Source organism: Gigantopelta aegis, chromosome 6 (genome assembly GCF_016097555.1).
Source record: "Gigantopelta aegis isolate Gae_Host chromosome 6, Gae_host_genome, whole genome shotgun sequence".
Lineage (NCBI taxonomy): Eukaryota > Metazoa > Mollusca > Gastropoda > Neomphalida > Peltospiridae > Gigantopelta > Gigantopelta aegis.
This window is the reverse complement of record NC_054704.1, coordinates 32,933,674-33,005,762: the sequence shown is the minus strand read 5'-3', so window position 1 is coordinate 33,005,762 and position 72,089 is coordinate 32,933,674. Positions and strand designations below refer to the sequence as shown.

Here is a 72,089-nt window from a genome sequence, read left to right as displayed (position 1 = left end):
TTACAAAGTTAGCTGGCTGTCATCTGTGATGCATGAAGGGTGTGATAATAACACATGTACAAAGTAATATAATCGAAAATGTAGCTTAAATGAATGTACAAATGACATTTTTGGAGAATACACTTTCAACTAAATAGAAACCAGCTCTGGCAGCTAAAACGAGCAAAACCCAACTAAAACTTAAATTAAAATAAATTAATTATATAAAACAAAATATATTTAATTATATGTACCATACTTATTTTAGTACATAGTAGTAGTAGTAGTAATGGTAGTAGTGTTGTTGTTGTTGGTAGTAGTAGTACAGGGATGTAAGAGCTACGCGGGAACGCGTAAATGCGCTTTTCCCTTTTGTTTTTATAAAATCCAACAAAAACATGATGTTCATTACCGTTGACCACACAGGTCCTTAACCATATGTCTGACGCCATATAAGCGTAAATAAAATGTGTTGAGTGCGTGTTAAATAAAACATTTCTTTCTTTCTGTTAACCACACAAGGTTCATTTGCATGTTTTCACGGTTTCAGATTTATGATGTGTGCCTTATATTATAAGTTATAACCAGTTTAGATTTGTTATCGTTGAATGCAATTTTTGGCAGTTCCAGTGGTTGCAAACAACAGTTTTCCGGCCGCAGTAAGCTTTTTTGTTCCAGCCTCTATCACATCCAAGTAGTAGTAGTAGTAGTAGTAGTAGTAGTAGTAGTAGTAGTAGTAGTAGTAATAGCGTAGTAGTAGTAGTAGTAGTAGTAGTTGCGTAGTAGTAGTAGTAGCGTAATAGTAGTAGTAGTAGTAGCGTAGTTGTAGTAGTAGTAGTAGCGTAGTAGTAGTAGTAGTAGTAGTAGCGTAGTAGTAGTAGTAGTAGTAGCGTAGTAGTAGTAGTAGTAGTAGCGTAGTAGTAGTAGTAGTAGTAGTAGTAGCGTAGTAGTAGTAGCGTAGTAGTAGTAGTAGTAGTAGTAGTAGTAGTAGTAGTAGTAGTAGTAAAGTTGTAGTAGTAGTAGTAGTGGTAGTAGTAGTAGTAGCGTAGTAATAGTAACGTAGTAGTAGTAGTAGCGTAGTAGTGGTAGTAGTAGTAGTAGTAGTAGTAGTAGTAGCGTAGTAGTGGTAGTAGTAGTAGTAGTAGCGTTTTAGTGGAGGTAGTAGTAACAGTAATAAAAATGGATAATATATTATAAGTTATAACCAGTTTAGATTTGTTATCGTTGAATGCAATTTTTGGCAGTTCCAGTGGTTGCAAACAACAGTTTTCCGGCCGCAGTAAGCTTTTTTGTTCCAGCCTCTATCACATCCAAGTAGTAGTAGTAGTAGTAGTAGTAGTAGTAGTAGTAGTAATAGCGTAGTAGTAGTAGTAGTAGTAGTAGTTGCGTAGTAGTAGTAGTAGCGTAATAGTAGTAGTAGTAGTAGCGTAGTTGTAGTAGTAGTAGTAGCGTAGTAGTAGTAGTAGTAGTAGTAGTAGCGTAGTAGTAGTAGTAGTAGTAGCGTAGTAGTAGTAGTAGTAGTAGCGTAGTAGTAGTAGTAGTAGTAGTAGTAGCGTAGTAGTAGTAGCGTAGTAGTAGTAGTAGTAGTAGTAGTAGTAGTAGTAGTAGTAGTAGTAGTAGTAAAGTTGTAGTAGTAGTAGTAGTGGTAGTAGTAGTAGTAGCGTAGTAATAGTAACGTAGTAGTAGTAGTAGCGTAGTAGTGGTAGTAGTAGTAGTAGTAGTAGTAGTAGTAGCGTAGTAGTGGTAGTAGTAGTAGTAGTAGCGTTTTAGTGGAGGTAGTAGTAACAGTAATAAAAATGGATAATAGTAGTGACATCGTGAAAATTCTATAGTTATACTCTAGTTACAGTAGTAGCTGTGTTTAAGTCAGTGATTATACTTTTGATAATAGTAGCAGCAGCAACAGATGTAGTTAAAGTAGTAGTAGTCGTCGTGCTAGTAGTAGTAGTAGTCATAGTAGTAGGAGTATGAGTGATAGTCGTCATCGTAGTAGTAGTCGTCGTAGCAGTAGTAGTCGTAGCAGTAGTAGTTGTAGTTGTAATGGCAGGAGTAGTGGCGGTGGTGGTGAGACCTGTGCTAGCTGCTGTAGTAGTAATAGCAGTAGAAGCAGCGGGTTTCTTCTCCAACAGTCTAGACCAGGTGTCACAGTTACTATATATTTGACAACTAACAGCCGCCGGTTAAACAATGTAGTAAGTAAACAACATTCTTTTCTTTGAATATCGCATGTGCAACTGCTAATGTGGAATGCTCAACCTGCGGAAACAGCCATTTGCACCCATTGACCTCGTCACAAGGTCACAGCAGCTTGTCATGACATTTTTTTGATGGAACGACGCCGGAATATAACTGTCTTAGCAGATACCATATTACCGACACTGGAGCCAAATATAGCCGAGTATATAAAGAACAAGAGCCGGCGATAAATGCTCATTTCACGGCCCCTCAACCAGAGAGCTCGCGTCTGCAAGATTCGTACGAATCCACGAAATGTGTGGGAACCGTATTTATCTTAAAATATGAATGCATACATTTTAAAAGGCAAAGATAATTATATTAATATGAGTTATGGTTGCAAGTGAATATAGAATAACACTGAAGTAAGAAATACACGAAAATAAAGAATGAACCAGTACAGGGAATTAATATTAATTTTGCATTTTATGAGAAATATCAATAAAATAGGAAATGCATGAAGATAATGAATAAATGACGGAATGATTATTCATACATATTAGACAACAACAACAACAACAACAACAAAAAACAAAAAAAACAAAAAAAGAAGAAAGAAAAAAGAAAGAAAGAATGTAAGGTTTAGTTACAGTTTAGACAAATGCATATAGCCGGGCCAGACAAAGCGGGGAGGACACTGCCAGTGCGATGGTCTGTGAAGGGTGAAAGTACATGCATTTGGGGGCCAGAACTTGTTAAGGAGGTAGGTGGGATTTATCTCAGTTGGTTGAGTGCTCGCTTGAGGTGCTTGCGTCGCAAGATCGAACCACCTCGGTGGATCCGTTCAACTGATTGTTTTTTTCTCGTTCCAACCAGTGTACCACAACTTGTCAAAGGCCGTGGTATGTGATTCCCTGTTTATGGGGAAATGCATATAAAAGATACCTTGTTGCATTTGGATAAATATAGCGGGTTTCCTCTGTTGACTACATGTCAGAATTACCAAATGTTTAACATCCAATAGCCGATAGTTAATTAATCAATGTGCTCTAGTTGTGTCGTTAAAAAAAGAAAACCCAACAAAAAACGTTGTTATGGAGGTTCTGCGGCATGTATCCCCCCTCCCGCCCCCGACACACGCACACTGCAGATATCGTTCCAACGTAGTCCTGAGTTGAGAAAGAATGTTATTCATACATTTTTGGACAAAGTTATGTAGAATAACATAAAATACAAAATGCTTGAAAATAAAGAGTGATCACAATTTGCACAAATACATATAGAAAAAGAATAAAGTAAGCAATGCATGGAAATAAATAATGAATCTGGAATTATTTTTTTTAACGACAACGCACCACAGACACATGCTTTCCCACACACGCACGCACACACACACACACACACACACACATGCCCCCCCCCCCCCACACACACACACAGACGAGCGCGCAGACACATACTCACATATACACAAGAAAAAAGGAACTAAAACTAAATAAAACAGTCAGTGATATGTAGGATGAATGTAGAAGAAGACAAAAAGTTAAAAAGAAAGTCGTCCTATCCTACCTATTTTTTTCTCGGCATGTTGCCTAAAACATACAATTATTTTATGCTAAAATGAGTAAAAATCGCTCCATTGTACGTTATGTAATTATTGACAACCTCCTAAAACACCATACTAAGTAATGCATTGAAGATATCAACTAAAAATTAAGATTTAGTTGCTCATATACATGTAGGTTGAAAAAAATTATGCAATTTCAAATAAACAATATTATTACATTATTAACGATATAATTTACCCCCCCCCCCCCCCCCAATAATATAGATTCGAGAAAAATAACCCGCGGCAATCAAAACATTTTAAAAATGCAATAAACATGTCAACATGTTATTAAAATGTCAAACACTTAATTTGAGCTCTTCCAAAACCTTCAGACAGAACCTCCAAGCCAAATAACTAAAAACATCGCTTTTAGCAAAAAATACCCTACAATGTTGAGGTGAACCTCTAAAGTTAACATGACCTCCCGCTCTGCAATACAACAGAACAGTACAACCGTCTGTCCGTCAGTCCGTTTGTCCATATCTTCTTTATATATATATATATATATATATATATATATATATATATATATATATATATATATATATATATATATATATATATATATATATAAACCGATAGCTTAAAACAGTATTCACACATTATTTTACTTATCTTGCAATCAATATAAAACGAAAAAGTAATGAAATAAACCGTTTTATTTCATAACTTTACCATTTTCCAGAGATGAATGCCTTGTCGCCTATAATATCAATACACCAAAACAAAATAGTTCTTAAATAAAAACAATTTTGTTCTTATTTTTAATTTGAAAAGAATAAGTGACTTTGAACAATATAACATTATTTTGCTGATCATCGCTAAAAGTTATATATAGTTGGTTATTGCAGGATACATATACAGTAACTACAAATAAATGAAAGTAACGATGTTTACAACCTGCTTTAAACTCGGAATTTGTCACTATAATTGTTGCGGTCATTTTTCCGATGTAATTTTGTGGCCGCGTCAGGAGGTTCATTTTTACCTTTTGGTTCAAAAATTGTGGACGCGTTGACTGGTGATTGACATACAGAATTAATACCTATAGTAAAATGCGTTTGGGGGACCTCAAAGTTGCCAACAGAGACAGGTAGCCGCGATAAACAGGTGGTCGCGCATGTAGGTAGATATAGAAAATAAACTCATGGAATGGAACATTAAAAAATACATATGTAATAAAATGGATTGGGGGACCTCAAAGAAGCCGTTATGTATGTGTATATCAAAGATCCCGTTCCTGCTAATGTCTCCATATATATATATAAATTTAAGGGTCAAAAATTTATAACCAAATAAGTTTCAGAGTGTATTAGATTGATGATGTAAACTACACCAAAACTTTTATTTATTGTTCCATATTTACCAAAAACACAAATAAACGTCACTGTATACAAGAAAGTCACATGACATGCTGTCAAAGTTGAAGGTTGTCAAACATGGATTTTACACATTAGAACATTCGTTTAATAGTGTGTGAATCCACCCCTGGCGCGAATACACTCGACACATCGTTGCCTCATGCTGTTGATCAGACGTCTGAAGAACTCTTGGGGAATGGCCTGCCACTCTGCCATAAGAAGTTGACCCAGATCATGAAGGTTGGCCGGAGGGGCATGGTTATCCCGAACTCTCCTGCCTAATTCGTCCTAGGCGTTCTCTATTGGGGCCAAGTCAGGCGAATATGCTGGCCAATCCATCATGTTGTCTGAGAAAGTCCGTTACCACCCTGGCGCGGTGGGGTCTGGTATTGTCATCCTGCAGAACTGCCCCGCCGCCAATCTGCTGAAGGCCTGGGAGAACCAACGGCCGGATAATCTCATTCAGATAGCGGATTCCATTCAGATTGCCATCCACCACATAGAGGGGGGTCCTGTGGTGGATAGAGATGCCGCCCCACACCATGACGCTGCCACCACCGAACCGGTGACGTTGTCTAACGTTAACGTCAGCGAAGCGCTCCCCAGGACGTCTGTAGACACGAACCCGACCGTCGTTGAACTGGAGACTAAACCTGGACTCATCAATGAACATCACTCGACCCCACTGAACACGTTGCCACCACAGATGAAGCGTGCACCAGTGACGTCTGGCCGTTCTGTGACGTGGTAGGAGTGGTGGTCGAACAGCCTGGCGACGGCAGCGTAGATTATTGGCTCTCAGACGATTGCGTATGGTTTGATCAGACACTCGGAGTTCCAGTCGCAGTCCGCAGATTGTCACGTAATCGGCGTGCAGTGGTTGTGCGTTGACGTAGAGCCATATTGGTGATGTAGCGGTCCTCTCTATTTGTAGTGCTTCGGGGTCTTCCCGAACGTGGACGATTTCGAACAGAATTCGTTGCTTGGTACCGTTACTACAGTCGGCCAACGACACTCTGACTGACACCAATTCTCAGAGCAACATTTCTTTGCGTATTGCCATCCTGAAGCCAAGCAATAGCCCTTCCTCGATCTTCGATAGTCAGTTGACGTCGTACCATTGTCGAATTTGGAGTGTGCACCGTACACGAACGCAAGCTCCAATTATACGGAAATTCAGCATTGGGAACATGGAATACACGTGCAAAGCGTGCAAATGAAGCGCTTTGTGAAAAAGCAAGTTATGGGCACTTAGCAGACCTTTCGCTTTCGCCCTAATTTACGTGCAAATGTAAGCATGTTTGCGCCATTAGAACTAGTCGACAGTGTCAATGACAGTGGATTTTAATTCATTTATGGGTTGCTTAGACCCACTTTCGTCAAAATGGTACAATACCATGCGTGACATTATGGTCTAGCTAATATAACTGACATTCAGAAAATAATGTCGAAAATATCGTCTGACCCTTAAATTCTTTTGAGTAGTATATATATATATATATATAGAATGGAACAGGCAACATTGCAGGTTAGACGAATCAAGCAAACACATGTTCTTCGCCTCAGATATAATTCATTAGAATATTTCAAGAAGACATCACAGAAACGAGTTTACATGTATATTTTATCTCTCTGGGTTGAGAAAAACATCGCTAAAGGCAGTGGGTAATGCGTTAACTGTACGTGTACCTCGGAGAAACCGGTAAAACGTGCTTTTGTTTTCCTCTTAAGATGCATAACATGGGCATAAGACACTTGTAATGCTTAATCGTGACATTCGTACATGTATTAAGGCAGAAATTTTAATTCAGGATTGTTGCTAGCGCTGTCAGGGAAATGATCATACGGTGGGGGTGAGAGTGAGTTGAAATCGACAATATCTTCCATCGATGAATATATAGAAAGAAACGCATCTCTCTCTCTCTCTCTCTCTCTCTCTCTCTCTCTCTCTCTCTCTCTGTGTGTGTGTGTGTGTGTGTGTCTCTATATATATATATATATATGAAATGTCTTTTTCCATGATAAAATTATTTCGCAGGGCTAGCTCTGAGTCCACAGAACATTTCGCCAAAGTATCTTTCAAACTTCAAAAACTGCAGAGACTCAGTTATTTTCAAACAAAATATCAATTATTTCCTGAAATTATTTCGCCAAATTAAAATAAAATTTGCCAGTTGTTTTTGAAATTCGCAATTGGCGAATTTAGCGAGTGGCAGAGCTATCCCTGAATTATGTAAATAAATGAATCTAAAATGTTCACAAGACATCGATAATATTAATCAACCTCGTCTAGTTAATCGGTATTTGTCTCGGCAGAGCCTCAACAAATACCGATTAACATAGACTCGGTAGATATTTTCCATATTAAAAAATACTCGTGACGAATCCTCTATATATTAAATATATCATATGAAGGAATACAATGTAGAACAAATTCATCACCAGGAAAATAAGACATTATTAGATATCATTTTAGTTCAGTTAAATATTTAAAGTTGCACTCTCTACATCAATTATTAAAGCAATTATTAAAGCAAAATACATATTAATGAACAAAGGTATTTTCCCAGAATTAAAAAAAGATATAGAAAGAGCTTCAGAACTATATTTTTTCAGCTTTTCTTTACATAGTTGAGATCCAATGCTATCGAGGTTATTTATCCGATACTATGCAATGAAAAATTCCGAATTCTTCACGCAGTACTCGTAGAAGTAATCTCTTACATGGGAAGTCTGCAGATTCCATCGCGGCACCCGACCAATTGTACTGTTTACTTGCAGTGCGTTTGAATGTGACGTAGATATAAAATGAAATTGAAGAATAATGTGTTGATGATCTATTATAAATGCTTAAATATTAAAACATGTACTAAAGACCGCACCTTTTAACAACAAATATGTTTTATTCGAAATACGTCGAAAAAGGCTGGTACATGTGCGATGCATCAATTGCAAGCTGATCAAAAGGCACATTACACAATATTTTTATTCACTTTTACTTTCTTTTTCCTTCTTTCTTTTTTTTTTTTGCATTTTGTAAAACATGTTTTTTTGTTGTTTGTTTGGTTTGTTTAAAAAAAAAAACTTATTGCAAACAAATATGCGCTTGATATTTTTCCACTCCATATATGGTAAGTGACTGGTACCGTTCACATGCTAGATGCAGGGTACAGCAGATAGTTGTCATTATCACCAGGGAACCGAGCGTCGTGCGCAAAACTACGTCATCGCGGGACATAAACATTGACACAGCGTGCAGAGCTGGGTATCCGCTAGGTACGCGGGTCACCAAGGCCATACCTGTGTTTACCTGTGTTTATCTGCAGCCGCAGCGTACCCGGCGTGGGTGGTATTTAGGCCACGGAAATAGGTTAACTCCAATTTAGAACCATAAGAATTCTGTATTGACACGACGTGACAGGGCTAATATGAAGTTTATTTATATACGCGGTATATTTGTAGCGAGTATCTTTTGAACTGGGGTATACTATCGGATACGTAGTACAACCATCGTAAACGGTTTATCAACATACAGAGGCTCCTTCAATAAGTTTTTCAAAGGGAGTCTGTAAGTTTTATTATTAGAAAATCTCTCCTCTTTTCTCATCAGTAAATAAAGCATACTGGTACGTGAATGTCTACGTTACGGGTATTTATAAACAGGTGGCCTAACAAAAGATGAAATAAGCTGTCCTTGTAAATCACTTGAAGTGACGACCGAACATGAGTATTTATTTCGACAGAGAATTTATTCTTACTAAGAAATGTTATTAGCCAAACCAGTATCATATGTCCTGGCATTATATGTAACTTTAATACTGAAATAAGCTCTGTAATGTTGTGAATAGTGTCAGAATCATGCCATTCATATCCAATTAAAGTTCAATTATTTCTTTGTCTGTATATCTGTACATCTGTTTTGTTGTTACAACTCTCTTTGAGAGGAATAAAGAAGGAAATGGTTTATTTAACGACGCACTCAACACATTTTATTTACGGTTAAATACAGTTCTGTATCTTATTGCCTGAGTGCTTGGGGAAATGCACAACAATCCAAAATATAGTATAGATGTTTTGTGTTAAATATGGCGACGAGATTTGCTAGTTACATAGGTGATATATGTTGTTAACGAAAACGCGTCTTGTTGTCGTTGTTGTTGTTTTTAAAACGTAGTTCTGCTTGAATTTTGCATTACTAATAGAAGACATTATGAATACAGAAATGAAAGACTGCATCTTTAACCAATCTCGCTTTTGTAGTTTTCAGAAACATTGTAAGATAATGTCATAAATTTCAAGTTCTATATGAATGTCTCGTCAAAACGACGAAACCGATATTTGATAAACAAATACATGTACGTATACAGATATGTGTTAACTACCTTATTTTAGTTTCATATTTAATTACAATGGCGACTTCATATATTCTTTTCTGAAAACCAAAATGACGGAACAAGTATGTTCATACATTAAACATAACCATGCTCTTAGTAACGTGAAGGATAACTCGGTACATATGTCCGTAGTTTGTTTAATACTAGTTGAATCTATGCATTATTTGCTTACTGCTATTCATGAACTGAAATATTAAAAGCAAAAATAAAGTTTGTAAAGTATTACAAATGTAGTAATAAATACATAAGTACAGAACATTTTATCTGAGCGATTTTTATGCCGTTTACACCTTGTACATGTTGCCAAAGCAAACCTGCCTAAACACTCACAAATATGTATGTTGCTACGGGATCTGCACACTGGCGCGAGCTAATTGGCAATGCATACATCCGTTGACAAAACGAGCAAGACGAGTTGGAGCGCCAACAATTTCTTTACGAGTCGATTTATATTAGATTTACTATAATACTTACTTACATGTCTCTTTCCATTCATGAAATGTTTGAACAGAAAGATGTATAGTTCTATTATATGTAATAAAGAAAGTTAACAAAGATATTGCAGTTTATTACCAAACGATATGAAAAGAGCACAGATTAGGCTAGCGTGTATGTTGATAACTGTGGTTTGTATATGTTTGCTAGCCACATAGTAACACGGTTACGATGCGTGTGAGAACACTATGGTAAACAAGTCCAGTGGGTAATTCCCATATATGTAAAAACTTCCGTTGTACCCAAGGTCTGCATGTAAACAACAGTACACAACATAAAGAATGGCATTAGAAACACTGGTTTTCAGAGGAATAGTAAGTTACTCAATGGCTCACTAAGTGCCAAAGAATGAATAAACGAATGAATGAATTAACGTTTAAAGGGACATTCCTGAGTTTGCTGCAGTTTTTAAGATGTTATCGACTAACAGAGACTTTTTAACAATTATAATTACATATCAAATATATTTTTCTGTATAAAATAGTAATTGCTGTATATTATACGTGTTTCTGATCGTTCTAATATTTGTACTGGGTTAAATTTCATCTGATTTCCTAAAATATAGTTTTTTCGTACGTACGAAATTATTTGAAGACAAAATCCAGTTTCTTACAAATATTAAGACGACCAGAAACACATTGAATATGTAGACACTAATACTCTAAACAAGAAAATATATTTAATATGCAAGTTTAATCGTAGAAATATTTTATTAGTAGGAAACATCTTACAATGCAGCAAACTCGGGAATGTCCCTTTAACGACACCCCTGCACATCGACTATTGAGTGTCACAAAAGGTAAAAGCAAAAGAGTGCAATAAACGTCTCTTTAAACATGACTATCACATACTTCTTAATATGCACTTGCCTACAAGTATGACATCACAATGGCATTTGGTATTCATCAACAGGTAAGCAGGATAGGAATATTGTTAGGGGACTTTTTGTGTGCGAAATATGATCTTTTAATGGCCATACATGCGATTTTCTAGCATCTGAACAACATAACAGCACTTATGACAATGTTCGTCTTTTTAAAAGTTCGCAACACCCACACAAATATTATATAGAATGGTCAGTAAATCTGATATCGTCCTCAAGTGGGAACGAAGAGGGTGGATACAGCCCCACCCCACACTACTGGTTTCATAGGCCTGGACAGTATTTAATCACGAAACCACCAATATATAATTTACCACGCAATTTTCATGGAATTTATCACACTTCAAACGAAAAAGCCTTGTCATGGAACCAGCTTTGTGGACATTTCGTCTGTGACCTCAATTAGTCTTCAAACAATCCGCCGACCTTCTCGACTTTGATGTCGATGTTGGCGAGACAAACAGAAATGGCGATTTGCAGGGGATACCTGTTGTTTCGGCAAAGAAACTCACCGAGGAGAAGTCACATTTTATACACAGACGTCACACACGTGCACATATAGAACCTTTTCTCTGACGTCACACGGGCACACATGTATATCTTTTATCTGACGTCAACGCTGCATTATCGGTCTGATGTTATTTAGCTGTTAAATACAGACTTTTTGGTGTATGTGTTTTGTGTTTTGTGTTGTTGTTTTGTTTAGTTTCGTTTGGTTTGTTTTATACTGACTTACTTCATTCTAGTTAGACTTGATTTTTGTTCCAGTGTATCCATGCCAATAATCAGAGAATGAGAGGCTAAACGTAACAAATAACATTAATAAACAAAATAATATTGTTCTACTCAAGTGAACTGCAGCATCGATAATATTTTGATTTAACCAGTGAGAAAAGACCATCCACGTTATGTTTCTTCCTGTGACGCACCATTCTTCGATAACATTAGGAAACGATGTTATAACCTATAAGATGCGTTGCCGAGACTGCAGCTTTAACAGTGAAATCAAAGGATTTGCTAAAGGTCGCTTATACGAGCAGGTGGTTTTTATACGGACGTAGAAGATGGGGGTGGGGGTTACTTATTAGTATTTAATGTACTGTTTGTTGTAAATAGCAGGTGCAAATCCTGGATGAATATATATATGAATATATACATACATTGGGGGGGGGGGGGGGGGGGGGGGGGGGGGGGGGGAGGGATAAGGAAAAATTGGCAACCCAATAAAAATAAAAAACACAACCAAGACCAAAAAACCAACAACAACAATAAAAACAACAAACAAACAAAACGAAACCCCCCAGAAAAAAGGCACTTGAATGTATTTGGAGGGAGTGACAAGTCGTCTGACCCATTCCCTGTATTCGCCTGTGGATGGGACAACACACTGTATACTTACCTATTATACAACAGTAGATTAATGTCGACTATATTCAAATGGTGACATCCACTAAAGGTGCACGTGGTTTGACTTTTAACTACTTTAATATAATTACCACATAAATACAGCAATGACTGGCCTAAGCTAAGTGATGTACAGCTTATTTAGTTTATACCAATATAGGGCCGTACCTTGTCTAAAGTGACTAATGGTAAGGTGGGGGCAGTGAAAAGAAATTAGGGCACAGTACAGTGGCGTAGCGAGGGTAAGGGGACGGGGTAATTCCCCCCCAATCCAACTTTTTAAATGTTTTTCACTGTATTAAATTTTTAATAAAATAATCATACCGATACATACATAGTGTAGGGTGGCCCCCGATAGTGGGTTTACCCCCCCTCCCCCTCCCCAATATAAAATCCTGGCTACGCCAGTGGCACAGTAGTGTATGCTTTTTTTCCTTCCCAGCTATTTTGTAATGTTGATTGGAACTTTCTAAATTCTTTCCAGTTTGTACAGGTTTTTTGGTGGCCTATTACTAATACGCCACCAAAACACCTATACAACCCGGAAAGATATCCGTCTAATGATTTCTTAACCATTAAAACGTAATAACTTGTCAACAAACTTAATCTATAATATTGTATGCAGCGATATTATGTCAATTAATCGAGTACTATTTAATGTCATTGCCAGTGAATTGTTTTTAACATAGGACCAAATTAGTCGACTTCTTAATGAAGAAAATACAACTGATTTATAATTGCATAGTATATTCCTTGGGTTCGACATAATGCTGGGGGCAAAGTGTGAATAAACTGACGAACACATAGCTTAGCCTATGTTTCATCACCAGTTGTCCTTTTCATGTACTGTCAAATTAAGATCTTTTTTTTCAATCACATACATATTTTAATCATCTTGCAAAGAACACCTATTAGGCAGCCGACACACAAACCCACACGCCTATAGATAAATTAGCTTAGGCTATGTTTCATCACCAGTTGTCATTTTTCATGTACTGTCAAATTAGGATTTTGTTCAATCACATACATATTTTAATCACCTTGTGCAGGGAAGGTGCGGGGCAGCCGACACACGAACCCACACGTCTATAGATAAATTCTTTAAGGTACGTTCTCACAGTGCGATTTGTTGTTAAATTTTTCCAGTAGGTGTTTTGTGTGCTATTTATCAAAGAATGTGCTATTATCATGTCAATTCACTTAGAATTTGTACTGTATCACACAAAGCGTTACGTTTAAGGTGTTCTAACAACATGCATGTAAAAATACAATAGTGCAAAACATGACTACAAGTTACACTATGAAACCGCACCTTTATGTCTGGTAAACTTCAAAACAGGAAATATAGTCCCTGTGACGGAGCAAGTTTTATAACAGGTGTTTAACGAGGATTGCCTCTACCATTGTGCGATTTCTGTGACGTCAGAGCTGTCAATATAAGGTTCTTAATATTTTACGCCTCTCTCAAATGTATTTCATGTTTTTCATCTTTTCGAAAAACCATCAAACCGGCGGAAGTAATTTTATTATGTAGGAGTAATGAGGCACGAAATGTTCACACATATTCTATAGAGAAACAAGCAAAATAGGGTATTTAAACACGGTAAACACCCCACACCTGTGGAGCGGATGTAACTAGGTGGTAGGTAGCTCGAGAACGGTTAGAGTACTTCGGTGGTTAGAGAGCGTTGATAACTGTTCAAATGTCCGTCTAGTTCTCTTAATTTTATTTTTTTATTAGGTAAACTAAAAAGCATTAAACTAACACGCACGAAAATTTAATATGAACTGTGTTAAAATCATACTGAATTGACTGAAAAAATCCGGATTATGTCCAAACAGGAGGACTGGGCTAGTCAGCTACTCGCCGACAGTTGTCGGCTGTGAAGTATAAATCTAGCTTTACCGTCAGAGTACTCGGGCTAAGTGGTAAGGTTCTGCGCGAGAGATTACACATTGTATACGCATGCATTACAAGTGCCCCTGCGCGTGCTGTAACCTCACCGTGGTGCAGGGGTGTAACATTCTCTTTGAGAATGGCCAATACAGCACAAATCCCCTTGTTTTCTTCGAGATACAATTGACATTTTGAGTAAAAGTCAGTATCTATCTGTGATATTTATATTTTTGCACTGTTCTTTACACTGTTTTTATTTAAATCTTGAATTTTTATATTGATGTTGATCATCACTTTATTTGTTTGCATTACCATAGTTTGACACCCAATAGCCGATGTATTTTTGGTGCTGGGGTCTCGTTAAACATCCATTCATTCATTCATTACAAGTGTTACACGACTGGCATTTGAAAAGTGCTATATAATACCTCCTTGTTACTTTCATGGAATATGCTGTCCTGTCTGTTGAAAAAAACCCCAACACTATATAAAAACTCCTTGTAACCTCCGTTGAATAGGTTGTCCTTTCTGATAAACGATGCTATACAATACGTCATTGTTACCTCCATTAACTATGCTGTCCTATATGTTGAAAATTGTTATATAATACCTCCTTTTTGTTACATCCGTTGAATACACAGTCCAATACATCCTTAATACCGTAATATTGACTCTTATTGTGCATGGGGAATATAATCTATATGTCCCTCGGCATCGTAGATAATGTATTACGCCTTGGATGTGTTTAGTGGCGAACAATAACTGACGTGCGTCCATTATTTCGACTGTTGCTTGGACTTAGGGTCATAGAAAGAAAGAAAGAAATGTTTCACTCAACACATTTTATTTACGGTTATATGGCGTCAGACATATGGTTAAGGACCACACAGATTTTGAGAGGAAACCCGCTGTCGCCACTACATGGGCTGCTCTTTCCGATTAGCAGCAAGGGATCTTTTATTTGCGCTTCCCACAGGCAGGATAGCACAAACCATGACCTTTGTTGAACCAGTTATGGATCACTGGTCGGTGCAAGTGGTTTACACCTATAAGTGGTTTACACCTACCCATTGAGCCTTGCGGAGCACTCACTCAGGGTTTGGAGTCGGTATCTGGATTAAAAATCCCATGCCTCGACTGGGATCCGAACCCAGTACCTACCAGCCTGTAGACCGATGGCATAACCACGACGCCACCGAGGCCGGTTAGGGTCATAGTTATGAATCCATGATTTTTAAACACTGCTTAAACTCGGTCCAGATTCATCAGCTCGAGATTCTCTCCCAATTATAGAATTCCTGAGTTTGCTGCAATTTTTAAGATGTTATTGACAAACGGAGACTATTTAACGATTGTAGTTACATATCAAATATATTTTTCTGCAAAAAATATTTAATTTTCGTACGTACGAAATTATTTGAAAACAAAATTCAGTTTGGGCTTCTTACAAATATTAAGACGACCAGAAAAACATTGAATATACAGACAATGGTATTCTAAACAAGAAAATATATTTAATATGTAACTTTAATCGTAGAAATACTTTATTAGTCGGAAACATCTTACAATGCAGCAAACTCAGGAATGTCCCTTTAAGGACCACACAGATTTTGCGGGAGGAAACCCTATGTCACCACTTCATGGGCTACTTCTTTTCGATTAACAGCAAGGTATTTTTTATATGCACCATCCCATAGACAGGATAGCACATACCACAGCCTTTGATGTACCAGTCGTGGTGCACTGGCTGGAGTGAGAAAATGGAATATGAAGGAGACTGGTGCTTGTACACGTTGATCATGCGAACATGAATATTTAAAAACATGATTTAATAAAAAATCTAATGTTAAAAATTCAATGACAGCACTGTGTTTGATTTTGATGCTTTCGGATGTGAAACAGCAATTAAATACAACTAATCACGAAAGTAAGAAATCTAAACTTGACAGTTTATACACTTAAATTAAACTTCAAATCATCAACAACATTACAAACTAGAACGTATTTATATGATGTGGTGTTGTTAAGTATTCATTCATTCATTCATTCATTCATTCATTCATTCATTCATTTTTTTCATTCATTCACTCATTCATTAATTTTAACATTATCGGACATATGTGTATTATATGACAACTGTCCCTATGGCCGTTATGGCTTAATTTTTGTTAAAACATCATACCGGAGAACAAAATATGTTTTTTTATGGGGCGATTTGTTTATTAAATTATCCACTATTGCTATTTTTCAGATCCACTGGAGAAGATATTAAAGTGAGTATAGCTGAGTGGGTGCATACGACACTATTAGAACACATTCATTTATTAATCATTGGATGTCAAACTTTTGGCAACCGTCTCAGAGAAAACCCGCTACATGTTTCTGTTAGCAACAAATGATCTATTATATGCACATTTTCCACACACGGGAGAGCATATATCACTGTCATTGCTATATCAGTCATGGGGCACTGGTTGCAGATGTATAAACAACGACTGGCTTTGGTAACAAATGAGTGAATGAATGAATGAATGAACGAACGAACGAAGGAACGAACGAACGAACGAATGAATGTTTAATGACACCCCAGCACGAAAAATACATAGACTATTGGGTGTCAAACTAGGCTTTGGTAACGAAATATCGAGAACAAAAGTTGAAGTTAAAGTTTAACGACACTACTAGAGCACATTTATTTATTAATCATAAACTGTTGGATGTCAAAACATTTGGTACTGTTTTACTCGTAGTCTATTGCAGCAAATTATCCTCTATATATATATATATGCACTTCTCCACAGACAGGAAAGCACAAACCACGGCATTTGATATACCAGTCGTGGGTCACTGGTTGTATATGTATAAACAATGACTGGCTTTGAATTGGTAACGAAAGGTCGAGAACAAGTACGATCCTGAAGTAGACGTTTTCAAGTTAAAACCTCGAAGACGCATATTGGATTATGTATTTAATGAACCAAATCTTTTTCAAAATGAAGAAGGTTATAGGTGTTTCAATGGCCCCAAGTTGTGTCTTTATACTGTTACAAAAGATATGAATTAAAAGGATTATATGTTGTATACAATTCAGTAAGTGTTTAAAAAAGCAATTTATTTATTTTTGTTTTGTTTTTATTTGTTTAGTTTGTTTTACAACCGTGATTTATTTCAAAAGTACCATGACCTAGTGTGTCACATGTATTGTTCTATACTATATATCTTTCAGGGCGGTGTGTGTACATATGCACGTAATCTTACCACGCTTTATGATTCCAGGTATTGTCTTACACGTTCCAGCTATTGTGTATTCGTACCACGTGATATTTAAACCACGTGTTATGGGCCTACCTGCTTGTCCTTATACCCTTGTAATTTGGGAATACCCCTCCTCCCACCCCAGTAAAACACATTCATTGATCGCAAGAAAAATGTCTTTTAAGTTGTTCGAAATGTTTACACAGACTGATAATTGTAAGCCTAAGTATTTATGTACGTTGGCTGATAGATGCAGGACCAAAATATTTACGTGCGTTGCCAGGTGCTGAGCGGGGGTGATATGAAGTTATGTGGAGCCTTAATCAGTTTATTGAGACACCCTGACTCCCTCTCCTCACCCACAACCACAAATCACTTCAACATTTATCTTCAGGTGTTTGCTTATCGGTGACACTACTGACACCACGACAGCTACGAGTGGGCAGAAATAAAAAATAAAGGACCGTGTGTCTAATAACGCGACACCCCAGCACATGTATTATTGACAACAACAACAATAGCAGCAACAACAACAACAACAGCAACAACAACAACAACTACTACCCCCCAAAAAAAACTAAAGAAAAAAAGCAAACACACACACACACACACACACACACACACATACACACAAACACACACACAACACACACACCACACACACAAAATACACGCACACACACACAATAAAAAATAAATAAAAATAAAACAACAAAACTAGCGGCATCGGTTATGTAGTTGTTAAGCTGTGGTTGGTAGGTACTGAGTTCGCATCCTGGTACCGGCTCCCACTGAGAAGGAATTTATCATAATTTTTATGCCACTGTGTCGACTTCTCTCTCACTAACTACTAATAACTAACCATTAACGCATGCAAGATACAAAGTGGGATGTAATCCACTGTCTGTCGCTGATTAGAACACCAGCCCGAGGTGATATGGATAATGGGCCGAATTTTAATGTTGGATGCTCCGTTTCGTGCATCTAGCTTATACTACAATGTACTAAGAATATACATATATAATATTTTTAAAGAGACATTCCTGAGTTTGTTGCAGTTTTAAGATATTATCGACTAACAGAGACTTTTTAACGATTTTAATTACATATCAAATATATTTTTTTCTGCATAAAATATTAGTGGCTGTATATTAAACATGTTTCTGATCGTTCTAATATATATACTAGGTTAAATTTCATTTTATTTCCTAAATTAATTTTGTTCGTACGTACGAAATTATCTGATGACAAAATCCAGTTTGGGCTTCTTACAAATATTATGACGACCAGAAACACACTGAATATACAGACACTGATATTATACACAAGAAAATATATTTAATATCTAAGTTTAATCGTAGCAATATTTTATTAGTCAGAAACATCTTACAATGCAGCAAATTCAGGAATGTCCCTTTAATTTGATAGTTACACATATGTACAGGCACATTTAGAAAGAACAGTCACTACAACTAAATGTTTATAACAAACGCACCGTTAGCTATTAAAAATAAACACATCTATACCAATAATAAAACAGATAATGTGTGTATTTTATTCGTTCAAGGAAGCTATTGTTTTTACCATTTAAAATAAACCTTCCACGATGATCTTTCTCTAAACAGAATAAGAATAAACACACATCAAAACGTTCCAAATATACGCTTCAAACGGTTTTAAAATAAAGCACCAATGACATTCAAAACTCGACGTCAAAAAATAGTATCAGCTTTTGTAAAGAATTAATGTTTGATTTGTTTGACATTGAAATAATCGTCCTCCGTCGCCGTGTCCACAACGGTGCCGCTGAAAATGTGGCGGAATGTTGACGGCGCAAACAACATCACACGTCCCAAGACAACAGCGAGACAATCGCTTCCTCGTCTTCCCGCTGGAGGTAATAATACCTTGAACATGGGACACTGTTACGTTGTGTTACTCCTGTACACTAAGTCGAGTTCCTACAACATAGTGTTATGCTAGTACCAAGGGTCAAATTCCCGAAACTGTTGGGACTTTGCGATCTCGCAGTGCGATGCAAAAATATTTGCTACGACGATACGATATGATCTAAGAGTAATCTGATTGAAATCAGCTATACTGGTCTACCAGTTATTAACCAGTGGAGCTAATTTTAATAAGATTGGTCAAAGAAAGCCTAAGACGCAAATTCCGTCTGTCCGTAATCCGTATACGTAATCCACAATACATATAGTGATTGAATACGTATACGTAATCCACAATACATATAGTGATCGAATACGTATGTACGTAATCCACAATACATATAGTGATCGGATACGTATACGTAATCCACAATACATATAGTGATCGAATACGTATACGAAATCCACAATTATAGTGATCGAATACGCACACATGTACGGAAGAAGCATAAATGGGATCTATTCTCAACGCATTGCCAAAAAAACCCAGTGACTGATGCGTAAAATGCATTACGGAGTCGGTATAGGTATACGCATGTGAATTTCGAACAAATGGAACTTGCGTCTAAGAGAGTTTTGTGAATTAGGCCCAGGAGGCAAATTCACAAAACATCGTACGTATACGTCTGCGACCAGCAGTTGTACCGAGCATACGTTTACAAGTGTTTGACATTTATTTCACGAAGAAAATTACATCATTAATGAAAATGGAGCATTTTCAGGACAAAAGAAAATGAAATATGTGTATTTCTAACTATATTTGTATAATAGTAATAAGAATTGTGGTTTAGTCGTAGATTTACGTTTACGTGCAAAACTAACCTTACGATGTTTTGTGAAATTGGGTCCCGATAAAATACACAGTATAAGCTTTTTCGTGCTTTTTGTCAAATTTTTATGCTAACGATGCTAATGAACCTCTATGAATAATTGAAAATTAAGACATAAAAACAAAATAACACCATTTCACCAATTATATTATGTTTTCCCGTTTGACATATAAAGAATTTCGTTTTAGATTGTAAAGTTTTCAAACGGAGACATTTCTAAATTCAGAAAAGAGCCCATTAGGAGGCACATAACGCCAAAACCAGGGTCAGGTAATCACAAAATTAGCCAGTTGCTAATTAATACACAGACTATATAAGACCAAGTGTATATGGCTAACACGACATTTATAAATTACAGACTCGTAACACATTTGAATAATTTTGCAAGAAAATATTCCAAATATCTAAGCCCTGAAAAAATTAAAATTGTAATTACCAGTACAATATCACATTATTCTCAAACATTTATTTATTTAAGCTGTGTCAGCATTAATATTCGGGTAAGCCGGCTGTTTTACATAACAGAATAACTAAGTGAGTATACAAAATAACGTATCAATCGTTCACGCGCTTTGAATGTACAATGAGGACATGTAGTCTTAATAGATGGATGCATATATTATACATTATATACACACGGAGCTACGATAATGTAAGCGGGTATAATACCTGTGTTGATCCATACTCAATTAGACGGACATGCACATTATGAACGCGCTACACACTGTTTAATGATTAACAGGCCACTGACACGTGACAGGTACAGTATACCACAGACAATACTTCATGTTTCACAAGCTGCCATAAAGCCACAGTTCATGACTCGAAGTTTATCAACGATACCGGCATATATAACTACAGTATAGATACACACACACGTCTGTACATTGGCTTTTTTCCATCCATCCATCCATCCATCCATCCACAATCACATCCACCCTAAATAGATCCATCCAGCCATCCATGCATGCATCCATCCACTATCATACCTATCCTAAAGCCACATATCCATCCATCGAACGATCATACCCACCCTAAATCATACATCCGTCCACTAACACACCGACACTAAATCCATTCATCCATCCATCCAACCATGCATGCATGCATCCATCCAGTCATCCATCCATCCATCTGTACTATAGCGAGCAAAGTTTTTAAGAGATCAAGTCATGTATAATTTCTCAGAACATTTCTTTTTGTTAAACCATAAATTATGATATAGGAGAGCAGGTGACTCCGCCGCCGCCTGCCCCTTCCTGCTGCAAGCAAAGTTTCTGGGAGTTTTCAATATATTTCCTGCTGCAAGCAAAGTTTCTGGGAGTTTTTAATATAATTTCCTGCTGCAAGCAAAAGTTTCTGGGAGTTTTCAATATAATTTCCTGCTGCAAGCAAAAGTTTCTGGGAGTTTTCATTATATATATTAGTATACATTGAAAACTTCCAGAAACTTTGCTTGCAGCAGGAAGGGAGAGGGGGCGGCGGAGTCACGAGCTCTCCTATGTCATAATTTATGGTTTAACAAAAAGAAAAATTCTGACAAATTAAAAGATAAGTAACGTCATATCCAGAGAGCATTGTGTAACCTTTTAAATTGTCTTTTCTTAAAAATAATTTTAAAGCTAAAAAATAATACACACAAAATATTAATCCCCTTTCCGACTTTTGTAAGAAGATATTTTATAGTATTACTTATGACAAAACACTACTAAATAACTTAAAATAAACACGCCTCGCCGATATATTCTGTGATAACATATTATATATTTAACAAGTAAAACATGAAAACTGTATAATAGTAATACTGTATGTTATTGTATTTTAAGACAATATGTGTGTATTTATATAAAAAATATGGTACTATATCAGTCTGATGATTGTCACTTGTCAATTTGACCAACACAAACTGCTAATAATACTATCATATAGTTTTAACGACAGCTATATACTACTATATACACACAAAGCTTTGTTTCTGCTTGCGCTCCTATCAACATTCTGTGAACTTTAAGAAGTATCAGTGAGCTCAATTTGCTTATATAGCGGCTAATTCTGGCCGGCCAGTCACTTGGTGCAGGCGACGAATGAGATATCATGACACCTTTTTTTTTTTTTATTGCAGTAGAGACACGCGTGGCGTTGGAAGACCCGACCTAGTTCCGTGAACTGATACTAGTAGTGTGTTTACATGCTAGTGTTAAGGTTCATTGGTGAGATCGGCGTTAATATTATGATGTGCATTCAAATGTTAACATGTGTAAAAAAAATCACAGGTAGTTGGACAAAAGTTTCAAGTTTGAAAGTTGAATGTAGGGAATTGGGGGGTGGGGTGGGGTGGGTAAGAGCGCTGTATACAGGCGTACGCACGTACATACCGTCGATAGGCTATTGGGCTATTTCTTGTTCTAGCCATCACGACTGATATATCAAAGGCCGTGGCATGTGCTATGATGTTTGTGGGATAGTGCATAATAAAAGAAGTCCCTTGCTATTAATGGGAAAATGTAGCGGACTTCCTCTCTTGGACTATGTCAAAATTACCAAATGTTTGACATCTAATAGCCGATGATTAATAAACCAATGTGCTCTAGTGGTGTCATTAAACAAAACAAACTTTGCTTAAAACCTGGTTTTTAAAGATATGTTAGATACATTTTAAAACAACTCGTTGTGAGATAAATGGTAACTAACGGCCACTCGTGTATTATTCTCTATTTATTGCATTTAAAATATTTACTTATGCAACATTATTTTGAGTTTTTGTCTTTTGGCCCACATTTTTTGCATATTCTACAAACATAAGAAAATAGGCGCAACCAATAAATATCGGGAACATCTTTATTATTGAGATATAAAATACATCATCATAGAATATCTTGATTTTTTTTCACCCTTGTAACGTCGTTCAGCTTCGAAACAAACAGCGTCAGATGCAAACACAAGCTTCTATAGCTAGTGACCTGGAATGGGCGACCTCTATTTGAGACGCAGAATAAAGTGAAATTTCGACATGTAGAGAATATGTATCTTTAATGATTAGAGAATATTTAATTGTGTTCCCATACCACAAACAACAATCCCAAACCAAAACAACAAACAACACAAAATCCCAAAACAAACCCAAACCCCAAGCTCACGTCTGTTAAAATGCATAATTATTCATTTCTTTCTGGGTGGTCTTTTACACGAATCCAGGATAAAACCCCACTGGCAAAAAAACCCACCCAGACATAACCCCACTGGAAAAAACCCCACTCGGACATAACCCCATCAATAAATGAGAAAAATGGACAAAACCCCACTGTGACCATTTTACACATAAAACTGAAAAATATGAAATAAAGTTGAAATTTCTGTTTTGGAAGAATAAAATTATAAATAAAATTCACAAAATAGATTATGATAAAGAATAAAGTTTACATTTGTATTTTGATCAGTCAAGTGTTGCACTGATTGCATTGATCTCCATGACAAAGGATTATCTGAACTTTGTGATCAAGAGATTAAGGAGGCCAGGTTTTCTTCTAAGAGATCAAGGAAATCATGTCATAAATTCTGCATCAGATGGACCCCTTATAAGGTTGAAGAATACTACGTCAGTATTCATTTCCTGAGAACTGTAAATACAACTATGGAAGTTATCAAGAACAACAAGGGTGGTCTCAACCTGCAAAACGGGTACGACACCACATAAAGAAGCTGCAGACGAAGCTCCATAACCTCTGCACTGACAGACGGGATGACATCAAGTCCATTTCGGAAGTTCTGAAAGGCATCGGCCACTGTGTGAGGTGGAAGTAGGCTAGATTACACTTGTTTCAATAAAAAATAAATACTGTATATACGATTTTGTTATATATTGAGATATATGAGTGGGGTTATGTCCGAGTGGGTTTTTTTCTGTGTGGGGTTATGTCCGAGTGGTTTTTTTTCCAGTGGGGTTTTATCCAGTGGGGTTTTTTCCGGGTGGGGTTTTGTCCGTTTACCCTTTTACACATAGAGGTAGTTTTATATACCTTTAGTAGTCCTAACCATGTTACATGGCGAGTTACATGCATACGGTAACGTGACATGCATGTAGTTTAATACACCAGTAAGTAGTTCTTAGGTTAAGTAGGCTAGGTCTAGCAGTAGGCCTACCTAAAATAGTACACGTGTGGTTCTAAACAGTTTTGACCTAAATGGCCCCAAAGAGGAATGTTACATGGTTATTTTCCGTCTGAGTAATTGGAATTTTTACCTGCCAAACTTTAATTGAAAGTGAAAAAAAGAGCAATTTACGCAGATCACGTTAGACAAATACGAAACGTTCCCACGAAACAGTTCTTGCGATGGTCGGGTCTAAAAAACGGTCAAAATGTTCACATGTCCTATGGACCCGGTTGTGGAGGTAATCTCCAATAAGAAAAGTTACACTCGACCTTTTCTTCACGAAACGGGCAAAGAGGTTTAAACAAACAACCGCATGTCACATTGTGCAATGTGATCTTCAGATTCTCACCACTCGAAAATAAACGAAGTTAATGTCACCATCGGTAACAGGTGTTGTTACAATAGGAAGTTACGTTCCCTGATTCCAGTGGTGACCCCACGCTACTTCTGCTGGTTTTGTTTACTGGCTTAGCGACCAACTGCTATTAATTGTTTTGCAGTAAACTCATTAGCGCCCCGCTGTGATAATTTAAGCCGGTACAACATTTTAGATTTGGTTCATTTAAAAACTGTTTACCAGTTATCAGCCTCATCGGGGAATAAGGGCGGTGATGGTTATTTTTATTTTTATTTTTGTAATGCTAGTACAATTATAACTATATTTAAAATATAATAACTAAAGTTACACAGTATAATGTCTAAAGGATAGTATATTAATCAGAGAGAGAGAGAGAGAGAGAGAGAGAGAGAGAGAGAGAGAGAGAGAGAGAGAGAGAGAGAGAGAGAGAGAGTGGGATATATATATATATATATAGAGAGAGAGATAGAGAGAGAGCGAGAGAGCGAGAGAGAGAGAGAGAGAGAGAGAGAGAGAGAGAGAGAGAGGGCAGAACGATAGACAGACCGATAGACAGATAGGCATCGAAAAAAGTCAAGAACAGTTTTTTAGATTACCAAGAGGTTATCACATGTCAAAAAATCGTATTACTATACAGCCTAAATTTCAATCAGTAGTGAGTTATTCGAATATTATACACATTAAAGATACAACGAGAACAGCGTGAAATAATGTTATAGTAATAATACTGGGAATTGTAAACTTGAAATACAATGTATGTGTTTTAACGTAGTAATCCTGAAATGGGTTACCGTATACTATGCTTATTTCGATGCCGTTTGTAAAAATCTGCCCGAACAAGAGTAGGAGTCCAACTCTTTCGACGTAGGCCTAAATGTTCACGTGTTAAAGGGACATTCCTGAGTTTGCTGCATAGTAAGATGTTTCCGACTAATAAAATATTTCTACGATTAAACTTACATATTAAATATAAATTATTTTCTTGTTTAGAATATCAGTGTCTGTGTATTTAATGTGTTTCTGGTCGTCTTAATAGTTGTAAGAAGCCCAAACTGGATTTCGTCTTCAAATAATTTCGTACGTACAAAAAAATATTTTTTCGGAAATAAAACGAAATTTAACCCAATCGTTAAAAAGTCTCTGTTAGTCGATATCGTCTCAAACATTGCAGCAAACTCAGGAATGTCCCTTTAACATGTTCTTGTACATAAAGTACCACTTTGTCTTTTTAAATTAATACATAGACGGAAAATGAGTTTTAAAATATGTTTGAATTAAATTCTATTCTATTCTATTCTATTCATTTCATTTTGTTTTTAAGTTATTGTATTCAATTAATTCAATTCTATTATATTCTTCAATTCAGTTCATTTCAATTAAATAATATTCTATTCATTTTATTTCGTTTCATTTCATTTCATTTCATTACATTACATTACGTTTTTCTTTATTTTATTTTAAAACAATATATAATTAATTAAACTAATTAATTTATTTTTACCGTTTTAAAATTATATTATAACCAGTATTAAAAGAGTATTTTTCAATATATTTTTTTCCGAAAAAAGAGAGATCCTTATAATTCTCTCTTGGCCATTTTACGGACCAACATTCCACATAACCGTAGACACGTGGTATTACAGATTACAAACACCCACGTCTTACAATAATGCACACAGGTACTGTTTATGTTGTGACTGCCTCACAGTGGCTCAGCAACCGAGATCTATTAATATCAGACGATCACGTAACCATTACGTCTATTACACACACCTGGTAAACAATTTACTACAGCTAGGCAGCAGAGATGTAGTTTTTTAAATTTTATTAATATAATTTTTGTAGTAAACAAGAAACACTATTTACATTTTAATCATTTACTAATTTATATAGATACACGAAGAGCGCACTCGCTCATTCATAGTACTACAATATTTTTTTTTAATGCCAATAGCTAAGGTTGACATGACATTATGTAGTGTTCATATAACGTAATGTAATAATTTTTAAAAACTTGCGATTGTGTGTTAAATCATGTGATTAAAAAAATATTCTGCTTTTTCAACACACATCTCCTGCTTTCTCTTGACTAAAGGTTGACAGGTCTGTCTACAAGTTGTACTTTCAGTATAAAAAGATTGGTAAGAAATATGCCCATCGCACAAAACAATTAGAGTTAATTGCCCAGATGTCATGAAAATAAATTAAGGGATATTTTTACTATTTAGATATATGCAATATTATTAGATATTTGAATCAATATCCAATTTATCAAAGTGTACTGTCATATCCTCTACTCTTTTCATTTCGTATTGTAAATATATGAATGTATCTTTGTCGCTGACAATATAATATGTAGTATTACAGAGAGGTTTGATAAGGTGAAAAGGTTATTTGTTTCGAATGCAATAAATTTAATAACATATATATATATATATTTTTTGTCACGTACACACGTACGTACGCACATATATAATTGTAGATTATTTTATTACAGTGAAATGAAAAATACAATATCAACTTTGATGGAATAACAAAATGCATGTCTATAGTAATATAAATGTAACTTTGGTTATAATTTTGTAGTCGATAACTATATTTATTTATTTATTTAACACCGAGAAAATGTTAAACCCATGTTCTCAATCTTCCAACTTAATTTAACACACACACACACACACACACACACACACACACACCGTTTACAAAAACAAGTTGTATTAAGCTTGAGATTATATGATATATAGGTTATTACCAGAGTATTTTTCCGTATCGTCAATATCATATATTAGAAATAAAAATTGTATTATACGAACACACGAGGGTAATAATCTCTTTATCATATAATCTCAAGTTGAATACAACGTGTTTTTGTAAACTGTACACGCAACTTTAATTCCAGTCCGCCATTACGAGATATTCAAATGACGGAAGAATATATAGCGCGGTGTCTTTTTGAATGGAAATAACGTCAATTTCGAATGACCTCATTTTGGAAGTCCTTACATCAAAATAAACTATTGCTTAACGTTTTTTGTTTTCTGAACGCTGAACAGCTTTCAGTGTAAAATTGCTATTGAAATGTTTTTATGTGATGACTATGAATTCTTAAAGTATGTGATCTGAAAGGTATCACATACTTTGATTGCACTGAAAATGTAAGATATTATATATATATACACACACACACACACACACATATATATATATACATGTATATATATATATCGACCACTCTAACTTGTCCGTCTGCTTGGATATACCCATGTGTGACGTCACAGGGTGTACGCACATCCTGGCTCAAAGTCGTGTGATCTCTTAGGCTAGGTATCACTGCAGGGTACTGTGACATGCAGGAAACAGACAGTAGAGGGTGGATTGCGAGGGTGTTTTGCTTAAATTATAAACACTTGTTAGGTCAAATAATTTCCTCTCGATTACAATAATGTACCCGCACTACTGGGGTTTTAAAACAAGCATGACATAATCTATAGCACTCCTTTTCCAAGTTTAAACCACTTTCCACCCAACGCATTTAATTATACATGTACAAGCTCGTATGCGGCCTACATGCAAATTGATTTGCATAAATCTACATTACACATGTATAAAGCATTTATTGTATAAAAAGACACATAAGAAGGAAGGAAATGTTTTATTTAACGACGCACTCATCACATTTTATTTACGGTTATATGGCGTCGGACATATGGTTAAGAACCACACAGATATTGAGGGAGGAAACCCGCTGTCGCCACTTCATGGGCTACTCTTTTCGATTAGCAGCAAGGGATCTTTTATATGCACCATCCCATAGACAGGATAGCACATACCACGGCCTTTGATGTCGTAGACAAATAAGAACTAAACATTTTGAAATATAAAATAAAGAAACAAAGAAATAAATATGATTAAATATATGTATGTTAAAGAAAACATTTATAGATTGATTAAAATTTAAAAACAATTTTCCCATATCACATTTTAAAAGCTTTTAAAATTGACTTTTCATAGATATTATTTAAATGTTTGTTACTATAAAATATGATATTTAAAAAAAAAAAATATATATGTTTTTGTTTTTTTAATGAAGTAAAATATTTATTGTTGTGTATATGAAACTGGCGGATCTTGGAAACTTGAAGGGGTCACATTAATGTTAAACATTTTGCCCTTTGCTCCCTGTTTTTGCAAGTACACTTTCATATTTAAAAAAAGCAAAAGACGAGCATCACCTGGATCCACTATCATAAAATATTGTTTAAAATACTGTTCGATTCATTAAGCATACTGAGCATACTGTCATTGCTGTCTGTTTAAAATCAACCAGGTTTTTTTTTTTATAAATGCAGAACTCTAAACTAATGGGAAAATGTAACGGGTTTTCTCTATAAGACGATATGTAAAACTTACCAAATGTTTGACATCCAATAGCTGATGATTAATACATCAATGTGTTCTAATGGTGTCGTTAAAAACAACTTTAACTTTAACCTTTCAAAGCTTCTGTATCATATACAATGTGTCCCCAATCATAAAACTAAATACAATTATTATGGAAACTGCATAACCTGTTCTAAAATGTCATAATCTTATGAAACTGCCTCATAATCAACATCCCCTATCCACCACTACCATCATCACCACTACCACCACAATCATCATCATCATCATCATCATCCATCGGCATTATCATTGCAACACTTCAACTTTGTCATCATGTGATAATCGTGACTACTTGTACATTAGTCATCATCATCATCATCATCACCATCATCATCATCGTCGTCGTCATCATCATTATCATCGTCAAGAAAACAAAACATCTTGGGTTCTCGATTATATCTCAGTTTGGCGTGGACTTGTATCTAAGTGTATGTTATTTCCACCATCGTGACGAGACACAACTAATAATAACATGTGACGTCAACAGTCACCTGAAACATATCGAAACCATCTGAGTTTCTGCGAAACCGAGGTATGCCACTAAAAGACGAGTTCATGATCTGCACTTGTATTTCTCGATATTCCTTTGTTAACTTGATTTGTCTAGCTGCTGTTTCAAACTTCACATTAGCACATCTTTGATGTTGGCCTCTAAATAGGTATACACGGTTAAACAAATGTATCATCACGGGTAGAAGTCAAGGACATACCAAAGCATAAACTCAGTACCTACTCATTCAGCTCTTAGTAGCTTAATCATAGGGGAGGAATTTAGCTCAGTCTGTTGAGTGCTCGCCTGAGGTGCTTGCTTCGCAGGATTGAACCACCTCGGTGGATCCTGTCTGTCGTAAAGTGCATATAAAAGATATCTTGCTGCTAATGATAAAATATAGCGGGTTTTCTCAGGTGACTATGTGTCAGAATGACCAAATGTTTGACATCCAATAGCCGATGATTAATTAATCAATGTGCTTTAGTGGTGTCGTTAAACAAAGGAAGCTTCTTTTTAACCACATGACCAACACCATATAACTGTAGTTAAAATGCGTTGTGTGCATCGTTAAATAAAACATTTCTTTCGTTCTGTCTTTCTATCAACTCTCAATGTATAAGTTTAAAGTTTCTATACGGACTTGTGCCTCAATATCCACTCCACAACTGGTATATAAAAGACCATGGTATGTGCTCTCCTGTCTGTGGGAAATATACATATAAAAGATCCCTTGCTACTAACAGAAAAGATGTAGCAGGTGTCCTTTGAGTACGTGTCACAATGACCAAAATACTAAGTATTTCACTCTGACTTCCAATAGCCAATGTCCTCTAGTGGTGTCGTTAAAACTCTCTCTTTTCAACAATAACCACTATTCCATTAATTTGGTAGCCTAGATAAATGTCCAAGATGTCGTGCTTGAATTTAAATTGGACATAAGCTCGAAAACAAAAATTTAAACAGAAGAATTAGATTATAAACATTCAAGAACAAACAAAATAAACAAATAAAACCGAAAACCCCCCCAAAGTGAACATATTCCGTAAGCCTTGCTTTTCAACCAATTAATTTGAAACAGCACAATCTTTTAAAGTCATGGCTTATATATATATATATATATATATATATATATATATATATATATATATATATATATATATATATATATATATATATATATATACTAGTACGCGAGTATATTAAAAATAACTACAGTAAATATAGCACAGCGCTCGGCTAATAATAGTTCCGGGTAGAAGTTATTCTTAGCCCACAAGCCATAGTATATAATGTACGATGTATTAGAATTCTTGTGTATTGATTTGGCATTATGAAAAAACCCAAAACGTTCTTAGTTCTTGCAAATAAGGGAATGAAAAACGTGTCTGTAATATCTAGTATTTTCTGATGTATTACAAATTACATGCATGTTTTGAAAGGGATGCAATATGGATGTTATGGACAACAGCTGTGATGAAATCAGTGCGTTGCGCATATACTATAATATATTATATGCTTGCACTTCTGATATTATTGCATTGTAATATGTAACGGATCTCGGTGCCAAAACGGTCCTAAGATACAACGGATCGTAGCATCAATCCCCATCGCTGGACTACTGGAATGTTAAAATCTGCTAAAGTTTATTACTCTATCTGTGGAAAGGTACGTATACATATAAAAAAAAATTCGGCCAATAAGTAGCCTTTGTGGGTTTCTCTTCATTTTGAAGACCTAGTGCTGTAATTGCAATCCATGTATTTAAACACCTAAAATCCGCATATTAAATAGTAAACCGTGGTGTCATCAGACGTTCATTTCTTTGATTTTAATATTTTTCTTTGATTGTAACATTACGTCTTTGGTTTTACAGATAAACTGTAATTATGACTGACATATATTTGGTGGAGAGGATGAGATATCCTTGGCAGTACCAAGTGACAGTGCAGCTAGCTCGAAACCGGCCAATGCTCGTTTGAATTCTGGGCCCGGTTCCACAAAGCGCTCTTAGCTCTAAGATCACCGTAACTGCACAGCTAACATATGCACATAAGGTGATCTTAGCGCTAAGATCGCTTTGTGGAACGGGGCCCAGATCACTTCAGGTTGAATGCCACTAAGTTTAAACAGAACTATTTAGGTATGTATCACATTTACAAGTAACTGGTTACTTGTGCCATGACATTATGAGACTGGTTATTTGTGCAAATGATATAAATTATTTCACAATTAGTTGTGCAAATGATGTCATATTTGTGAAATATGCTATCTATGCAAAACAATTACAAAGTAGTTTATTTATCTAATAATTATTAAAATATTGTTATTTTATTTGAAGGAAATTATTTAGGCAAATGTTATTATTTGTATGGAAGTGTTTATTTAATTCAAATACTATTATTTGTTTCAAACTAGTGATTATTTGAGAAAATATGTTATTTCTGTGAAAGTGGTTATTAATACAGATATTACTATTTATGAGACAGTTTTATTATTTAACGATTGTTGGTGCAAATATAAATTATATATATGATTATTTTTCAACGATTAAGCAAACTCTTCAAAACTTTTGAAAACGTATACAATCAATCAGCTACTGATGGTAAAGTTTTTCATTTTCAAACAAGGCTTACCTTTAACATGGCACGTGATGCAAAACATGATGCAAAAAAAAGAAAGAAAAAAAGAGAGAGATAAAAAAAAGCAAAGAAAAAAAGCTATACCAATGAGAACCAGCAACATGGTACGTAATAACAAAAATGATGGTCAATTATCCCACCTGTTTCTCCCTCTACAGGTGAAAGGGTTTTTTTTCTAGGATAAATTATCGTTTTCTAATTTTTAGTATTATTTTTAAATCAGCTCCCATCCCCACCCCCAAACATTTTAAGATTCTATGGGGAAATAGCTATCAGATGTGGGAAAGTAAAATGATGGGCCAATCGACCATCGTTTTAGTAAAGGAAGAAGGAAGTAAGAATTGTTTTATTTAACGACGCACTCAACACATTATTTACGGTGATATGACATCGGAAATATAGTTAAGGACCACCCAGATAATGCCGCCTTGGACTACTCTCTTCCATTAGCAGCAAGGAATCTTTTATACTCACCATCCCACAGCCAGGATAATACGTAGCATGGCCTTTATTACACCTGGGCCCCGTTCCACGGAGCAACCTTAGCACTAAGATCACCTTAAGTGCATAACTACATCATGCCAACACGGTGATCTTAGCGCTAAGATCGCTTCGTGGAACGGGTCCCAGGCCAATGGGCGTCTTAGCTCAGAACAGGGGAGATAATAAAACAGGTGGCGCGTCACTCGTCAGGGTCCAACAAACTAGGACAATAGCTGTATTTTTTCATTGCTTTGTCATTCTTTGTTATATCACGATCATAAGGGACCGAAACCTTATCGGCTCTGTACAGGACGGTCTATAGTATACGCTGCAGTGAATAATAATAAAGAAAATATATGTATATTGTGGATAATAGTATTAAAAATATATATAATGATGACGGCTCTGTACAGTACGTTCCTACACAGGGCGGTCTAGTATTTTATATACTTAGATATGGTGGAAAACACATTAACAGTAAAGGGAATAAATATATATTTTGTATCGTTCCTACACAGGGCGGTCTAGTATTTTATATACTTAGATATGGTGGAAAACACATTAACAGTAAAGGGAATAAATATATATTTTGTATATAAAGAAAATATATGTATATTTTGGATAATACTCGGGGAAAAAAGAATATATATATTTAACATGTGCGTGTGCGAGTATTAAAAAATATATATAGTGATGACGTTCCTACACAGCACGGTTCTGCACATGACGGTCTATAGTATACACTGCAGTGAATGGTTACCAGTTGACGTTTGTCTACACGTGTACTGAGATATGAGGGGGGAAGTCAGTAATAATAAAGAAAATATATGTATATTGTGGATAATAATCAATAAAATATATATGAAAAGCCGGGATTGTTTTTATATATCGTCAACGTCCCTAACTGCGTTATGCTTCAAATTCCGTTCACTTTGTTTTCTCGTGCACGGTTCGCGCAATCTACATCCGATTTGTTGTCATCGGCATGTCGTTCATGTATACGGTTTTTCTTCACAGTTCAGGAACATTTTTATAAACAATAAAGTTAAGAAAAGTAAGTATCTAAATACAAAACTTTACAAACCCCTAAAACCATTAATTTTACTAAGTCGTTTTTGTTTATTCCTTAAAATTACCGATATGGGGTCCACATGACTCGTAGAAATTGACTTAAAATGGAGAAAGATGAATTAACATTCGGTGCGTGTCACATGACCTCACACGTGCCAGATCAACAAGGCCAAAAAATTTAATGTTTATGATTTTTAGGACCTCTGTTGTTAGAATTTGTTTTCAATTATTATATTCGATCTGCAAAAGGTATGCTACATTTTTGTGCCTCTATTGTAGTGAATAGTATTCATAATCCATTCATAACAGTTGTAAATAATTTTGAGTATATAAATTTTGTTAATTTAGAATCAATTCATTAAAAAAAAAAAATATTTTACAAAATATGCGCAGGTATGGACATAATGCCTGTCAGTATTGACATCAAGTGTGAGCGATGTGTTGATAAAACGCGGACATTTTTCCTTTAAAACAATTGAATAAATTAAGTGTTCGGCAACTGTACCTAATTAAGAAACATATATTTTTTCATGTAGTTGTCTTAAAAATGGAAAATGATAAACTGCACATGCGCATTACGATACTTTTTGCAAACGCATGCGCCAGAACGCAGTTAGAAACGTCGCACTTTTTCCTGTTTACTGTAGGGTGTTTCACTTTTGTTTACTAGAATGGATTTGTTTTACATCCAAATTGTTGATTATTTTACGTTAAATGATTAAAATCTATTTTGTTACACGTATCGTAGCTGAAAAATGTAGAATAATATTTCCGTAAATATCGTATTCGTGTTTTTGTTGTTAGGTGAACGCAGTTTGGGACGTCGATGGTATAACGTGTGGGTGTGTAGTATTAAACAAAAACAAAATATATATAGTGATGACGGCTCTATACAGGACGTTCCTACACAGGGCGGTCTAGTATTTTATATACTTAGATATGGTGGAAAAGACATTAACATTAAAGGTAATAAATATATATTTTGTATAATACTCAATGCGTTCGTGTTGACACTGTATAAAAACGTGTGCATGGGTACACTTTGCCGCATAAAAACTCAACTTTGCCACCCAAAATTTGTTTATGTACTTTTCCCAATTAGATAAACAATAAGAAAAATGCAACAAAACAGATTCTGATATTTAAAATATTACTTTACTGTTAAAACAAACTGATACGTAATTTCAAGTCATTCAGTTGGTCGCTTATAACCTGAAGCCAGTCAGAGACAAACCAGCTTTCTGGGACCCTGTCGATCGTCGCGCCATCTGGAATAGAGTTATCTCCACCTGTTTCAGCTAAGACGCCCATTGTGAAGCACTGCAGGCTGAAACAAGAAATAGCCCAAATGGGCTCACCAACGGAGATCAATCCTAGATCGATCGAGCATTAGAAAAGTGCTTTACAACTAAGCTACAATTCGCGTCCATTTTTAGCACGCACATTAGATGTTGAATATGTTCTCATTGGTAAAGCATTTTTTAAAACATAATTTAAAAGAAAGCCATTCATCAAAATGAAAACTGTGTCATCAGTACACATCATGATAAACGTCTTTAATGCACAGGATTAATGTTCTGCATTACATACGCTTCCATTCCGACGCCATATAACCGTAAATAAAATATGCTGAGTGCATCGTTAAATAAAACATTTCCTCTTCCTCTTGCATACGTTTCCATGTTACAACTTTAAACCGTGAAATGTTTGGTTTTTTAATCAACCGATATTTGAAAGATTTTAAAAATTATTTTTGATGCTAATTATTAACCTTAGTTGTATGAATGTGGTTATATATGCAAATACTTTAATTTGTTTAACAATGGTTATTTGTACAAAATTATTATTTTCATTTGTATGAAAGTAGTTATTTATACAAATGTTGTTATTTATTTTTTATCTATTTTATTTTTGCGAATACTGTTATGTATATAATTTAAGATGCATTTAAGACCGAAACATACAGTGTAAATCAGATCAACATCACCAGTGTTGTAGCCAGAAAGGCCATGCACCCCCAAATCACACTTGTTTTTCTCCCAACACGTTTTATATATTTTTCTGTTGCCTCCTAACATGACTCATGGACAATGTGGTTGCCCATCTCCATAGGCGTACGGGCTCCCATTTTTGTAGGGAGGGGGGCAGGCTAGATTTTGCCCGAATTAGACAAAAATGCACGAATCTGGATAACTACAAATACATTTATTCATATTAGCATTACTGCCGAACAGCTATATAAAATTGCAAACGAGTCACTACTCATTTGTACATGGATTTTGAGGGTAGAATGAAGGAAATATATGATAAAAACGTCTGGGGCTAGAACATTTTCGCCAACTTGCTCTCTTCGCCCCTTGCCCTGTGCGCTTATGCCTATCTCCTATCTCCCCATTGTGGATGTTCACTATAAAAGCCTGGCTCCACCAGTGTATATCACCCTCTTCCTTAAACAATATGAAATAAAACTCTTGTTCTCGAAGATTAGAGTTGTCAAAGAAAACATCAACAAACATTCTATTTAATACTTCATTTCCCCACGGATAACGATCAAATGGAAGGTTTCAAGTGTGATCGATACGCTACTTGTATCACGTTTATTGAACAGTTGTAACATCGCCAGCGCAGTGAATTGATTTGGTGAAGAAGGAAAGCCTTTGTATTGTTTCGAGTAGCCTCCCTTCCCTTCCCGTCAGAACGCGGTACGTGTAGTTCGATTGTAATATACCGGCCTCGGTGGCGCAGTGGTTAAGCCATCGGGCAGACAGGCTGGTAGGTACAGGGTTCGCAGCCTGGTACCGGCTCCAACCCAGAACGAGTTCTTAAGAGTTCAATGATTAGGAATAAGGCCACTACACCCTCTTCTCTCTCACTGACCACTAACCAACTAACAACTAACCCACTGTCCTGGACAGACAGACAGCCCAAATAGCTGAGGTGTGTACCCAGGACAGCGTGCTTGAACCTGAATTGAATATAAGCACGAAAATAAGTTGAAATGAAAATGAAAAGATTGCAATATTCCTTTAGCGTACAACTAAGTGGGAGGGAAAGGCCAACAACTGACAATAACATCCAAGTAATATATGTTACTACTACTACTACTACTACTATTACTACTACTACTACTACTACTACTACTACTACTACTACTACTACTGATGTTGATGATGATGACGCTGGTGATGACGACGACAATGCTGCTGCTGCTGATGATGATGACGATGGCGATGTTCTGTATGTAAATAATATATTTTACTACTACTACTACTACTACTACTAATGTTTATGATGATGATGATGATGATGATGACGATGACGATAATAATGACGACGACGATGTTCTGTATGCAGTTCAAACATTGTCATTAAAATAGTTGTACAAGTATTCAGTACTGAATTATTGATGGATATGAGTTGAATTAATTTAAATGTTTACGGCTTTCTTTCAACTGTGAACATAACGTACTAGTATTCAAATAATTATATAGACACCCCACCCACCCCGCCCCTCCATCATTGTCATCTCCCTACGCCTATGATGATACTGTCTAAATATATTATCACTATCTAAAGATATTCGCATTCAATTGAAAACTATTAGCAATGGATTTCAGCACGTGTTCTAAATATAGGTGTATAAAGATGTAGTGAAAAGGTGTAGTATTTCGAATGTATTATTAAATTAAATCGGACTAGTAATGTTAAAGTAGACAAAACATATTTTAATAATCTGTTAAAAGCCCCATAACCTCCCCATAATGAAGATTTTATTTTATGTTATTTTATGTTCTGTGCCTAACAGCAAGAACAACAACATTTAGTAGTCAACACACGCTTGGGTTATTTGTCGACAATAACAGTGACCGTTTCCTTGTGGGACTGTTTGACATGCGCGACATCATACCACACCATCACCCGTGCATTATTACGCATATTGCACACCACATCCCACATTTATGCGAAAACATTAGAAGAATGCAAAATCCGAGCCTCGATTCAAATTAAAACAAGTATCGTTATTGACAAGTGGCTGAGATATACGTCATTCCCTAATATGAGTAATCAACTTCCCAGCCTCAACGGTTTGTGTTTTCGTTGCATACCTACGACCGACACAACCAATGCGACTCATATCGTTCTGAGGTGAGCCGCGCTCGATTTTCTCTTTATATACGGTGCTAAAAATAACTGGCAATAGACCAGGATGTCTGGCCAATGAAAGCGGAGGTCGCGGGGCTATTTTTATCCAGTATAAAGTTTTCTGACGTTGGAAAACTATTCAGAAACAAATCGGTTCAAGGAATTGCCTGTTGCATGAGAGTATTTAGTAAAAGTTTGGAAACTGTTGCAGAATAATGACACAAGTTTTGGATCCGATGTTAGACAGTCAGTCGAAATTCACTTCAACATCAATATCAAAGTTTGATGACAGCATGGAGAATGTAAGTACACGTGCTTATTATAAATATTGTTTATATTTATATATTTAATATGTGCAGATGTTTTATTTGTTGTGTTTACTAAAATATTGTTTTCTTTTAAAAGAAAATTTTGAAACTTTAACATTTCACGTTCAAACACAGTTTTCAATTTCGTTGTGCATTGTTTGCTAGTTGTTATTATTTTTTTAATTGTTGAATACATTTGAAAAAATATTTAGTTAGACTATTTGTTATACATCTTATGAAAATATTTGTGTGTGCAAACGTATACCTTTACGAAAAGAGTAATAATATACGAGTATAAACTATTATTTGTACAGCATGCACTTCTTAGTCTTCTAGGCTAAGCAGACTGTCAGCAGTTGTGAATGTGTAATCAAAAACATCAATTTAAATTACTAATTAAACACATCCATTAGATTGTTATAATACTCATTTAAAGTGTGAATGTGTTTATTAACAGACATCAATAATTTTAATAAACTTCCTAATATGTGCAAATTTGAGTTTCTATAGGCCTACTAAACTATTTAATCTTTCGAAACAAAAACAATACACAGTAGATTTTTTAAATTTAAAATGTAGTTATTTGAAAGCAATTGCAGTTATTTAATGACCAGTCTCTTCACCGACTATAATTGGTATTCCTCACAGCACGCGTAATCTGCTGTGATATGCAGTCCACCACAGCGGGGCTTCTTGCCTTGTTTGAATACAAAACTACCACAATGTAGGCGCCGCGGTTGACCTCGTAAGGTCACGCGAGACCACCGCTGACCCAGAGAGAGCAAGACGCACGTGGTGCGCTCGAGCGCTAACAACATGTGGTCTCCTATTTCATTGCATTTAATGTCGCGCGCATTGAACGCGGAAATCAGTTGACATGTGACCCGTTCGATGAAAGGCTGGCAATCGGCTATTGATGCTGGCATAATAGGATCAAACGTTTATAAACATTCTCTTATGCTCGGCGCCTTTGGTTTGTTCGCAGACATCGGTTGAAACATTGTGGAAAAAAGACTGTCTACCAACTTCAGTGTTTTAAAAATTAATACTGTATTAAAATGGAATACTTTTGCAAGGATACATACTCGACAAATTTGTGCAACCAGTACCTGGTATGCTGTGAATTATTTATTAAAAAGTGGATGATAGTTTTAAAATGTAACTAGGGACCGAAAACAAACAAAATAAAACAAACACGCAATGAGACAGTATTTTTTTTATGACCAGTTACTTTGCTGGTGTGTTACTTCTTGCAGAAACATTAGAAAAGAATAGTCAAAGTGTATGATGATGATCATCAACTTAAAAAATCCCAATTGTGCAAATTCTGATTGTTAGTAGTTTCATCATAGTTTCAAATCAAATGTTTAATTTTTTAACTTTTAAAACAAAAACATTTTTTTTTTTTAAATGTTTGGTGTAAAGAGTTCTTCTTTCTGTTGCTTCATGGCGTGTTTACTTATGTTTTTCAGACGTGGCAAGACTTCGAGCCTCTGCTGTACTGCGACAACACTCCGTACGAGAGCAGCATGGTGCAGATGATGGCTGATGCAATGAGAGCCAGCCCGGAGGTCGCAAACATCCCATCGCCAGGCATGCCGGTCTCCCCCAGTGGAAGTACAGGCACCAACATCTCCAGCCCGGGCAGCAGCCCCAGCTACTCGGCCGGCATGAAGTCCCCAGGGCAGATGTCGCCAGGCAACCAGCAGTTGTCGCCAATGTCCCAGGAGCAGTACGACGAACTGCTCGACTTGGATTTTATTCTTAACAACACCTCGGAAGCCAATCTGTATCCCGAGGACACTGGGATGAAAATCAAACAGGAGCCCATTACTGCTCCCGAACCACTGCCAGATTTCCATTCCGCATTTTTGGATATTCCAGACATCAAATTCGACAGCAGTGTCCAGGACATTCAGTCGTCGCTGCACGATCCTAGCCTCACCGCAATGAACATTGAACACGCTGAGCGTTTCAACAAGCGGCCCGTGGATTGCAAGACTGTGATTCCCAAACAAGAGTTCCCGATTGCTCAGCACCCGTGCGCCACGTTTGGAGCGATGACACTCATTCCTGCTGCACAACAGATGCCCTTCAGTCTTGCCGGTCAGATCTCGCCACCGTCGTCCCCAGACGGCGACCACCACCACATGAAATGCCACCCCATGACCATGTTCCAGAACCACCACCACCACCACCAGGCCATGATGTTGCCACAGCACATCCTGCCCAAGATGGGCCAGATGCCTCCGCACCAGATGATAACGCCGCCATCCTCACCACAGCTTGTCGATCTGCTGCTCCCACAGCCGACCCTTGATGCACAGCCCAAGAAGAGGGGTCGACGGACGTGGGGGAGGAAACGCCAGACCAGCCACACCTGTACTCATCCAGGGTGTCTGAAGACCTACACCAAGAGCTCCCACCTGAAGGCTCACCTGAGAACGCATACAGGGGAGAAGCCTTACCACTGCACGTGGAAAGGGTGCGGGTGGAAATTCGCGCGCTCTGACGAACTCACTCGCCATTACCGAAAACACACGGGCGACCGACCATTCCAGTGCCACCTCTGCGAGCGTGCGTTCTCCAGAAGCGACCACTTGTCCCTTCACATGAAGCGCCACATATGAACATTCTGAAAAGACTCATGGTGCAGGACCAAGTTCATTGACTGAACATTAAATGCGGTTGCATAAATATGCAAAGAGTAACATGGTGGGGCCTAATCTTTGTGTAACCACCCCCAGTGACGTATATACCGGACTTGGATGAGCTATGTTTTCAAGCTTTGACATTTTACAATGTAAAAACGACTATAAGCTGTGCTTATTAAGGTGGTGTTTTATTGAACGTTCCGGTGTCATTGGGGTTATTTTTTGGTATTCTATGTTGCCGTTAAGGGGCTTTCCAACGAAGTCTTGAAATAGGTCATATGCCCAGTTGGGGCGACCATTTATGCAATATATTTCGGCTGGTTTCCGATTTTTCGACGGCTGGTTCCGTGTTAAGTTTGGTGCCAAATCTGCATTAACAAAATTCTCCCTTGATCGATAGGCCCCCCTGCTTGGGCTCTTCGAGTCTACAAGCTAGGGGGCCGAAGAGGTGAAATTGAAATGCTCCCATACTCGATTCTTCCGTTTATACATGTATTCGTTTTTTTTTGGTTTTATGTTGCATTTATATATTAGAAAAAGAAACCTTTGGTCGGTGACACTTTTGTCTCAAACTGAGTTTGAATTTTTTGGGCCAAACCATTTTAGTACTGCCTGGTTGCAGATGTGTTTTGTTGCTTAGTGACGTTGCTTAACCCAATCACTATAGTCGTTTAATGTATTCTATGTCCTATCGCTATGGTCTACTTCGTTATTGCTTACCTCCCTTACCAAGATACTTTCGTTCATTCAAAACTCGGTTTCTTTGTCTTGTAAACGTTCTTTTTTTCTTTTCGTTTTCTGCCCCGATTTTATGTTGTGGTTTTTTGGCGTTCAATATATATATTATTTTAAGAAGTGTTAAAGGTGCAATTAAAAATATAACAACGGGGTTTATCAAGCTAGTAGGAGTATATACACAATTAAAAAAAAAAAAATGCTGTTTATTTTGAACAAAATTAATCCTACTATATATTTAATTAATTGTTGACCATACAGTTATCTATATATTATTAAATTAGTTTTGTTAAAATTTATTGATATTATATATATATATTTAATGTCTACTTAAACAGATAAAATATTATGTTTAACTTTGATATTAGTATATTTATAGATATATAGATATTTATAAAAAAAACCCAGACAACTGAAAACCCATTGTGATATTCGTTTTCAGAAAATATATTATATAAATATCTTTATAAAACATTGATTAGCTTGATAAACCACCTGTGAAACTGCTTGTGTTCAACTTACACTCGACTCTTGTTTACGTTTTCAATTTTAACAATGTGGTGCTGTGACCGAATTATACATTCGTTGAGTTTGCCTAACAACATTTTAATATCGTTATTCTCCCCTCTAATGTCGTCAAATTGGCGTTGCTGCTCTTGTTACAAAGTGAAAAGAGCAATATCTTGTTAAGATGGAAATTGAAAATCGGAAATACTTTCATAAACGTTACTTAAGTTTATTTTAGAATTCAAATTTCTAATGAAACCAAACCAAAACGTTAAGTGTATTGTGTATATAATTGTCAAGATATCCATAGCGAACATGGTATCGGTGCTTGTTAGTGGTGGGTTTTCGAGAATTAATCGGAAAGAAAAATATATCGTTAATTATAAAATATTTTTATAAGTGCTAAAAAACCCTAGTCTGTTTTATTGTGCCATATGAATGATACAACACACATTATATATTATATATGTACATATATAGTGCTCGTTGCCTATGCTACATCTTTCATCAAAGGACATTGTTATTTCTCATACAGAATAAACATTATTTATTTTTTAATCTTTGTATTGGTTATTATTCAGTATGTGTGTGTGTGTGTGTGTGTGTGTGTGTGTGTGTGTGCCAGAGTGTGTGTGTGTTGGGGTGGGAGGGAATGGGTGTTAAAGGATGGGTGGGCGGAAGGGTGGCTGGGTGGGCATGATAACTCCGTGAGTCTAAAACAGCTACCACATAGGAGACTCTTTGTGATCGCCAAAAAGGGCTCCTTTCACCATCACTTGATATCATCACTGTTATCAATGTGATTCATGAGTACATGTTATCACAACTAGTTATTTCAGTGAGCACCGTCCAGTGCTAGTTTTGATTTAGTAAACTAGTCTGGGAGTAGCAGTCCTGTTTATAGCGGTGCAAGGAATAACATCTCCCTGTCAGTAAAGGATCTCCTCGGGAGTGGCTGTCCTCCTATAGACGAGGCACTAGATAGAGATTCGTGGAATCCACCACTATTTTGCCAAATACCCATTGAACTGCATTCCGCAGAGATACGGTCCTGATCACGTATTACGATTTTATCGTTCAGATTATATGTATTTACGACAATGGATGACTTTGAACAATGCCAGACAATCTGATTGAAATCAGCTCTACAGGTAGTACTAAACCAAATAACTTCCGGCTGGGTCAAAGTTCGAGGTGCTCCCAACTTTGATAGAGAAGTGAACACCACAAGTCCTGTGATTGGTGATAAATGTGAGTGTGTTGGTTAATTTCATCTGGACAAAAAATGTATGCAATTTTATTTCATCTAGTACCACTGTGTCAAGTAGCCTTGTGCTTGAAACATGTATGGGGTACCCGTAAAAACAAGTACCCGAATTTTGTGCGGAACTAGGGTAGTCATAGACGCTACCCGTTATCTCAGAAATGATCAGCTTGACCCCCATTTTTTTCTGATTTACTTTAAGGGTGAGGGGTGGTAGTACATGTATATATATATTCGTGACGTTTATGTCGATTGATACGCTGCCTGTAGGAGTTTTAGCCACATATGTTACTATTGTCTACTAGATTTGATTTGGTAGTATACACCCTAGTATATACTACAGAAACTAGTCACAGACCGGTGGAGCTGATTTTAATTCCACGATGATTTAATTGGCTTTCAGGGGCGGAATTTAGCTTGGTCGGTTGAGTGCTCGCTTGTGGTACTTGCGTCGCAGGATCGAACCACCTCGGTGGATCCATTCAACTGAATGTTTTTTTCTCGTTACAACTAGTGCACCACAATTGAACAAAGGCCGTGGTATGTGCTTTCCTGTCGGTGGGAAAGTGTATATAAAAGATCCCTAGCTGCATTAGGATAAATGTTGCGGGTTTCCTCTGATGACTACGTGTCAGGATTACCAAATGTTTGACGTCTAATAGCCGATGATTAATTAATGTGCTCCAGTGGTGTCGTTAAACAAAACAAACTTTAACTTTAATTTTCTTTGTCAGCGTGGTGCAGGAAGGACAGGACAGATAGTATTAGTTCAGGGACGAATTGAATTACAATTCTAGTTCACCTAGAGTGAAATGGCTTGATTCCATCTACCAACTAGGCAGTAGCGATCTGGACCCCGTTCCACGAAGTGATCTTAGCCCTATGATTACCGTAGGCGCATAGCTACCCTATGAAGTTAAGTTGATCTTAGGGCTAAGATCGCTTTGTGGAACGGGGCCCTGGTGCATAGTCCAAGCTCCCGGACTGTGCCCAACAACCGCCCTGGATAACATCCTAGCAAAGTCCTGATACTTTGAATGGCACGGTGTCTATACCAAAGTTCGTCCAATTGCCCGACAACTAAGGTTTAAGAGCTGTAATTTCAGTTTGAATGAACAACTGAAGAAAAGCAAGTAAAATTCAAGTTACTTGAGTTCATTCAACACTGACGAAATAGCTGAATAGGTTTTAGTATTCAGCATTGTGCTCCTTTTTGTTTTTAGAAACTATAGTTGTGGGACTAATAACTGGTTGCGTCAGGGTCATGGTATTTTATTCAATGTCATATACGTTTTTATTCCTTTGGTTAAATCGACGAACTACAAACCCATCCTCGTGTTGGTTACTACCATAGGCATACGGGCTCCCATTTATTTTAGGGGATGGGGGTGGGGGCAGGCTGGTTTTTGCCCGAGTTAAACGAAAATGCCCGAATCCGAAAAACAACGTTAATTCATATTAGCATTACTTTCAAACAGCTATATAGGGTTGCAAACAAACCACTATACATTTTTATATGGATTACAACCCTATATGGTGTAATATATAACATTTCTGCTTCATTAGGAGTATTAACTATTAACGCAGCCGCCATCGGGTTTCCTCTCTCGACGTCTAGAACCATTATCGAACTAATCATATATTAGACAATAAATATATAACAAAAATTCCATTCCTTTTTATTTTCGTGCTTATATCTAGTCAATGTTCAAGCACGTTCTTCTGTGTACGCAACAAAGCTGCCCGGGCTATTTAATTTTGTTGAATGGATAGCGAGACAGGGAAACCCACTTTATCATTAATGCTGAATCAAACATTATTGGCAGTAACACCCCCCCCCCCCCCCCCGAATCCCCCTAGAAACTCGGTCGGCCCCTTCCCCCAATGTCTACTTGCTTCCGCCATGCCTGATTTATTGTTACCAATAATTACCGGCAATAGCAAGGGGGTATTTCATTACATTATAGGGACGGGGTGTAGCCCAGTGGCAAAGCGTTCGCTTGATGCGCGGTCGGTTTGGGATCGATCTCCGTCAGTGGGCCCGTTGGGCTATTACTCGCTCCAGCTAGTGCACCACGACTGGTATATCAAAGGCCGTGGTATGTGTTATCCTGTCTGTGGGATGGTGCATATAAAAGATCCATTGCTGCTAATCGAACAGAGTAGCCCATGAAGTGGCGACAGCGGGTTTCCTCTCTCTATATCTGTGTGGTCCTTAACCATATGTCCGACGCCATATAACCGTAATTAAAATGTGTTGAGTGCGTCGATAAATAAAACATTTCCTTCCTTCATGACATTATGTGCACGTCTCCTCAAACAGGACAGCACATACACTAATATTAATAATTAAGCAAATAGACATGTGGATATGTCTCCAATACTCAATCTCCATTCCAGGTGATTAGCAATCCAGTATCAGTCGAGCTCGGCATTTCGTAATTTCGGTACATGTCCAGTCAACACAGACTGGAGCTTTAAAAGTTTGTTTGTTCAACGATACCACCAGAGCACATTGATTGACTAGTCATCAGTTATTGGATGTCAAATATTTGATAATTGTGACACGTAGTCTTAATAGGAAACTCGCTACATTTTTCCAATAGCAGCAATAGATCTTTTACATACACTTTCCGACAGGTAGAACATACTTTGTTATACCAGTTGTGAGGCACAAGATGGGAGGAAGAAAACTCAAGCTCTCCAGGCGAGCCCTCTACCGACAGATCTAGATACCCCTCCCCAAAATGGGAGCTTCTGCCACTAGTTGGGTAAGCTAAAATGCACGGCTCTACAAAGCAAATATCGCAATGATTGGGTGAATTGTACTACATACTGTCCTGATACCTAAAACACGGTTATACGTATCTGATAGGCAAGAAAAATCACGATTACATCATATTCTGAATTTGGTAAAATATCCCTTGCATTCTGTCTTAGTTATTAAATATTTGTCGTGGGTGAACAATAGAAAACTCTTGATGCTAAAGGTAACACTACACCAAATAACCTCCGGCTGGGTCAAAGTTCGAGGTAAACGAACTTTTTTTATAGAGACAATAACACCACAAGTCCTGTGATTGGTTATAAATCTGAGTGTGTTGGTTGTAAAAAAAATGAGCTTCATCTGGGCTAAAAATGTATTCAATTTTATTTCATCTAGTACCACTGTGTTAAGTAGCCTTGTGCTTGAAACATATATGGGGTACCTGTAAAAACAAGTACTCAATTGTTTTTGCGAAACTAGGGGTGTTGTAAAAACATCTCGTTATACCAAAAATGAGTCATGGGAGGTATCATTTTCTTCAGTTAATATTTTAAGGTAGGGGTTGTAGCACTGATATTTATAGGTCATAGTTTGGTTGATATATTGCATATAGTGTTTTTAAACACAAACGTTAACATGGTTGCTTATGGGATTTTATTTGGTATAGTACGACCTAAAGACTGGCTGAGTTTTCACTCTTCCAACCAGGGGCCCCAATTCGCTAAACTCTCGTAACTTTGCGATCTTGCATTGCAATGCAAAACACTTGCAAAAAAAACCGTTTTGAATTAGTCCACAATGTTCCACAATTCCTGTATATGAAAGGCCGTTGGTAATATTTTAAGTGTTACACTTCATTTAGAGTGTTTGAGATGAAACTCGCTGTACTACTACTACTGATTAGCGAAAGGTGTATTTTACATGTACTTTTCATACCACGTCTTTTGATATACTAGTCGTCAAACATTGTATATTAATGGGTTCAGCAACAAGGATTGGTCTTACGACCAATTGCATCTCTTTCGCTGACCTAGAAGTTACCAATAAAACTACCAAAGGTAACCTAATCAAACTGTCTATTGCATCTTTGTGTTTGACACGCGAGGCAATTTGTTTTAACACACAATCCGGAGGATTATTTTATTGCTAGATAAGATAAAAATGGATATGGTTTTACACGTTAATAACTCCTTTACATCCTCCAAATTCCAAAATACAGATATGGGTAACTTTGTACTCATGTGATGTTGTGTTGCTGTTCAAGCCAGTTCTTCACAACTGGTATATCAAGGTCGTGGTATGTGGGATGGTGCATATAAAGGATTCCTTGCTACTAATTGAAAAATGTAGCGGATTTCCTTTTTTTTTAGACTATATGTCAAAATTACCAAATATTTGACATCCAATAGCCGATGATTAATAAAACAATGTACTGTAGTGGTGTCGTTAAACAAACAAACTGTTTGTGGTGCTGTTTTGACAGTAATTCATGAGTGCATGTCATTACAATTGTCTAAATATCCACTGAACTCTGGCTTGTGCAGACTGCGATTTGTTAAACTAGTCCTAGAAGTGGCAGTCTTCATAAAGTCGGAGTAGGGAGAATTATAGACGGAGGTGGCGGTCCTCTTATAGGCAAACTACCTGACATTGATTCAGAATGTTCGCCTGAGATGCTTGAGTCGGATAATCAAATCACCTCAGCGGACCCATTGAATCCCCTCCCCCCCTTCTCAACTAGTGTTCCACGACTGGTATATCAAAGGTTGTAGTATGTACTGTCCTGCCTGTGGGAAAGTGCATATAAAAGATCCCTTACTGCTAATGGAAAAATACAATGGGTGCCGATGATTGATTAATTAATTAATTAATGTTTTCTAGTGATGGCGTTAATTAAAACAAACTTGGGAGCGGTCACCTTCGTTTTACTTTGCATTGTGTAGAACTATGATTTTTAAACAGTTAATGGTTTTGCTGTTCCGTTTTGATTTTAGATATATTAAAAGATTTGTGTCACATGTGGTAAAACGAGGAGGTAGTGGGGTGGGGTTGTGCATTCCGGTGACAGCCGATAGTTGTGAAGAACATCACGGCTTACTCCACGGTAGGGGAGGACTGTGTTTTGCAACCAGCCGAGAACCCGCTGCGATGGAATGTTCTCAAGCCAAGGCGTTCGCGGAAGGTAAGAGGTGTCCAGCAACCAACGTGAAAATATGAAATATTAGTAATGCGACAACACTGTTTGTACACATATTTTAATCCACACATGTTTAAAATATTTACTTCATTTTCAGTTGTGTCGTATTATTATAAATATTTCATTGCTATTATTGTCATTATAATCAATATGATAATAATGATGACTGTGATGATGGTGGTGATGATGATGATGGTGGTGGTGATGCTGCTGCTGCTGATGATGGTTGTGATGATGATGCTGGTTGTGATGATGATGATGATTATGGTGGTGGTGATGCTGATGGTGGTGGTTGTGGTGATGATGATGATGATGATGCTGATGATGGTGGTGATGATTATGATAATGATAATGGTGATGATGATGATGATGACGACGACGATGATGATTTATTTATTAACTACATGTATATTAAGTATTATTTTGAAAATTCATTAGCTTTTGATTACATATTTCAAAAAAGAAAATAACTATATAATGTACAACTTGTTGCTGTGGAAGCCGCTACAGGCAGACATTAAAAGCTCCTTAGCATGGAATGTGGCTCAGTGGTAGAGCGTTCGTCTTGGACGCAGGGTCGAACATCCAAAGTGGATCCATTTAGAGAGATTGTGGAGTTTCCTGTCCTCTCTTTGGTAAAATACATACAAGAGAACTTACCACTTCAAGATTGAAGATGCCAATATCCTGTTGTTATTATAATCACTGAATAATAACAATGCAACCTAAATAAAATAATATATTATTGTCAGTCTATTGCGGAGGTCTCTGTTATTACAATTAAAATTCTAATCACCGTTATTGAAATTCGAATTACCAGTATCTAACATGGCACAAAACAACACATAATATTAAGGTAAATAAAAGGAAGGAAACATATATACTCATAACAAGATGAACGAGAAAATGTCATTAAAACTACGTCATCATGATCTAAGACACTATGTTTTTAATAGTAAACATTTAATTAAAGCTGCTTTGTTAATATATACTCATAACAAGATGAACGAGAAAATGTCATTAAAACTACGTCATCATGATCTAAGACACTATGTTTTTAATAGCAAACATTTAATTAAAGCTGCTTTGTTAATATTTAAAATGCTGCACAATACAAACATAAAGAACAGCTTCTCTATTGCATTTAGCCCCTTGGGAAATAAATACACATACAATATCCGTCCTTGAAGGTCCAACAGATAAGTCACTGACACCAAGATACACAGTAATAATAATCGCAAGTACATTAAAAACAAATACGAGGCGTGGAGACGTGCGGAAATGGGTACTCGAGTCTTAGACTTTTTACCAAATTTAAGCTGGTAGGCGCCAAAAACAGTTTAAATTCATTACATTTAGGATTTCTATTTCTTCTCCAGATTAAAAACAACAAAAACATTGTCTGCGTAAAGAAACAAATTGCTGTCAATGTGTTTGAAAATCATTGACCTGACAACTTAAAGGTGCATGGTACCCTGTTCTGCATTCAATATTCTGACCAATGACGATTTTCACGGATTTTTTAAAACTGAAGTTACAAGTGCATTTTCAGTTTCCTCATGGAATTGTGGAAGACTAAATCCATCGTTGTAGGTACATATCCAACTTTTCACTTTATTTCTGACTAATAACAAGTTTTATGGATATAGCAAACAATATTGGCACTTCTGGTTTCTTCTTTAGAATATAATTATATTTCATACGAAGTGGGGGTTTTGTTTTGTTTTTGTCTATGTTTTTTGGCTGACAAAAACAAGTGTTTGTAAAAATTCCATTCCCTTTCCTTAGACACGATTGTAAAAACACTCGGCTTTACAGACAATTGTATTGGTATTATTTCAATATGTTTTTAAGGTATATTTCCTGAAACACTAAGGTATTAAAGTATATCAACCTATATTGTAACATTAAGGATGGCTTTGGAATGTCGGCATAATTTCGGCGCTTGTGTCTTTAACACCAAACAACCTCATATTACAAATTGTTTTCCTTCAAGATGCGTAGGTTTCGTGATTTTGATTCAGTTTAACCTTTAATATATTTTTTGTCAGGATTTGAAGCAAACAACACTGCAGTCAAAAACACCATGAAGCAGGAAGCTATACACAGAGGCCATTCAACCTCTTCTCAGAGAAGGTGGGTGGGTAACCGCCTAAATGTTAGAATGCAACGGTGTAGGTGTGTATCACGAAATATTTACGTTACACCTATAATAGAATGTGGTCAGATTAATTCTTTAATTTGCTATAAAGATAACTCAGTGCAATGATTTATAATAAGTATTCATCGTGTTAAGCTGTATTCCTTTATCAGAGACGATGTCTATGAGAAAATATGTTCTAACGACAGACCTAAATATTAACGGGACTGTCCTGAATTTTCATCCATTGAAAGATGTTTCCCACTAACAGAGCCATTTTGGCGATTAAATTTACACATTAGATACATTTTTGTTTGTTTAGAATACCAGTGTCTGGTCTGCATACCCAATGTGTTTGTGGTCGTGTACTAATAATTGTGCTGTCATTGTTCATTTTATTTTTACCCAGTATTTTAAGTTATATATTCCGATTTATTTTAAAGCGATATATTCCGATTTAATTTTGTTTAAATAACTCTACAGATCCCATACATGAATGTAATACTAATTAGTGAGAGATATGAAATTCAGCGAACTACAACATTTCGCACCAATGTTTTTCATTTTTCTGTTACATATTGCACCCCACCCCACTTTATTCAGATTCCTGTATCCACTATGGAGTAATTTCATATTTTGTTGGTGTCGTAGTGTCGAACGATATCGTTTCATTCTCACTGCTCCAAATGCCCGCTATTGCATTTTGCCGCCCCGCTTTCGTGTTTTGCCGCCCCCCTTTATTTTTCTCCATCAGGAAAGAAAACGAACTCCTTCCATACAAATGATAAGAAGTGAGTAAAGTGAACAAATATTGTAATAATTTAATAATTACCACACACACGCACGCGCGCACGCACATACACACAGCAATAATAATAATAATAAAATTGGTTGAGGGAGAAACAACCTTTCGAGAATTGTTCTACTATACCTCCTCGTGTTAGTCGCTAGGCCAGCTTATGCAGTGAAGGAAGGAAATATTTTATTTAACGACGCACTCAACACATTTTATTTACGGTTATATGGCGTCAGACATACGGTTAAGGACCACACAGATATTGAGAGAGGAAACCCGCTGTCGCCACTTCATGGGCTACTCTTTTCGATTAGCAGCAAGGGATCTTTTATATGCACCATCCCATAGACAGGATAGCACATACTACGACCTTTGATGTACCAGTCGTGGTGCACTGGCTGGAGCGAGAAATAACGCAATAGGCCCATTGACGGGGATCGATCCCAAACCGACCGCGCATCAAGCGAGCGCTGTACCACTGGGCTACGTCTCGCCCCTTATGCAATGACATCATGGCGTATAATAAAGGTATATAAATGAAACGTTTCTGTTACCGTACCGCAATGTATGTGCAGACGACAATAAATTTGTTTGCAAACGATGGTAAAATAAATAACTAAAAATGTAGTATTATTACAGATATATATATATATTTTTTTTTTTGTAGGAAATGATTTAGTTTTCAGTATTTATATTATAAATAGAAATAGGAGTAGAAATAGTGGTGTTGATTGTAGTCCACAGAACAGGTAGTCCTAACCGAGTGGTAGACCCATGCAACCCGATACGATCCTAATTTGATGTTTGGACTAACTTATGAATATTGTATATAACTTCATATAATCATATACGTTATAAAAACGTGTGATGCTTGCATACCATATCGATATAGAGGACTTCTCCCTATGCTTGCAAATGTGTATCAAAGTACTGATGGTATCGATAATGATCTCGACTAATGATCTCGACCAATGTTCTCAGGTACAAAATACAAACTAGTAACCAAACACTATTGTACATACAGATATGTTTACTTCAAACAGACTTTCATGTAAAGAAGAAGATGTCATCTTCTAAATTCTTCAAAACAACAACATGTCAACTTTTACTTCCGCGTTTACATGTGACGTCAAACTTTGAGCCGCATTTACTGGGTTTCTGACGTCATGCTAAGTTGTAGGTTTTCGCGTGTGACGGCTCAGAGATGGATCCAGTAATAAGATGCGAACGTACAAATTATATAAACACAATATTCAACTAGAGCCATATTTATTACACTGTATACATCCAGAACACCGTAAAGCTTTTACTAAATTACGTCTCAGTGACCACAAATTAAAAATAGAGACTGGGCGCCATACAAAACCCTTCACTCCAGTGGAAGAAAGTTTATGTGACCACTGCAATGTAATTGAAGATGAATACCATCATATCATAATATGTAAGAAATAATAGTCAACGTGTCAAATTATATGCATATCTAACTTTCCATAATTACCTATTTAAAAGTATGAGTATGCAAGAAACATTTATATATATTATGCAAAACCAAAATCCAGCCTGTGCTGGTGCGGTATGCAAATTTGTTCACGATTATACATGTATTGCCCATAATTAGTCCTTATTTAGACATTTTGTTTGTTTCTTGTTTATGCATATGTTTTGCATCCAGTTCCGTATGTGGAATGTTTATATGCAATAAAGTTTTTATCTTTATCTTTATCTTTTATCTTTATATATATACACACACACACACACACACACACACACACACACACACACACATACACACACGCATACATGAATATTTGTTCTACCACATACCATCAATGTTGTCACAGTTTACTACTATTTTGGTCCTACTTGCGCATATTTCTACATAGATTATGTTGGGTTTTTTTTTTATATCTTTCAACTGAATTTATGTCCTCATACCCAGTTAAGGTTCATGCATGCAATAGTGGATACGCAGCTCGGGATTTAGCCTTCCTCGTTGAGATCAGCAACACGGGTATTTTCCACAATTATTAAAATATACCACTTTGACTATGTTGTTAATCTTGTTGTTTTTGTTTTGACTGGTGTTTTTTTTATGTCGTTCTTTATAATTTGTTTGTTTGTTTTTATCATTACTTGGGCGAAGACACGACTTTCAAAATACTGACGTTTTTGTCGTTACGATTACCTAGTCCCAATTTGTAGCAATTTGCCTGGTTCCTATGATCAAACAAGGAAGGAATAAAACCAAAGGAAAGATGAAGAAGCGAGATTTAGCGTCCCCGACTACCGTTTCAGGATGAGACGCCAATTATTGATTGCCCTTCACCTTGAGTCGCTATTGTTTCCATGTTTACTTTTGGCTGTTGTCTCGGGTTTAGAACGCCCTTTTTCTGGTTTCTCATCGGGACAGATGTATTTTTGTATCTCGCTGATGCTTTCTATTGTTGGATTAACTCCAGTGGTTGGGATTTAGTTCCCAGCATACTTGAAATATCAAGGGCAATGGGATTATTGGGGAAAAGTGCTGACGCTAAAAACATCAGAAATCACTAAATACAGAAGATGATGGTCTAAAAATAGATTTGCTATGTGAATGAAACCCCCCCCCCCCCAAAAAAAAAAAAAAAAACCCAAAAAAAAACACACACACCTAACAACAACAGAATAACAACAACAACAACAACAAAACACCAGCACCAGCAGCAACCTTTGCTTGGTTTAAAATAAAAGTTCATTTAATTGGAATGCAAGTCTCCTTGTAAAACTGTTTAATTGTTTTGAAACAGATTGGCTTCATTATCATAACAAATGAAAAATATACGGGACAGAAATCATATTTCCAATGCATTAAATGCAAACCCAAAGTAAAGTGCAAAATAAAAGAAGAACAACAGCAACAACAATATCATCATCATCATCATCATCATCATCATCATCAACAACAACGAAAACAACGACGACAACAACAACAACAACAAACACTTATGGTACATATAAGATGATCGGGGTGGGGGTTGTTGGGACAATGTTCTGATTTGGGTTTTTTACGATAGCGGCGCAAAGCTATCTGGGCTGTTGGTGGCTAAAGAGACAGAAATTATTTTATATTATCCACTCGGCTGTATACTCACCCTGGACTGGTACCAGAACCGGTATTCGAACCCAGTACCTACCATCCTTAAAACTCGATTTTGTAACACTATCGAGGTCAGTGTGATATTTTGTATATTTTTAGCAGTGTCTGTCAGGTCCACGACTAGCGTTTACCTGACTGGACTAATTAGACGCGCGACCGAGAGCCGAGTTTAAATTACCTATTAGTTTAGGTCTCCTTTGATACTAAAGCCGATGAATATCGGTGACATTAAGTACACTCTAGAATCAAGCAACGTCGTATTAAGTTGTCGTTGTCTAAATCTGCGGTCACATTAAACCTAGAATTAAAGTAATTTTAGATGCTAATCAGAAGTCATAAAAATAAGAGGGACGTGTACGGATAGAGAAGTAGCTAAGAACAGTACAGAGAAAAGCACGAAAATAATGAATTTGCGGGTGGGGGTGGGGTGAGACTAAATAAATAAATAAATAATTCATTGGATATATAGTGTGCCGTTCAACACTTCCTGCATCCATATGCATGCATGTGTGCGTACATGGGGGAGAGAGAGAGAGAGAGAGAGAGAGAGAGAGAGAGAGAGAGAGAGAGAGAGAGAGAGAGAGAGAGAGAGAGAGAGAGAGAGAGAGAGGGGGGGGGAAGGGTAGGAACGAGGGATGGAGTATGGTGGTTGATTTCGATTTTGCTTTCAATTACATAGTTGTACATAGATACCAGTACTCATCTGTAAACTTACGATGTAGTTGTTTATTTTACATATAACCAGAAAGAAATATTATTTTACCTACATTATAAGCACACTGTTATAAACTAATGGGTAAAGACCGGACAGGAGACGTAGCGTTCAGTATATACATATTGGTACCAATTTAAATAAATACAACTCTATACACCTGACTTTTTCACTGTCGTCAACATGGCAACATACAAAGTTAACATTTTACCTCCAATTATAATTAAGACAGAGCAGGTGACATATACAACATCTAGCGTTAAACTATCTTGGTGATACCTACGATGGTAACACGGCTTGTGTACCCGGGCCGTGTCAACAATCCGTTTTGTTGCCTCAACTTGTTCGATTTTCCTCCAGGAGACCTCGGCGCCGTTATTAACAAGTTTAATGGTGTTGTTCAAGAAAAGTCTATATTTACCAGCCTGCTGGGAGAGTTTACCTGAATACAAAATTTGAAATAATTAAATAGGTTCACGGAAAACAAGGAACTGTCTTCTAAAAGTGCACAAAGGGAAAAGGCCGAGGTCACGATTTTGACGAGAATTGTAAAAACCCATCATCATCAATATCATCATCACCATCATCATCACCACCATCATCATCATCAACATCATCACCATCACCACCACCATCATCATCATTAACATCAACATCATGATTATCATCATCAATACTACCATCATCATCATCATCATCATCAGTATTATCATCATCAGTGTCATCATCCAGGCCCGTAGGAGCCAGGGGGGCTTACCCCCCAACTTTTTCCACCAGTTTTTATTTCGGGATTTTAAAATGTCTTATAATGCTAATACGGAAACCTGACGATAGAACAACTAAAATGAGCCCCCCCCACACACACACTTTGAAAATCCGTCCTACGGGCCTGTCATCATCACTATCATCATCATTATCAACAACATCATCATCATCAACATCATCATCACTAGTATCATAAATAAAATAAAATAAATAAATAGATAAATAAATTAATTAATTAAATAAATAAATAACCAAATGCGCGTGTACACGTCAACTATCTTAACAAAATGTCCTGGACAGATTACTTGGTTAGTGAGAATGAGGTCGACAAAGTGGCCTTGCTCAAAGGACCAAACTCTTAAGCCAGGGGTCCATTTTACATGTCGCTAGTGTTCACAGGTACACACCGGCATGTTCTGTTGCAGAATGGTAACAAATTCATGTTGGATCACGCCACAGATATTTCTCTTGACAATTTATAACAAATGCTATTTGTTCTGACAGCAGCTATTAAGCATAGTATTTGTAAGGTTAGTCAAATTTAATTTTAGAAATTACTATTGTCCCATAAAATATATCTACATGCTTAATAATTTGTAAACATCGGATGAACTGGGGACTGAATTTTCACTGGTAAACTAATTTTACCAGATTACGCTTCAGTGCTTTGTACTGGTGAGCTGCAAAACTAAAGATCAATAAAGATTTGAACTGAATTGTCTTTGAACCAATACAAAGCACACTAGGGTATACTAGGTCAGACAGACAAAAACAGTTCATATCCGGGGAAAATAACCTTAATTGTCATATGTTTATTCTACGCAGATCCAACATGGGAAATACTTTAAGGGACATTCCTGAGTTTGCTGCAATCTTTAACATGTTATCGACTAACAGAGACTTTTTAACGATTGTAATTACATATTGAATATAAAATATTAGTGACTGTATATTAAACGTGTTTCTGATCGTTGTAATATTTGTACTAGGTTAAATTTCAGTTTATTTCCTAAAATATGTTTTTCGTACGTACGAAATTATTTGACGACATAATCCAGTTTGGGCTTCTTACAAATATTAAGACGACCAGAAGCACATTGAATATACAGACACTAATATTCTAAACAAGAAAATATATGTAATATGTAAGTTTAACCGTAGAAATATTTCATTAGTCGGAAACATCTTACAATGCAGCAAACTCAGGAATGTCCCTTTAAGACAATATAATGATGTCTTCACAAATAGATGTTCTGCTTTATTACATGCCAGCATATTGCTTTAACTAGCGGGTATTAGGTGTTAAACATATGGTAATTGTGACACTTGTTTTAATATGTTAAAGGAAGTCTCTAGACTGGCGCCACATATACTATTTCCGATGAGAATCATGTCTGAATATATACTCAGTGCACAGACAGGATAGCACATACCATGATACCAATCAGCAAAAAATGTGAATATGAAAAGAAACTGTCCCTTTCCAGTCGGGTGTTCAGGAGGCTGATCATTCGCAAACCTTTTGACTGGTACCAGCGTCTTCTATCACATACCACTCATCTAACGTTAGACGCAACAAACCAATCTAGTGAGGAACCTCGATCGCTTGCTCTCCTGAACCTTTCTGTACAACTCTAATAGTCCGTTGCGGCAAAAAGGAATCGATGCAATTGCAATGTAACTCTACAATGAATTGATTTAAAATTCAAATAATAACATATTATTAAGTTTAAAATTAATAAAAACTCAAATATATTTTTAGAAAACATTTCTATGTAAATGAAAAAGTTCCTTAACAAATTACCATCAAATTATATAGATTAAATATTATTTTTAATAGAGGGTTGAAGACGAAATACCAGAACAGCCAATGTATGCAGCTGCACTTACATTATCACTGAAGTAAGTAATCGATCATGTAGGGTCGGCGCTTGATGCGCGGTCGGTTTGAGATCGATCTCCGTCCGTAGGACCATTGGACTATTTCTCATTCCATCCAGTGCTCCACAACTGGCATATCAAAGGCATATAAAAGATCACTTGCTACTAATGGAACTATGTAGCGGGTGTCCTCTCTAAGACTATGTGTCAAAATTACCATATGTTTGACATCCAATAACCGATGATTGCTCTAGTGGTGTCGTTAAACAAACCAATTTTTCTTTCGATAATGCAGTACACAGATACTAAGGGTAGAAGTGTGTGTGCTTTACTTTGGCTGTTCCTTCAGTTGCCTTCATACCAGTATCAAAAAAAGATTTAACCTATGCAATTTGATGGTATTTTGTACAGAAACTATTTTTAATTTATATTGTTTGTTTTTTTTAAAAGTTAATTGAGTTAGTACGGATTTAAAGTAAATAATATGTTTTATATGAAATTTAACTTTATTCATTATAAAGTTACGTGCCAATTCATCGGTTCCCTTTTGACGCAAACGGGCTATAAATATGCTGGTAAACAACAAAACATATATAATATTTTAATCAATGAGGAATTTTCATTATTATTATTATTGTTTTTTTTTATAGAAGTAATTGTATCTAACAATAAGAACGCATGAATATATATACATGCATATTATTGATAACATTTAAAGGCGCAGACCATAGTTCAACTCGTAAAAATGGACACTAAGTTTAGTTAACCTACAAACCTGTAACCCACTTGGATACAGTTACAACAGAGTGAAACAAGAGTCTGTGACGTTAAAACCGGAAATTATCCTTAAAAATAGACTAGAACTCGAATCAATAACCGCTACTTCTCAGACGCACGTGCGTTTGTAAAAAAATGAAAAATGCATTTTGTGATATTAAAAACAAGATGATGACCAGAAACACTTCGGTTCTACGGAAATGGATAATCTAAACAATAAAATATAAGTGATCATAAACGGTTCTAATAGTGAAAAATATGCTGTTGTGTTTAAAAACTAGGATCTGTCCCTTTAGCAGTTACAGACGCAGACGTCAAAAGACACTCGACATGGTGCATTTACAACGCTCGGCAGACCTGGACCCAGACCCAGCTTCAGTGTATTTTTGCGCCTAAATGCGAGTAATTCATGATCACCAATAGTATTCACAACACACACCCATACACGTATGTGGCAGTGTACCTCAATAACTCGTGTCATATATGTTACGGTTGTGTAACAAAAGGACGCCGTCGTCGTAAACGTTTCCCGATGACGACGGTGTGTTTACAGAGTCGATGCAGACGACAGCTGCGAAATTCTAAGCACAGCAAGATACAGCAACAGATGATTATCTGCCAAAACTTGCAGACTGCCGTTGAAGGATCTGCGCCATTGATTAGGACAATGGCAAAGTTTGTGTGTCGGAAATCCTCCCAAGGTCGAAGTCTGTGTATTGATGTTAAAAGAAACGAGGTGACGAATCGATATGGAAGTTTGAACAACAGTAGGAAGAATGGGAAAAGTGTTACGGCCAAATCCCTTAGTTATGTTTCCCCTTTTAAAACTGGAATGAGGATATCTTAGCATGGCCATAATGTTATATTAAAGATTACACCCATTAGACAGAAATACACTGTCGTCTTAAAGTTGCAGATATGGACCCAGAATTAGACAAAAATAAATATTGTAAAAGTGTATTAGTTTTACGATTGTTATTTTCAATAGAAACAGTGCTATGTAGGAGAGGATTGGAAGGCAACACAATATTTGTAAGGTATATTAGTTCTGGTATTGTGTTTTCTTTTTTAAAACCATATATAGGAATAGAGTTAGAGTTTGTCTACCTTTCAGATCCCCTAAATGCATCTGTGCATACTCTCCCGATAAAATGTAAGCTACTTAAGTTGTTGTTTTTCCCACAAAACATCTTTCCAAGTATATGTCGACGTTTTTTATATATCAAAGTCAAAACACTCTAAATATCAGTACCATAGATTGAACAAGAGCCGACATACGTATATTTTACTGCATATGCAATGTATTTATATCGTAAATTGGTTAATTGTTTGCTTGTTTTTTGTGTGTGTTTTTTTTAAGTAACAATAAAGATTTAAAAGTAATATGATTAGAAATGAAAGTGAACGTTTAAATGATTAATAGTTATTAATATATTATACAATAACACTTGAATTCAGTTGTTATGACTGGTTTTAGCTGTGGACAATTAAGGGTGCCACCTTCCAAGAACACCTACTAATATCACCACTGATTATTCACAGATTCGCTGTTTAATGCAATAATAGTCTTTCAAAATATAATTATTGTCTGATTTGTTTTCTAATTTTTGTTTTTTTTGTACTTAGAAACATCCGTAGTCAGGACTTTTCAAAGTACTTAAAACTCAGTTCTGTACCACATAAAATAATTAACCACTTGCATTATTAATGGTTTTTAAAAAAAATCAAAGATATTCGAAATCCGATTTATTGCTTCATATTACTGTACAATTAGAAAACGCATTAACAAGAAGAAAATACGCGGAAATGAGAACGTGACCTAGATGGTGCCACTAAAAGTTCCGTCTGCATCGATTGCGTCAACTTTAAATGTTTGCGTTGAAAATCCGTCAAGGCTAGCAAAAGCATCAATGTCATATGCTGTGAAACAAGGCATCGATTGCCAAAGGTTTACTGAAAGATACAACAATTCGGAACCTTTTGTTGTCTAAATCACTGAGCTTTTTTTCTCCTTTGACGTTTCAAAGAATGAGGATATTTTAGCTAAATGACAATATTGACTTTGAGATTTCTGGAAGAACAGAAATAAAAGACCTACTTTGAAATATGTCTTGTTATTTTTAAATGTGTTTGAAGAACTATACTGAGACGCTTATTTCGATGTCAGTCTATTTAACTGACAATAGAATGATCTCTTCTAAAACATGAAAGCGTCTGTTTCAATATAGAAAGAAGTATTTTTATTAATAAGACCTTGGTCGTCAAAGGTCAGATATACCAAGCAATAGTTTTCAAAACTTGCATTATTTGCGTCTCACCGAATCACATTATTCATTGCTTTCGCCTATTGAAATGATGATGATGATAATGGTAATGATGATGATGGTGGTCATAGTAATGCCGATGTTACTGTTGTTGCTGATGATGACGACGACGATAATGATAATATTAGTTGTATAAATGTGCCCGTAGCCCTGTTACGTATAGACTGCTGCGCGACCGTCCGTCGATCGGACATTCCAATATGCACTTAGGTCCAGTTGTATAAATGTGAACTATATAACTCAGGCCTTCTGTAAAAATAGCTAGGATTTATATATTAATTTTCACGAACGAATTGAAGCATTTCTGGTTTGTATTGATGTGACTAGTATATCTGCCAAATTCTTTAGACAGTGTCTCGGTCATCTGACGAAGTAAATCGTAGACTTTTTGTTCTAACATTATACGAGTATTTGGTAACATCTTAGCCAGTCATCTCTGATAAGTATTAATTCTGTGTTACAAGATTACTGAAAGAGTAGTTAGGGTTAATTAAAAATTAACCCGTTAGGAATAGAGCTGTAATTCCTTTATTAATTAAGTTCCCCAAGAAGCGTTTCTCAATTATCACACGTTACTGAACGAGTAGTAAGGGTTAATTAAAAATTAACCAGTTAGGAATGGTGTTGTAATTCCTTTATCTTCTCCTGTAAGCGTTTCTCAATTATCACACAGTGGGTGTGGTGTAACGGTGAAGTGATTCTCTCTCTAGAGATTAACTAATTAAGTGATCAGTCTGGGTGTTGTTATTATTGCTGTTATCTCGGCTGTACATTTGTCAGCGTAGGATCTACAGATTCCAAAGTGTATTGTGTTTTGGTTGTGTTTCTAGTGAGCTCTCTTATATAAGATCGTATCTCTGATCATATTTTATAGCCTACAGAGAGATATAGATATACAGTTAGGAGAGATACTTTTGATAATCGTGTTTTAGAAGGGATTATAGAATCCCGGCTGGTGTGTAGAAGGATGGGGCTGGCGGATATAGAAAGATATATATACACACACACACACACACACACACACACACACACACACACACACACACACACAGATAGATAGATACACAGATAGACATACAGATAGATACACATATGTATAAGTAATTATATAAATAAAATTAGTTAGATAGATAAATAGATATATAGATATAGATATAGATAGATATAGATTAGAGAGAGAGAGAGAGAGAGAGAGAGAGAGAGAGAGAGAGAGAGAGAGAGAGAGAGAGAGAGAGAGAGAGAGAGAGAGAGAGAGAGAGAGAGAGTTATTGTAATTATAAACCAAGCCATTGGAATATGCAACAGTACGTTTCAATTTAGTTACATTTATAATGTTTTAAGAGTAAAGGACGTCTTCATTCAAAATTAACTTCCAGTGTATGTGTAGCTATATGCGTTGGAAAAAAATACAAACAAAAGTCTACGGTCAGTTTCATATATTGACTTCTGTATAGGGATCCACTCAAAATAATACAAATATCTATCGGGGATGAATTTAACTACCTTATTTTAATGTCAATTTTTTAAATATCAAGCTTTAGTCCTTCTGCACATCTGACATTTATAAATCACCACTACTTCTAAAGTTTACGGTGTTTGTTATAGTTTACGGCGTTTATTATAGTTTAATGTAAAGTAAGCATTTATTGCAGCGTTAAAGCTTTCACAATATAACACTGGGTAGTTCTCAGTATAACAAATCACTAAAGTTATGCCAACGGAGTATATCTTTTTATCTTATACATGTACTTACGTTTTTATTAAATTGGTAAAAAGAAATTATGCAACAAAATTGCAGTTACAATACAAACACATAAGCACACACCTCGACTATCCTGGGGTGTTTATTTTAAAAATAGGTTAATGGTTAATACGAAGGAAGTCAGTGTAGTGACGTTGAGCACGTTGTGACGTAGCACGGATTACGTGACTGAAATATACACAGTGTTCATGTTAATTAATTTCATTTCTACTTATTTCGTGCTTATATTCAATTAAGGTCCAAGCACGCTGTCCTGAGCACTCACCTCAGCTATCTGGGATGTCTGTCAAGGACAGTGGGCTAGTTGTTAATTGGTTGGTTAGTGGTTATTATAAATAATATTGTTACTTCATGTTTCTTTTTTATAATTTATATAGTTACTTAGTAATTAGTATTATATGTTAACCGTTTGTATATTTATTTAATACTAGTAATTTATAATCATGTTTGGTTCCGTAGGTTTTTGTTTCGGGCCTCTGTCTGTAATAATTTGCAACCTATTTCGACTTCTGTTTATACCTTCAGGCAATATTGTATTTCATAAAGTAGTAGACCATGCACGTCAATACCAAGCTGTGCAGTCTGAGACAACCACTGGGATACGAACCTAGCACCTATCAGGGCCATCTGCCATGCGTAGGAGTTTTGCCGCGTCGTGAGCGCGGTGTCGGCGCGGATCTCGAAAAACGGACGCATCAAAGGTATAATGTATGGTTATCAAATAGCAGCGTTTCCATTTGCGCGGTGCGATTTTTAATAACCGCGCCCGCGTTGCGTCAAAAACCGTCAACATGGAAAACTGCCCTGGTAGGTGCTATATTCTTATCCCATAGTCATGCTGACTTTGGCGAATAAACTGATTCTGATACTGATTCTGATACTGATTCCCTTAATTGTTGAACATCCTGAAACTGCTTTATGTAGTTCTGTCAGGTCAGGTCAATTTTTGACATGCTTACATGCCACTAGAGCTTCAAGCATGTCAGCCCCGGGGCCGAGTCCTGGATAGCCAGGGGTCTGCTCCGGGCCAGAAATTTAACAGGACAATTTAGAAAATTACTCTAAAATAAAATAAATATGGGGACAAATTAAACAAAAAGACTAAAATTTATTTGGTGTATACCAAATTTTTTAAACTTAAAATACTATAATAAACTTTATAATAATATTTAAAATTAATGTAGTTCTGTGATGGAAATGAATGTCTGTCTGACGACATTGTTTTCTTAGCGGCTATTTTATTTCATACCTGAACGACAAACAACAAAACCGATAAGGCATTCAAAATTGTATATCTGCACAAGGCAGAGTCTCAAGAAAGTTTTGACAGGATCGTGATGATTATTGCAGTTTACAGTGTCATAGAAAATAAAACTGCCTGATGACCCACCTCGTCACTTTGAAAAAACCTGCCCTCGCCCACTTAAAAAACACAAACTTTCTAACGGGCCTATTCCACAGACAAAAACGAAAAAAAGGGATTATTAATTAATAGTGATAGCAATATAAAATAAATGCCTTCGTTTGCACACTAGCAAAATATTAACAATCGAAATGTTCCATTTCAGTAGAATTGACACAACTTCAATGACACATACGTTATTAGATTTTGGAATAGATTATAAAGTTGGATGTCACCAGTGGGAAAATAAACGCTTTTAAAAAAATAAACCCCAATAAAGTATGATCACTCAAAATTATACTCGTTTTGGCAACTAACACAATTTCTGTTACATATTTCATCAAGCATGACAAGGTATTTTGTGAATTATTGCAATTACTTTTGACAGGCTTTACAAGTGGAATACCCTCTAGACTAAATTATCTAGCGAACGGGACTTGATGGTCCAGTGTGCGATAAAACATTAAAATGAGGTCACGAGAGGAACGAGGTTGACATCATGAAAGCAATTACCGTCAGATAGTCGCATTAAACATGACCCAGAAAGGCCATCATGCTAGTGTGTAAGTATATTGACAAAATCACTAAAAGCATATTTACCCGGGTTAAATGGGTCAACCTCCATCAAAAGCGGGTCTCATTATTCTACATTACAGGTGTCACAATATCTACCAGGTGTCATACAGTGTCGCCGAGTCGGCTTAAATCCGGTGAATAATTGGACTGGGGCATCAGTTGTAAAAGTGTTTAGATGGCCCATGGCAAGATAAAGACTCTTAACTGATTTCACACGTTTCTTAATTTTGTGAACCTTTCAGCCTACCAGGTGATTCAAAATTGAACAATAATGAAAATAGTTTTTTTTTTATTAGCTTTGCACACAAAAGTAAACGGAACAAAGGTACATACAGTGTTAGTTGTAATAATACAACAAGAAACAGTTAACAAAAACCGTTACTTTAAAAAAATATAAATATATAACAAATTCAGTTTGTTTGATTATGAAAAAAGAAACCTGTTGTATGAATGTATGTGGGTGTGCGCACGCGTGGCGTGGCGTGCGTGCGTGCGTGCGTGTGTGTGTGTGTGTTGTCTGCGTTTGTGCATTATATGTATATATCCAGGCATAAAAGAACAGGTTGCCTGTCAGATGACTGAAAAGACAAAGTAACATTCAGTAATGACTCGCTGTCAAGTAATGGCATGAGGTGTTCGCAAACGTTTCGTGCATATTACTTTGTCATGGTTACACTAATCCGTTAGGTTTGATTGAAAACATGCTATATTGCATATAAGGTATTTATACAAAAGGATTAGGTACAAGTTATCCAACTTACGAGGCCCTCTGCTGATTACAAACATTAAATTATAATTTGCAATAAATAAATAAATAAAATAAATAAATAAAACTGAACGTTTGTGGGAAACGATTGAATAAACTTAAAATAGTTTTTTTTTATTAGCTTTGCACGCAAAAGTAAGCAGAACAAAGGTACATACAGTGTTAGTTGTCATAATAAAACAAAATCCAGTTAACAAAATCCGTTACTTGAAAATGAAAATATAGCAAATACAGTTTATTTGATCATATATATAAAAAGAAACCTGTTGTGAATGTTTGTGTAATGTGTGTGTGTGTGTGTGTGTGTGTGTGTGTGTGTAATCAATGGGTTAACAGTATTCACTATTAACATTTTATTTTCTCAAACAGTGCAACTGGTAAGTATTAACAATAATCCGTTAGTTAGCAAGTCCTATTAGTTTTTAGTACGCGGAGGAAATGGCATGACATTCAAAATATGTCATAGATATTAATGATTGATTGATATAACTGAGTATCATATATATATATATATATATATCACCATGCATTTTTTGTGTAAATAATTCCGGTGTCCTTTGATGTAGCTTGGTACTACATCATGTAATCTTCCCTACTGAAACGTTTTTTTTGTATCATTGTGTCTGTGTTGGGTAGTTGCAACTCATAGGAATTATAACTCAAAATCATCAACCACGAAATAAAGAAAATGTTTAACGACATCTCGGTACATTGTTTTTGTATAAACTGTCAAACATATCGTAAATGTCACTGTTTTGGATATTAAAGAAGACATTTTCTGCTGATTAAAAACGAAAGGAGTCTTTATGATGCACTTTCCCCATATACAGGCAGTACCACACATGCCAGGGTATTTGATATACCAGTCTGTAACCAATGATAGGATTCGACCATGTGATCCATCTTACCCCAGGTGGAAAGTTCCACCACCGACAGACATTCGGCTGAGCCACCCGTGAGATACAACATTTAGCTTCGGTCACATCCCCTTGTATTAGGACAGTCACATTCAGCTCTTTTGTGCCTATAAAAAAGAACCTAGTCCAGGATTTACAATGTCGACAAAAATCCGCAATGAAACGGTGTGTTTGTTCTGAAACCAGAAGAAAGATCGTCAGCTCGATTCCAACTGGGCCATGTTTATTTTGTACTTTGCAGCTCTATTTCGAGGAAAGAATTAACATTTTCAATATGTTTTCCTCATTCGGTTGGCAGCGCGGGAAATAAAATTGTTTTGTTATTTGTTGTAGGTCAAAACTGTTTGCAGAAGATTAAAGTCTTAATTGGTGAATGTGTCGTTTTCGGTGTAACAAGCATCATCCAAGTTATACGAGTACCATTGTCAGACGAGAAAGCAGACAAAAACATTGTCTGCGGTGTCACTTCGCGGAATTTGAGGCATTTGGTGACAATTTTAATTATAGTCCGCGAAGAGGCGGGACGTAGCTCAGTGTTAAACTCTCGTTTGATACGTGGTCGGTCTATGATCGTTCCCCGTCGGTGGGCTCACTGGGCTGAGGTTTCGTTCCAGCCAGTGCACCACAACTTGAGTATTATCCTGTCTGTCAGATGATGCACATAAAAGAGATCAGTTGCTACTGATTAAAATGAGTAGCCCATGGGTTTGGTCCTTAGCAATTATGCCCGACGTCATATAGTCATAGTTACAAAATGTGTTGAGTATGTCGTTCAATAAAATGTTTCTTCCTTCCTTTGTTTATAGTACACAACATCATGGTTGGCACAAAAGCACTATATGGTTTGGAATGGAATAATGTTTGTCAAACACAATAAACTGCTTTTTAAATATTGTGAGCAGAAATTACTAAAGGTATTTATCTTTTGTAAGCAGCCGTGTATGTAGAACAATTAAGATAAAAGCAGGCCTTTAAACATAAGTATACTGGTTTTATTTTATCAGCATTTAACACTTACATGCATCGAAAATAAATGTATGATGATTAGCATTCGTATACATATAACTGAAAAGTGCAAAAAAAGATTACAAAAAACCGTCAGAGTTAGTTCTATAAAATATTTGATCTAAAAGTCCTATCAAATATTTACTTTTTATTACATTTACGTCTGTGGTGTTGTGGGATATAATCGCATTGCTCAAATGTCTGTGAATTAGAAAACGATGTATACCAATAACAGTAGCTGGCATGCATATTAGTGCTGTTTGAAGATAGCGTACAAATATTCCATTAAGATACTTTCTTATAGTCGTATTTTGCAATCGTTTGAATTACAGTTTTACATATTTACTAAAACTGAAACTATTCTTATTTTTGCAGTGAAATAGTGTGTCTGCTATACCAAAGTGAGAAACATGTTTGCAATAATTAAGTACTGGTCAAATCATTTGTAGAAATATCCGTTGGTCTCAGATGTGAAGTTATTTTGATTTATTTTAATTTTTTTAAAAGTACAAAATTTAAAAAGTAATAGGGCTTTTGTAAACATACAGTATAAGCATTTAAAATAACCATAATATGCGTACGAAATTTGATACCGTAATCAGTATAATTAAAATTTAAGCAGCCACTTTGTTCAATCTATATTTTTGAAATGTTAATGTCTACAATGGAGAGAAAAGGAATTTAATAAAGTTAAACAAGAAATTATTCGCATATTTGGGGGGGGGGGGGGGGGGGGGGGGATAAAACAAAAAAATACGAAATTGAAGTGAACTGATCACAGGCACATCACATGTGTTCCTGTAACCTAGATAAGGAAGGGGTTGCGACACAGGGCCAATGTTCATGCACAAACACTCTACTGTGAATATCGTCTGTCTCCAAGGTCTTAATCGATGGTGATGCGCTCAAGGCTTGCGACATTCTTCGTCTCATTCTCCGAATATTCGGCGTCCAAAGCAAACTAGGAAACACAAATGTGTGCCAATAGAACAGGAATAGAAGACGAAACGTCCGATACCAGAAATAAAGCATCGAATAGAGAAGTCTTCTTATCACATTGGTACTAAAGCTTTGCAAGTGTCTCAACTCTTTAGTTCAAGTTCGTGCGTCCATATGAAATTCGTGTTGAAGTGAAATGTTCAACTGTACTCAACTGAACTGGTTATGGCATGTGACATTCTATCATTTTCACTTTTATGCACTGTTTATATTTTGAGCTGTGTTGTATTGTGTTTCTGCTGGTTTCTCGATAATCACTTCGAGTGTTATTTTTCATTAAAAATAAACTATTTTGTTCAGTTTTATTTTCAACGAAAATGGGACTGCTAATCTCTATAATACGTTTTCGAAATTCCAGCGTTGGTAAGGGACTGTATGGGTGCTAATATATATATATTTTTCAAGTATGCTAACTGTATGAGCGTTCAGTTCTGTTTTGATCTAACCAGTACACGTTAAGCACAAGATTTCAAAATAAATTAACGTATTAACTTACATCACCTTCATTGTCAAACATTCAGCATTGTATTAAAACATGCTCATGTGTGTGTGTGTGCGTGTGTGTGTGTGTGCGTGTGCGTGTGTGTGTGCGTGTGTGTGTATATATATATATATTAATATATATTGTGGGGCAGGGCATAGCCCAATGGTAAAGCACTCACTTGATGCGCGTCCATCTGGGATTGATCCCTGTCAATGGGTACATTGGGCTATTTTTCGTTTCAGTCAGTGCAAAACAACTGGTATATCAAAGTCCGTGGCATATGCTATCCTGTCTGTGCGATAATGGATATAATCAGAATAACAAAAACGTAATTCATGCTCAGGGCCGTACCTCTGCACAATGCAGAGTGGAATGGGATTTTGACAAAATGGTGGTGGATTTCATGAATGTTTATCTATAGTCCCTCCCACTGAGATACTGCTAGTTATTTACTTCTTATCCGATTGTTTTCTAAATTGCACATAAAAATAGTTAAAAAAAATTATTATTTCTAAAACATTTTCACTTTTCTTCTTACGTCAAACCAAACTAAAAATATTTACAATGTTTTTTATTGTAGGAAGATGGGAACGACTATAGTGTCGAGAAGATTCTGTATTGGAGACTTCATCACTCCTACACCGCCAGAAAAGACTTCCACTCCGAGACTAGATTACTAAATCAAAACTATCACCAGACAGAGCTCATTAGAATAAGTACAGCTGTAATGACATGAACTCATGAATCACCGTCATAACTGATGATATCAGATGTTCGCGAAAAGCGAGCATATCCTGCCCCACAGCTGTCGTATGTCACTTCATCTAAAACGATGAACAAATAATAAATGTGCAGGAGTTTCACCAAAAAGGCAAAAAAGCAGGTACAAGTTAAAAATTTGGAATAAGATCAGCCATAAGTTTGGTCAGTACTTAGTAGATATAGCTTTCAAATGTCTACAATAAACATTCTTTAATGCCCCCAGGAGTGCCTGGACGTCATAACCTTGATGGAACATGCCCTACGGTATCTTAGAAGTTTATGTATGTATTATATATATATATATATATGTGTTTATGTACGTGCACGTGTGTACATATATGTAGGGCCTATGAACATTTGGTTCGTTCTTTAATACGTGTACCATTTCGCGTTCAGTAAGCTACATTAAAAGTGTTACAAATAAATGACGATGGTAGTAAAATGTAAGTAACCAGTCCAGTATCTGATTCAGTGCCCGTAAGAGACAGCCGGAACAGACGAATCCTATTATATGTCACGCAATGTATGCCGGGTAATTAGTCTCATCACGGAACACAGAAGATCAGTGTAATCTGTCTCCAAAGTGCACGGAATGTACTTCAAACGTAGCTTTGAAACTAAAGGAATCCGAATGTTTCTTTAATGACTCCCCGGCATACTGTTCACTCAAAGACTAATAGCAAAGGACTAAACTCTAAACAGCCAGAGAAATTAAGTTCATATATAAATATACCGATGAAAGCAATAAGGAATCACACCAATACTAACAGGAAAGAGTGACTGCAATCAAAACCCTCATCCATAGCGTCAGAAGCCGATGTATTTTTCGTGCTGAGGTGTCGTTAAACATCTATTCTATTCTATTCTATTCTATTCTATTCTATTCTATTCCACAGTGCGAGGAAGTTAACTTTGTTATTGATGTCCAATCTCACGTTTCTGACATTCAGTTTTACATTACATCGTTGTACTTTTATACGAATACGACTATGTTTATTTGGACTGCCGATCTTTTTTTGCACAGCGTGTTCCACACATAAATAGATTACAATGCTAATACATAAATACACATCTAGTTAATTAGCATTGATTTTAAAAGTGAATATAAATTTGAAATGACAAATGTCAAATTCAGTATGTATACTATTTGTTCTGACTATTCGAGCCTTAGAACAATCGTGTATATTTAAAGGGTGTATTTATAATACAGTATACAATCGATGAATATTTGGTATACTATTATCAGTCAGAAAGAAGAGAACACACCACGTTGTAGAATGCCAGCCACGAATAACTGGTCGGAAACCCTGGGGCTGTTTGTAAAAAGTTAATGTCTACGCTTTGTCGGTTATGTCTGCTATGTTTTTAAATTTGAAATGTTCATGAACATCTACTCAAAACGATACAATCGTTAGCATTTTCAAAGTCACATCTCTGTACAAGACAAATTCCTATGGAATCCCTTTTACAATGACTTGACATTATCACCAAAATCACTACCAATTTTGTAAAATGTTTTTAACGGACACTCGGTTACAAGGCCGTAGCTAGGATTTTTTGTGTAGGAGGGCAGATGAATTCTTGGAACCAACATGCATGGAAGGCTTAAGACACTAAAGGGTCCGGGGGCATGACCCCCCCCCCCCCCCCCCTCCCCCCGGAAATTTTGAAATCTAGAAGCTCTAAAATATCATTTTACAGCCATTTCAGGGAGGTTACATACTTAAAAAAATATTATTAATAATCAGTAAAAAAAAAAATCCTTGCCCTCCCCGCTAGCTACGGCCCTGTGCTATTGTAGGCAGACATCCTAACATAAGTTAGTGCATATGTCCGAATACACTTTCAAGTTATAATTTCTTAAGCCTGATCACAGATGCCCTTGCTATAACGCGTTTGTTAACTAAATTCCGCGAAGAACCTGGAAGCACCGCTGCACTGTGCCGAATACGGAATTGGAAATGCGGAATTGCGGTCCCACACTAAACAAAAAGACCGTGTTTGCTGCTGAACTTGTATCAACACGAGTAAACACCGCGGAACAAAGTAGCACATCACAGATTGTTCTTTGTACATTGTGAAGGTTACCTAGCATTTGTGGGATTTGTTTATCTGTGTGTTCAGCTTCACATTGGTGACGAATCTTGGAAGGCTTCTCGACCGATCTCAAGGTCGAAGAGTTGGCCTCCTTGTGCTTCCTTGTTTACCATTACAAGACGTCTTTTATTTCCGTGTCAGGTTGGCAGCGCAGCTGAATGACTGATTTTCAAACAACGTGTCCTCTTCTGGCATTGCTTCATTCTGTTACTAAATATTGGCTTTTCTTGAAATCCATGACCTAAATGAGGAACACAGCTGTCAGTACTGTTTCATCATTTTGTATATTATCTCTTTGTGTTTTTCTTTACAGATTAATCCAGTGTCCGGAATTAATAAAGGT

At 36.4% G+C, this 72,089-nt stretch overlaps 1 protein-coding gene across 1 annotated transcript; it reads left to right on the top strand.

Moving 5' to 3' along the window:
* The first annotated feature begins 38,149 nt into the window (after positions 1-38,149).
* On the top strand, positions 38,150-42,775 carry LOC121373950 (Krueppel-like factor 5). Its single transcript, XM_041500798.1, has 2 exons — positions 38,150-38,315; positions 39,794-42,775. Exons 1-2 carry the CDS (start codon positions 38,229-38,231, stop codon positions 40,949-40,951), a joined length of 1,245 nt encoding a protein of 414 aa, XP_041356732.1. The 5' UTR covers positions 38,150-38,228; the 3' UTR covers positions 40,952-42,775.
* The last annotated feature ends 29,314 nt before the right edge of the window (positions 42,776-72,089 follow it).

Coding starts and splice junctions, on each gene's coding strand:
- LOC121373950 (XM_041500798.1), top strand. CDS start 38,229: ATGACACAAGTTTTGGATCCGATGTTAGACAGTCAGTCGAAATTCACT. Junction 38,316..39,793: donor TTGATGACAGCATGGAGAAT/GTAAGTACACGT, acceptor TATGTTTTTCAG/ACGTGGCAAGACTTCGAGCC.